This window comes from Somniosus microcephalus, chromosome 4, assembly GCF_052327205.1.
Source record: "Somniosus microcephalus isolate GS21.2 chromosome 4, FLI_Smic_1.0, whole genome shotgun sequence".
Classification (NCBI taxonomy): Eukaryota; Metazoa; Chordata; class Chondrichthyes; order Squaliformes; family Somniosidae; genus Somniosus; species Somniosus microcephalus.
The window spans coordinates 230501503-230573591 of NC_140990.1; positions in this window are offsets into that span (position 1 = coordinate 230501503).

The window sequence follows — 72089 nt, forward strand, 5'->3', positions numbered from 1 at the left end:
TGGGTGCTGCAGGTGGCAGAGCTCAGTGACCGCCTCCTTGCTGAAGCGCAGCCAGCGCAAACACTGCTCCTCAGACAAATGAAGGTATGAGAACTGCTCTCTGAATACCCTGGTAGGGTAAGGTCTCCTGTGCAGAGGCCTGTTGGTCCTCCTCCCTCTGGCCATGTTTGCCACTCTCTCTCTGCGCCTCTGCTGCCTCTGATTTTGCAGGTGCAGGATGACGCCCCGATTCAGTGCAGCCCCCATAGTATCTTCTAAATCGCTGGAATGAAGGTGAAATAAAAATGAACCTCCAAAGTGCTGCTCAGGACCCAAAACTCCTTTGCACAGCGTTGAATCTCTCCAGGCGTCTCTCTCCCTCTCTCAGAATCTCTCTCTCCCTCTCAGCATGCATGGCGCAAAAATTTTGCCAACAAGAAAAGGCAGGAAGCACCCACCTTTAAATAGCGCTCCTCCAGCCCCACCCTGACTGCGAAACGTTCCCCTTAACCTGTCGTTGCTACCAGCAGGCAGAAAGGCAGGGGGCGCCACTCAATATCCGGTCTGGGGTGCTACCGGGGCGTTGCATGCTCGACTGACGTCACGATCAGCAGGCGCAGGAGATCACGGCGGTAGTGTTTAGCACTGCCGCAAAACGACTGGTCAATTTCCCGAGCAACGCTAAACTCGCTACACTCAGGCGCTAAGTTTCTAGCGCCCCATTACCGCCTCCCCCCTGGTGGTGCTAACGGGAGGCGATAACCAACCGAATTTTTCCCCCTTACAATCCAAAAGCTTTAATTTTTCCAATCAGCCAGGTAGAACGTTGTAGAAAATTTCAATGTGTTATTTTAATCTGACAAGATTTTTTGCTGGCAAACAATTTGATAAAGCAGTGACAACATGATTATGTTCATTTCCTTATTATCGGTACATTTTCTCCAGGCTTAAAGTCATAATATAGTACTAGAATTTCGAATATGCTGTGTCTATTGGATTTTCAGTTATGTGACTGCTCTCTCATCTTTTTAATGGGTGGTACATGACTGCTACTTACATGTTATAAAAAATTGCAGTATTTGATTGACTGCACAATTTTTTCACTGGTAATTTTTCAGCTTTCCTAATTTTTGACTGTAGAAATTGATGTCTGGATGTCTGAAGGGGAACAGGTGAAATTTTGGTTGAAAAAATGATCTATTTTGGTGGGTCTGTCATTTTTCTATCTACACATGGTTTGATGGAGAGAATTAATTTTCTGGATAGCCTGAACATGTGTAACAAATATACATTGACTTGCTGGTGGTTACAATTTTTGCTGTGACGCATGGTGAAAGAAGATGAAAGGTAATATTATGAAAAGACAGAATAAATCAGAGAGAGGGAGACAAAGATCACACTGTTGTCGACGTTGACAAATCATGAAAGAAAAATAATAGAGTTAGATTAACACCAGATTCAGATAATTGGCCAAATATGGGGGAAAAAAGGCAGAATGATTGAAAGAAAAGATATAGAAAACAAGCAGGAGAAGCAACATAAAAAAGTTAGAGAATAATTAAAAAAGAAAGAAAACAATTAAAATAAGAATAATGAAGGGAAAAAGAGAGTTTTTAAATAAAAGGATACCATAGTCTGTATTTGTCGGTTGCTATGGCTGTAAGTAGAACAAATGCTGAGGCGCTGGGTAATCTGGCTCCGATTCATACAGGTGGATCTGTCACACTGTGAGGCTGAGTGAAATCTTTCAGCCAGCCTTTTAGACCAGCCTGAAGTGGTTTCGCTGAAAATGAGCCACAGCTTTATTTAAATATTACACAATATATTGAAATTATACTTCATTTTCCCAATGCTTAGGCAATGATCCCTTTATTGTCTAAAATGAGGAGAAGGGAAGTTCCCTGGGTGATGGAACTCTTTTTTAGTTTCCAGTTTTATAGTACATTTTTGGTACATTTTTTTGCTATTCATTTTGGCATTTTTCTTAAAGGTTTTCATCATTTAAAATAAATTGACAATTTTTCTCCTAACAGTCTGGCCCAGATTTTGCACTAAGCAGTGATAAAAAAGCAGCAGTCGATCATTACATTTACACTTGCCCACAGACTTTCTGTGGGCTTTTGTATTGAAACTTGGGCCGGGATTTTGAAGTTTCCGACCCACCTGGAGTGGGGTGGGGGTGGTCGGTAGTTTTAACTCCAAAGCGTGCGAGTGGCATCAGGGGCAGATTCACTGCCTGGAAGCCAGCCTGAATGACAGAGGCGGGGGGGGGGGGTCCATTTGGGCGGGGAACGCTGGACAAGAGGCCACAACAAACAGGTAGGTGTGGAGTCCCGTGGGGCGGGGGGAGCGTTGGGGGGGTTTCCAAGCCCGGTTGGGGGGGGGGTCCGATCCCGGGGGGGGCGGTCTGATCCCTAACCCCGGGAGGGGGGGCTTTACGATCTTTGGGGGGTCCGATCTCCGACCCCGCGGAGGAGTTCCGATTCCTGATCCGGGGTCGGGGTGGGTGGCGGTGGTAGTGTTTGTATGGGGTGGGTTGATGGTGGGTGAGCTTGAGGTTCAGGGGGAAGCACTCCTACTCCTTCTGGCCCACAACGATTGCTCCCTGAAGATCGACCTATTGCTCACCTCTTGGCTGCAGCACAGTAGACTATATGATTACAGACTTAGACCCACCCTCTTTCAGAGCATTCACAGTCAAACCACAAACAACACTGTCAGATCACAGTCAAATTACTATGTTCCTCAAAAAGACAGAAACAAACAACATAGAAACACAACACAGTAAACTGTACAACACCAAAAAATCGTACAGATGGGCCAAAAACGACACGGAAAAATACCAGAAAACAATTAGCAATGCATCAACTCAAGCTCTCTTAGACACCTTTCTGGATAACATATACACTCACAATAAAGAAGGCGTAAACCGGGCAGTTAGTAAACTAAACAATATTTTTGATAATTTGGCAACAAATGCAAACTTGAAAGCTCGCAAGAACAAACCCAAAAGAAAAAACTATGAAAAATGGTTTGACCGAGATTGCCATAACATGAGGAAAAAACTTAGAAAAATATCAAACCAAAAACACAGACATCCAGAAAATGAGGAACTACGCCTTACTTATTGTCAGACACTAACACAATACAGAAACACACTCAGAACCAAAAAAGAGCAATATATTAAGAATACACTCAGCTCCATGGAGGAATCCATTGATTCCAATTGTTTCTGGGAAAACTTGAAAACACTACACAAAAAACAACACGACGATTTGGCCATTCAAAATGGGGACACATGGGTAAACCACTTTGAAAAATTATACCAGAAAAACACACTAAGACCAGAGCAACACCAAATATGCAAAAAACTGGAAAAGCTAGAAATGGCCATAAAAGATAACCAAAACCCGCTAGACGCCATAATAACAGAAAAAGAACTTCTTGAAAAACTCAAGGACCTGCGACCAGGAAAAGCCTGCGGGACAGACGGCATACTAAATGAGATGATTAAATACACAGACAACAAAATGAAACTGGCTATCCTAAAACTCTTCAACTTGGTTCTGAGTGTCGGTTATTTCCCTGATATCTGGAACAAAGGACTCATAACGCCCATATACAAAAGTGGGGACAAAATCGACCCAAACAACTATCGAGGCATCTGTGTAAACAGTAACCTGGGGAAGGTATTCTGTAGCATCATAAACAAAAGACTTATAAACTTCCTTGAGGAGCACAATGTCTTGAGTAAAAGCCAAATTGGATTCCTGCCAAACTATAGAACATCCGATCATATCTTCACCCTACAGACCCTAATTGACAAACACGTTCACCATAACAAAAGCAAAATCTATGCATGCTTTGTAGATTTCCAGAAGGCTTTCGACTCCATCTGGCATGACGGTTTATTCCTGAAACTTATCGAAAGCGGGGTAGGAGGGAAAACATATGATGTAATTAAATCAATGTATACAAACAACAAAGGTGCAGTTAAAATTGGAGACAAACAAACAAAATACTTCCCACAGGGGCGGGGGGTGACGCAGGGCTCGCCAATCTCACTGACACTCTTTAATATTTACATAAATGGATTGGCAAAACTACTTGAACAATCTACAGCACCCGGCCTCACCCTATATGAATCCAAGGTTAAATTCCTCCTCTATGCAGACGACCTGGTTCTGCTGTCACCAACTAAAGAGGGGCTACAGCAGAACCTGGACCTGCTGGAGTCATACTGCCAGACTTGGGCCCTGACAATAAATCCCCAAAAAACCAAAGTCCTTGTGTTCCAGCAAAGATCCAAACATCAGGGACCCAAAATAAATTTCACAGTAGGAACAACCAAAATTGAACAAACCACTAACGACACATACTTGGGCTTAAAAATCAGTTCTACGGGAAACTTCAAACTGGCTGTGAATGAACTGAAAGAGAAAGCAAGAAGGGCTTTCTATGCCATCAAAAAATCAATCCAAATAGAAATCCCAATTAGCATTTGGCTCAAAATTTTCAAATCAGTAATTGAACCAATTGCACTCTATGGCAGTGAGGTATGGGGACCGCTAACTCAACAAGAATTTGCAAAATGGGACAAACACCCAATTGAGATCCTACATGCAGAATTCTGTAAAAGTATCCTCCGGACTCAAAGGAAAACAGTAAACAATGCATGCAGGGCGGAACTAGGCCAATATCCATTAATAATCACTATCCAAAAAAGAGCCACCAAATTTTGGAATCACCTACAAATGAGCAATCCCCAATGCTATCACTACGACGCCCTGAAATGCCAAGAGCTGACCATAAAGAAGAATACCCTCAGTCAACTAGTCCTGGGACTCAGTGAAGTAACTACTAACAATACTAACAATAACCAGCCCCAGGACAGTGACAGGGTAACACAAAGAATTCGACCCAACACAATCGTCGCTAAGCAAAAGGAAAAATATCTGACATATTGGGCAGAAACAACAAAAACCCAAAGCAAACTCAATTGCTACTTGGCCCTAAACAGACAATACAACATAGCTGATTACCTGACCATAGTAAAGGATAACAAACTGAGAAGAACCTTGACAAGGTACAGACTTAGCGAACATAGCCTAGCGATCGAAAAAGGCAGACACAGGCAGACCAGGCTGCCAAGAGAAGACAGGATATGCTCTCACTGCAGTCAGGGAGTAGTGGAGACAGAGATGCACTTCCTCACAGCCTGCGGAAAATATCAGGGCATCAGGGAGAATTTCTACCAAAAATTCTCACAAATATGCCCTGATTTCAGAAATCTGAATGACAACCAAAAACTCCCATTCCTACTGGGAGAGGAGAGAAGCTGTGTAACACTGGCGGCACACTATGTTACAGCTTGCCATGAACAGAGGGACAACCAGTAAACTAAGAAAAGAATATATATAAACAATGCGAATGTATATTTATACACTCAGGGATATACCTGTTTATACACTGTATGAATAGAACTGCGTTTATGTGCTCAACCATAAATGTATTTTGATGCTTTGGCAACATAAGATGTAACTTATCATGCCAATAAAGCGATTTGAATTGTGAATTGTGAATTGCTTGCCTCGCTGCAGCTACCTGGAAACCCGAGGCCTGGGATCCCGGGCCGGCTGCAGTTAAACCTGCACAGCAGGTTAAAGCAGAGGCTTCAGGCCTCATTATAATATTTAAAATGCCAACCCATCTCCTGGCAGCAGATTGGCTGCTCGCTCCCGTCCCGCCTGAGTAAAAGCTGAAAGTGGGCAGGTTTGAGGCGGGTTGGGGTCGGGATTTAGATTTTTAATACTTTATCATCCCCCCACCCCCAACTCACCCATTTGTTCTTGTTAAAATTCCCCCCAAGCTGTGATTTTGAGAGCCATTTTGGTGCAACACCCTCTACAGGGGATCTGGGACCTGTGTGAACAGGGAAAGCAACTGTGTATCTCCATAACCAATCAGATTGAAGAATGGTTAATGAGCAGCGCAGAGTCTGAGCCAGGAAGCGCCAGTTAGAATATTTAATTAATTATCAAATCACGTATGAAAAGCAAAATAAAGAGAGGGAACATAATATGGGATTAAGAAAGATGAAAGAGACAGAAAGAAAAAGTTTAAAAAAAAATTTAAACTCTTTGATTTAAAAAAAAATCTCCAACAATAATTAAAATTGGGAGGACTGAGACTCCACACTTTTAAAAGTAAATTTTCAATGCCAGAGAGGTTGTTTGGCAGTAATTAAGATTAATCATGCCATTAAAATTTTACTTATATGGAATGGACAAGCCCTAACTTTTTCTGGTGGGTTTAGTGTGCATCTATCACGGAAGTACAGCAACTTCACGCAACTATCGCGGTGAGATTCTGGTATAGTGAAGCTTCTGGAGGAGCAGGGCAACTTGGACAACAACTTCCTGATTTCTGTGTTTAACTGCACGTGTGGTTGCCGGAAGTTGCTGTCCAATTTATTCTTTAATAACGATGAGCGTTGATAGTCTCACCGTTATTTTTACCGCAAAATCCGGAACTTTATGTTTATGTGAAGCCTAAATTTTCCACTAATTCTCTGTAAAGCTAACTGTAACTGAAGCATTTACAAAAATTAAAAAGAACAGAAAGAACTGAAAAAAAATAGATGGAGTCCTTACAACACAAACTTTCACAGGGGCCAAGGGAGCAACACGTGAAAAGTCCTGTGGCAGTCAGTAAATCAACTTAAATTAACAATTGGTCTATGTTTCAAAGTATTTCATGGTTGAAGTGGTACAAGAGAAAAGAAGGCAAGCCAGGGAGATCAGTCACCAGAGTCGTATGAAGAGAGATTGGGTCAATTAGGCTTACATTCGCTAGACTTTCGAAGAATGAGAGGGGATCTCATTGAAACTTATAAAATTCTAACAGGACTAGACAGACTAGATGCAGGAAGGATGTTCCCGATGGTCGGGGAGTCCAGAACCAGGGGTCACAGTCTAAGAAACATAGAAACATAGAAGATAGGAGCAGGAGTAGGCCATTCGGCCCCTCGAGCCTGCTCCGCTATTCAATGCGATCATGGCTGATCATCCAAATTCAGTACCCGGTCCCTGCTTTCTCCCCATACCCCTTGATCCCTTTAGCTTTAAGAAATATATCCAACTCCTTCTTGAATATATTTAATGTTTTGGCCTCTACTGCCTTCTGTGGTAGAGAATTCCACAGGTTCACCACTCTCTGGGTGAAGAAATTCCTCCTCATTTCTGTCCTAAATGGCCTACCCCTTATCCTTAGACTGTTACCCCTGGTTCTGGTGTAAGGGGTAAGCCATTTAGGACAGAGATGAGGAGGAATTTCTTCACCCAGAGAGTGGTGAACCTGTGGAATTCTCTACCACAGAAGGCAGTTGAGGCCAACTTATTAAATATATTCAAGAAGGAGTTAGATATATTTCTTAAGGCTAAAGGGATCAAGGGATATGGGGAGAAAGCAGGGACAGGGTACTGAATTTGGATGATCAGCCATGATCTCATTAAATGGCGGAACAGGCTTGAGAGGCCGAATGGCCTACTCCTGCTCCTATCTTCTATGTTTCTATGAGTCACACCACCATTATGACATTGACCACATTAACAAGCACTGCACACCTACTTGGTGATGTCCAAAGGGAACTGGTTCCACAGGCTCTGGATCAGCATGAAACCAGCTGCAAGGACACCAACAGCAAATCTGTACTGAAGAGATGGGACTGGCAGTGGCAGTTGGGGTTACCTCATTTTTCATCTACCCGCTTCCAGGCTAGCATAAGCACCATCTACAGTATCAGGCAATGTGCTGGTCACATATGACCATCCTGCAGTCTGTCCTGTTCTGTTCTGTGTACTGGTGAGGGCAATGGTTCCTCTGGGGAGTACAGCCAGAGCCAAGTCCATGGCACCACGGGTGGCTCAGCTGCACATGGGGGGAGGAAGAAAAATGGAAGAGCAATAGTGATAGGGGATTCATTGGTTAGGGGAGCAGACAGGCGTTTCTGCAGCCGCAGTCATGACTCCAGGATTGTATGTTGCCTCCCCGGTGCCAGGGTTAAGGACGTCTCTGAACGGCTGCAGGACATTCTGAGGGGGGACAGTAAACAGCCAGAGGTTGTGGTCCATATTGGTACCAACGACATAGGTAGAAAGAGAGATGAGGTCCTGCAGGCAGATTTCAGGGAGCTAGGAAAGAGATTAAAAAGCAGGACCTCAAAGGTAGTAATCTCTGGATTACTCCCAGTGCCACGCGTGAGTGAGTATAGAAATAGGAGGATAGAGCAGAGGAATGCATGGCTGGAGAGATGGTACAGGAGGGAGGGCTTCAGATTCCTGGGGCATTGGGGCTGGTTCTGGTGGTGGTCGGACCTCTATAGGCCAGACAGGTTACACCTCAACAGAGCCGGCACTAATATCCTCGCGGGAAGGTTTGTTAGTGCTGTTGGGGTGGGTTTAAACTAAGTTGGCAGGGGGATGGGCACCAGGATGTAACATTAGAAAGGAGAAACAAAGTGCACAAAGTATTGGGAGAGCCGGATAGCACTAAAATAAGAAATAGTAAGGTATTAGCTGGGGTCAGACTAAGAGAGAACACAGGATGGTCTAAGAAAGGTTTACAGTGTATGTATGTGAATGCATGAAGCATAGTAAACAAGGTTGTTGAGGTGCAGGCACAAATAGCCACATGGGAATATGATGTCATGGCAATGACAGAGACCTGGCTCAAAAAAGTGCAGGATTGGTTATTAAATATTCCTGGATATAGGGTGTTCAGGAAAGATAGGGAAGGGAAGATAGGAGGGGATGTGGCAGTATTGATGAAGGAGAATGTTACATTGCTGGAGAGAGAGGATATCCTGGAGGGGTCAAGGACAAAATCTATATGGCTAGAGTTAAGAAATTATAGAGGTGCCATTAAACTACTAGGTGTATTCTATAGGCCACCAACTAGTGGGAAAAATATGGAGGAGCAAATTTGCCGAGAAATTACAGAGAGATGCAAAAACTATAGAGTAGTGACAACTATCCTTATATAGACTGGGATAGTAAGAGTGTAAAGGGCAGGGAGGGGAAAGAATTTCTGAAGTGTGTTCAGGAGAACTTTCTTGAACAGTACGTTTCCGGCCCAACGAGGACGGAGGCATTGCTGGATCTGGATGCTGGGGAATGAGGTAGGTCAAGTGGAGCAAGTGTCAGTAGGTGAACATTTAGGGAACAGTGATCATAGTATCATAAGGTTTAGATGAGCTATGGAAAAGGACAGGGAGCAATCTAGAGTAAAAATACTTAATTGGAGGAAGGCCAATTTCAGTGGGATGAGAACAGATCTGGCACGGATAAATTGGAATCTCTGGGCTGGAATTTGTCAGCTCTGAGGAGGTGGGTATGGAGGCGGGACTGCTGGCAAAGTTGCAGAATGTGGGGGCGGCTGGCAAACCCGCCCCCATACCGCCTCCGTGCTCTTTTGCCAGGAGGTGGGAAGCCCTCCTGCCCCAGGTCGTGTCTCCTCGAGGCAGGAAAGGGATTAAATCCTTTTAACTGCCTGTTAACAGATAGCTAACAGGCAGAAAAAAGGATTAGTCCCATTTTACCTTTTCAAGTGCAGGCTTCCCAACCTGGGAGAACCCCGTTGGGGTGAAGGAGACGTGAAGGAGGTCTGCGGGGGTCGGAGGTGTCTGAAAGTGAGATGTAGAGGTAAGTGATGAGTGCAAGTGTGGAGTGGTAAGCAGGTGAGTGCTAAGTGTTATCAAATGTTTACTTACCTTTGTTTCTGCCTACAGCCTTCAGCCACGGTGGATCCGGAGTCCCGACAGCTTCATTGTAGATTTTACAGACTGGCTGTTGGATCCTCCAAACCAACAGCCAGGCGATTTCTGCAAAGTTGAAAGGTTTGATGAGTCCTGAACACAAGGACTCATCAAACTACACAGAATGTTAGTGTTCAACAGCTTCACAGAGCTGTCAAACACTGACATTTCTTCTTTCAAGAAATCTTGACAGATGACACGTCAGGCCTGCTGAGCCCGCTGGGCGGGCTTAACAAGGTCAATCGGGAAAATCTCGCTGGTTGGCCAGAGGCTGATGGAGGCGGAACATAGACCCAGCAAGCAGCAGTCCCACCTCCATCACGCAGCAGTCCCGCCTCCATCACATCTCCATTGAGAAAATCCAGCCCAAAGATTGGCAGGCAAAACTGTAGTGGAACAACGGGCTGCCTTTAAAGAGGATTAATTTGGGTCCAGTAGAAGTACACTCCCACTAGGGGGAAAGGTAGGGTGGCTAAAGTCAGAGCTCCCTGGATGATGAAAGAGATAGAGATTAAGATGAAGCAGAAATAGAGCACGTATGACAGATGTCAGTTCAAGAATACCTCTGAAAATCAGGCTAAATATAGAAATTTCAGAGGAGAAGTGAAAAAGAAAATAAGAGGGGCAAAGAGAGGGTATGAGAATAGAATGGCAACTAACATAAAAGGTAATCCAAAAGTCTTCTATAGGCTTATAAACAGTAAACAGGTAGTAAGAGGAGGGGTGGGGCTGATTAGGGACCAAAAAGGAGACCTACGCATGGAGACAGAGGGTATTGCTGAGGTACTAAATGAGTACTTTGCATTTGTCTTTACCAAGGAAAAAGATGCTGCCATAGACATAGTGAAGGAGGAGGTAGAGGAGGTACTGGATGGGATAAAAATTGAAAAAGAGGAAGAGAAAGGCTGGCTGTACTTAAAGTAGATAAGTCACCAGGACCGGATGGGATGTATCCGAGAATGCTGCGGGAAGTGAAGGAAGAAATCGCGGAGGTACTGGCCATAATCTTCCAATCCTCCTTAGAAACGGGAGTGGTGCCAGAGAACTAGAGAATTTCAAATGTTACACCCTTGTTCAGAAAAGGGTGTAAAGATAAACCCAGCAACTATAGACCAGTATGTTTAACCTTGGTAATGGGGAAGCTTTTAGAAACAATAATCAGAGACAAAATTAACAGTCACTTGGACAAGTGTGGATTAATTAAGGAAAGCCAGCACGGGTTTGTAAAAGGCAAATCATGCTTAATCAACTTGATCGAGTATTTTGATGAGGTAACAGAGAGGGTGGATGAGAGCAATGCAGTTGATGTGGTGTACATGGATTTCTAAAAAGCGTTTGATAAAGTGCCACATAATAGACCTTCCAGCAAAGTTGAAGCCCATGGAATAAAAGTGACTGGCAGCATGGATGCGAAATTGGCTAAGTGACAATAAACAGAGAGTAGTGGTGAACAGTTGTTTTTCAGAATGGACAAATGTAAGAAGTCACACAACACCAGGTTATAGTCCAACAGCTGTATTTGAAATCACAAGCTTTCGGAGCGCTGCTCCTTCATCAGGAGAAGTGGAGAAATGCATAAAGACACAGCTTATATAGTCAGAGAATCATGTCAGATGTTTACAGGTAATGTTTCCAACTGCCATTTATCACACCTCGGCAGAGAGATGGTGCCCAAACAGGTCAGTCAGGAAAACATTACATCAAAGAACAATGAGGTGGGGTCACAAGGGGTCAAATATTGCAGATGCTGGGGTCTGTATGAAAAACAAAAAAACAGACAAAAAACATTTTGTCACATAAATCACTGAAAAGACTACACGATAACATCAACAAGTTCCATCCCACCATCAAACTCACCATGGACTACTCCTCAGAATCGGTTTCATTCCTGGACACACGAATCTCCATCAAAGACGGACACCTCAGCACTTCACTCTACCGCAAGCCCACGGACAACCTCACGATGCTTCACTTCTTCAGCTTCCATCCCAACCACGTTAAAGAAGCCACCCCCTATGGACAAGCCCTGCGAATACACAGGATCTGCTCAGACGAGGAGGAACGCGATGGACACCTACAGACACTGAAAGACGCCCTTGTAAGAACGGGATATGACGCTCGACTCGTCGATCGACAGTTCCGACGGGCCACAGCGAAAAATCGCATAGACCTCCTCAGAAGACAAACACGGGACACAACCAACAGAGTACCCTTCGTCGTCCAGTACTTCCCCGGAGCGGAGAAACTACGCCATGTTCTTTGCAGCCTTCAACATGTCATTGATGACGATGAACACCTCGCTAAGGCCATCCCCACGCCTCCACTACTCGCTTTCAAACAGCCGCCTAACCTCAAACAGACCATCGTTCGCAGCAAATTACCCAGCTTTCAGGAGAACAGCGACCACGACACCACACAACCCTGCCACAGCAACCTCTGCAAGACATGTCAGATCATCAACACAGATACCATCATCACACGTGAGGACACCACCCACCAGGTACATGGTACATACTCATGTGACTCGGCCAACGTTGTCTACCTCATACGTTGCAGGAAAGGATGCCCCGGAGCATGGTACATCGGCGAGACCATGCAGACACTGTGACAACGGATGAACGGACACCACGTGACAATCACCAGGCAGGAGTGTTCCCTCCCAGTCGGGGAACACTTCAGCAGTCAAGGACATTCAGCCTCCGATCTTTGGGTAAGCATTCTCCAAGGCGGCCTTCGAGACACACGACAACGCAAAATCGTCGAGCAGAAACTGATAGCCAAGTTCCGCACCCATGAGGACGGCCTCAGCCGAGATCTTGGGTTCATGTCACGCTACATGTAACCCCACCTGATGCAGGGTCATCCAGACTCGAGTCAACATTGGCTTGTTCTCTCTACACAGATGCGGCTGGACCTGCTGTGATTTCCAGCAAAAAAAATGTTTTTTGTCTGTTTTTTGTTTTTCATACAGACCCCAGCATCTGCAATATTTGACCCCTTGTGACCCCACCTCATTGTTCTTTGATGTAATGTTTTCCTGACTGACCAGTTTGGACACCATTCACACCTTTGATATCTGTGATTATCTCTCTGCCGAGGTGTGATAAATGGCAGTTGGAAACATTACCTGTAAACATCTGACATGATTCTCTGACTATATAAGCTGTGTCTTTATGCATTTCTCCACTTCACCTGACGAAGGAGCAGCGCTCCGAAAGCTTGTGATTTCAAATAAAGCTGTTGGACTATAACCTGGTGTTGTGTGACTTCTTACATTTGTCCACCCCAGTCCAACTCCGGCATCTCCACACCATGGCTACTATTTCAGAATGGAGGAAGGTATACAGTGGTGTTCCCCAGGGGTCGGTTCTATGACCATTGCTTTTCTTGATATATATTAATGACTTGGTTGTAGGTGTACAGGGTAAAACTTCAAAATTTGCAGATGACACAAAACTTGGAAGTATAGTGAACAGTGAGGAAGATAGTGATAGACTTCAAGAGGACATAGACAGGCTGGCAGAATGGGCGGACATGTGGCAGATGTGGCAGATGCGGCCCCGTGGTATGCTCCTCCTGCGCGATGTGGGAAATCAGGGTCACTTCCTGTGTCCCTGACGACCATGTGTGCTGGAAGTGTATCCAGCTGCAGCTACTGACAAACAGCATTGCGGCGCTGGAGCTGTGAGTGGATACATACTGGAGCATTCGAGATGCTGAGGACGTCGTGGATAACATGTTTAGGGAGTTGGTCACACCGCAGGTAAAGGCTGCACAGGCAGGAAGAGAATGGGTGACCACCAGGCAGAGTAGTAGGCGCAGGCAGGTAGTGCAGGGGTCCCCTGTGGCTATCCCCCTCTCAAACAGAAATACCGCTTTGGATATTGGTGAGGGAGATGGCTTATCAGAGGAAGGCAGCAGCAGCCAACTTCCTGGCACCATGGGTGGTTCTGCTACACAGGATGGGAGGAAAAAGAGTGGGAGAGCTATAGTAATAGGGGATTCTATTGTAAGGGGAATAGATTGGCGTTTCTGCAGCCGCAAACGAGACTCCAGGATGGTATGTTGCCTCCCTGGTGCAAGGGTCAAGGATGTCTCAGAATGGCTGCAGAACATTTTGGAAAGGGAGTTGGTGTGGTGCATATAGGTACCAATGATAGAGGTAAAAAACGGGATGAGGTTCTAATAGCTGAATATAGGGAGTTAGGAGGTAAATTAAAAAATAGGACCTCAAAGGCAGTAATCTCAGGATTGCTACCAGTGCCATGTGCTAGTCAGAGTAGAAATAGAAGGATATTTCAGATGAATATGTGGCTAGAGGAATGGTGCAAGGAGGAGGGATTCACATTCCTGGGACATTGGAACCGGTTCTGGGGGAGGTGGGACCAGTACAAACCGGACGGTTTGCACCTGGGCAGGACCAGGACCGATGTCCTAGGGGGAGTGTTTGCTTGTGCTCTGGGGGAGGGTTTAAACTAAAATGGCAGGGGGTTGGGAACCTGAGCAGGGAGACAGAGGAAAGGGAAACAAGGATAGCAGCAAAAGAGAGGAAGGAGAAAAACAAAGGCGGCAGTCAGAGAAATCAAGCGTTTAAATCAAACATGGCCACAGTAAATAATAATTCTAAAAGGTGTAAGAGTGTTAAAAAAAACAAGCCTGAAGGCCTTGTGTCTTAATGCGAGGAGCATTCTGTGAGGGTGCCAGTCAGTTCCTTTTTGTAACCTCTAGATGGCACCTTCACTTGTCAGTCTCCTGTGTTAATTGTTTCTCGTTCTCTGGTGTTAATTGTTCCTAACCCTGTGTTAGTTTTTAATCAGCCTGTTAGCTGTTTATGGTTGGCACCTGGTTTTCTTGGTATATAAGTTCTGTTGTTGTTTCACTCAGTGCTCAGTCCTCACTAGGGTGAACCAGGGAGTTAGTCTTGATAATGTTCCTTGTCTTGACTAGGTTCTCTGTGTGACTAGCCTTTCCTCTATGGCAGCTTGCCTTCACAAGCTGGCTGCCATAGTTCTCTTGAGCTATGTATCTAAGTCTGTGTTCTAGTTCTCTCGAGCTATGTATCTAAGTCTGTGTTCTAGTTCTCTCGAGTTATGTATCTAAGTCTGTGTTCTAGTTCTCTCGAGCTATGTATCTAAGTCTGTGTTCTAGTTCTCTCGAGCTATGTACCTAAATCTGTGTTCTAGTTCTCTCGAGCTATGTATCTAAGTCTGTGTTCTTGTCTCTGGATTTAAGATGTATTTAAGTCTTGTTCTGTTGAGCTGCTTGTCTTGGTAAGGTGCTGTTTGGACTAGCGTGTTGCTATGTGGGAGCCGTTGGGATCTTGTCTTGAGCCTTGCATTGATAAGCCGATTACCCTCGGGGTAGCTTGTCTGGAGTTGTGCCTCGGCAAGCCGGTTGCCCCTTGTGGTAGCTTGTCGCAAGTTCAGTATAGACAAGTGGGCTTCCTCATGGAAGCTGTCCTGAGTTCCTATCTTGACTAGCTGTCTTGTAACTTGTCTCTAGTTCTCTTGTCTCTAGTTCTTATGTATATTGCTGTGTCCCTTGTGTTAATCTGGTTATGTGTAAATCTAGTAAAGTTCAAACAAAGTACTGTATATTTGTCTCTTGTCTGGTTTCTGCACTTGGGTCCAGATCCTACCTCGCCCGGAGAGCACGGCCTCGTATTTATACGGCCCCGTGGCTCCCCAACCCTGACAGCATTCATAATAAGGTGGATGAATTAGCTGTGCAAATAGAGGTAAATGGATATGATATGATTGGGATTACGGAAACATGGCTCCAGGGTGACCAAGGCTGGGAACTCAACATCCAGGGGTATTCACTATTCAGGAAAGATAGGCAAAAAGGAAAAGGAGGTGGGGTAGCATTGCTGGTTAAAGAGGGGATTTAGACAATTGAAAGGAAGGATATTAGCTCTGATGATGTGGAATCTGCATGGGTAGAACTGAGAAATACCAAGGGGCAGAAAACATTAGTAGGAGTGGTATACAGACCTCCAAACAGTAATGCAGAGGTTGGGGATGGTATTAAATGGGAAATTAGAGATGCGTGCAATAAGGGCACAGCAGTTATCATGGGTGACTTTAAACTACATATAGATTGGGCTAACCAAATTTGTAACAATACTGTGGAGAAGGAATTCCTGGAGTGTATACGAGATGGTTTCCTGGACCAATATGTCGAGGAACCAACTAGAGATCAGGCCATCTTAGACTGGGTATTATGTAATGAGAAAGGATTAATTAGCAATCTTGTTGTGCGAGGCCCCTTGGGTCGGAGCAATCATAATATGATAGAATTCTTCATTAAGATGGAGAGTGAAGTAGTTGACTCAGAGACTAGGGTCCTGAATTTAAATAAAGGAAACTACAATGGTATGATGCGCGAGTTGGGTAGGATTGATTGGGGAATGTTACTCAAAGGGTTGACGGTGGATAGGCAATGGCAAACATTCAAAGATCACATGGATGAACTACAGAATTTGTTCATCCCAGTTTGGCATAAAAATAAAACAAAAAAGGTGACTCAACCGTGGCTAACAAGGGAAATTAGGGATAGCATAAGATCCAAGGAGAAGACATATAAATTGGCCAGAAAAAAGAGTAAACCTGAGGATTGGGAGCAGTTTAGGATTCAGCAAAGGAGGACAAAGGGATCAATTAAGAGGGGGAAAATAGAATATGAGAGTAAGCTTTCAGGGAACATAAAAACTGACTGTAAAAGCTTTTATAGATATGTGTGAAGAGAAAAAGATTGGTGAAGTCAAGTGTAGGTCCGTTGCAGTCAGAATCAGGGGAATTTATAATGGGGAACAAGGAAATGGCAGACCAATTAAATACATACTTTGGTTCTGTCTTCACAAAGGAGGACACAAATAACCTCCCAGAGATGTCGTGGAACATAGGGTCTAATGAGAGGGAGGAACTGAACGAAATCAGTATTTGTAGGGAAATGGTGTTAGGGAAATTGACGGGATTGAAGGCCGATAAATCCCCAGGGCCTGATAACCTGCATCCTAGGGTACTTAAGGAAGTGGCCCTAGAAATAGTAGATGCATTGCTGGTCATCTTCCAAAATTCTATCGACTCTGGAACAGTTCCCATGGATTGGAGGGTAGCTAATGTTACCACACTATTCAAAAAAGGTGGTAGAGAGAAAATGGGGAATTATAGACCGGTAAGCCTGACATCAGTAGTGGGGAAAATGCTAGAGTCCATTATAAAAGATGTAATAGCAGAGCACTTGGAAAACATTGACAGGATCGTGCTTGACCAATTTACTGGAATTTTTTGAGGATGTAACTGGTAGGATAGATAAGGGAGAACCAGTGGATGTGGAGTATTTGGACTTTCAGAAGGCTTTCGATAAGGTCCCGCATAAGAGATTAGCGTGTAAAGTTAAGGCGAATGGGATTGGGGGCAAGGTACTGACTTGGATAAAGAACTGGTTGGCAGACAGGAAGCAAAGAGTTGGAATAAACAACTCTTTTTCCAAGTGGCAGGCAGTGACTAGTGGTGTACCACAGGGATCGGTCCTATGACCTCAGTTATTCACAATATATATAAACGATCTAGACGAGGGAACTAGATGTAATATCTCCAAGTTTGCAGACGACACAAAGCTGGGTGGGCGTGTGTGTTGTGAGGAGGATGCCGAGAAACTCCAGTATTTAAGAAAGGACATACTTGCTCTCGAGTCAGTACAAAGAAGGTTCACTTGGTTAATCCCGGGGATGAGGGGATGGACATATGAGGAGAGGTTGAGTAGATTGGGACTCTACTCATTGGAGTTCAGAAGAATGAGAGGCGATCTTATTGAAACATATAAGATTGTGAAGGGGTTGGATCAGGTGGATGCGGGGAAGATGTTCCCAATGATGGGTGAAACTAGAACTAGGGGGCATAGTCTTAGAATAAGGGGCTGCTCTTTCAAAACTGAGATGAGGAGGAACTACTTCACTCAGAGGGTGGTAGGTTCATGGAATATGCTGCCCCAAAAAGCTGTAGAAGCTACATCATTACATAAATTTAAAACAGAAATAGACAGTTTCCTAGAAGTAAAGGGAATTAAGGGTTACGGGGAGCGGGCAGGATTTTGGACATGAGTCTAGGTTCGGATCGGTCATGGCCCTGTGGGTAGCGGAGCGGGCCCAGGGGCCGTGTAGCCTGATCCTGTTACTATTTCGTGTGTCTAATTCTGTTAGATTCAGGAGATGGTTCTGTGATAGTGGATTGGCGGTTAGGATCAGATCAGCCATGATCTTATTGAATGGCGGAGCAGGCTCGAGGGGCCGATTGGCCTACTCCTGCTCCTATTTCTTACGTTCTTATGTTCTTATGATTTGGACAGGTTGGGTGATTGGGCCGAAGCATGGCAGATGCAGTATAATGTGGATAAATGCGAGGTTATCCATTTTGGTGGCAAAAACAGGAAGGCAGATTATTATCTGAATGGCAATAGATTGGGAGAAGGGGAAGTGCAATGAGACCTGGGTTTCCTTGTGCACCAGTCGCTGAAGGTAAGCATGCAGGTGCAGCAGGCAGTTAAGAAGGCAAATGGTATGTTGGCCTTCGTAGTGAGAGGGTTTGAGTACAAGAACAAGGATACCTTGCTGCAGTTGCACAGGGCCTTGGTGAGACCATACCTTGAGTATAGTGTGCAATTTTGGTCGCCTTATCTAAGGAAGGATGTTCTTGCCATGGAGGGAGTGCAGCGAAGATTCACCAGACTGATACCTGGGAAGGCAGGAATGACGTATGAGGAGAGATTGGGTCGATTGGGCTTATACTCACTGGAGTTTAGAAGAATGAGAGGGGATCTCATTGAAACCTATAAAATTCTAACAGGACTGGACAGACTAGATGCAAGAAGGATGTTCCCGATGGTGGGGGAGTCCAGAACCAGGGGTCACAGTCTAAGGATAAGGGGTAGGCCATTTAGGACTGAGATGAGGAGGAATTTCTTCACCCAGAGAGTGGTGAACCTGTGGAATTCTCTACCACAGATGGCAGTTGAGGCCAGTTCATTAAATATATTCAAGAAAGAGTTAGATATATTTCTTAAGGCTAAAGGGATCAAGGGATATGGGGAGAAGGCAGGGACAGGGTACTGAATTTGGATAACAACAGAAAATGCTGGAAAAACTCAGCAGGTCAGGCAACATCCGTGGAGAGAAATTTGAGTTGACGTTTCGGGTTTGACCCTTCTTCAAAACTGGAGAGAAAAGGAACTGGATCGAAGGCAGGGCTGCGATCGGACAAAAGAATAAAAGAACCAAAAGAAGTAAAAGAGATTAGAAGCTAGACGAGATGGTAATAGGCTGGGATTAGGTGTAAAGTGTACTGGCAGGGCAAAAGATAGCTGCCAGGTGTGAGAGAGAAACAAAAGGAAAGGGGGGGGGAGGAAAGGAGTGGAAAAATATAAGTAAAAATGAAATAGGGGCCGAGGTTGTGATCTGAAATTGTTGAACTCGATATTGAGACCGGAAGGCTGCAGAGTGCCTAATCGGAAGATGAGGTGCTGTTCCTCGAGTTTACGTTGAGCTTCCGTGGAACAGTACAAGAGGCCAAGGACGGTGAGGTCCGAGTGGGAATGGAGCGGTGAATTGAAATGACAGGCGACCGGAAGCTCGGGGTCACCCTTACGGACTGAACGGAGGTGTTCCGCAAAGCGGTCACCCAATCTGCGTTTGGTCTCCCCAATGTAGAGGAGACCGCATCGTGATTTTGGATGATCAACCATGATCTCATTGAATGGCGGAGCAGGCTCGAGGGGCCGAATGGCCTACTCCTGCTCCTATCTTCTATGTTTCTATGTTTAAAATGAATTTTAATGCAGAAGAATGCAAAGTGATACATTTTGGTAGAAAGAATGAGGGGAGGAAATATAAACTAAAGGGTAGAATAATAAAGGGGTGCATGAACAGAGAGACCTAGGTGTGTATGTACACAAATCGTTGAAGGTGGCAGGGCAGGTTGAGAAAGCAGTTAAAAAAGCTTACGGGATCCTGGGCTTCATAAATAGAGGTATAGAGTACAAAAGCAAGGGAGTTATGATGAACCTTTATAAAACACTGACTTGGCGTCGACTGGAGTACTGTGTCAAATTCTGGGCACCGCACTTTAGGAAAGATGTGAAGGCCTTAGAGAGGGTGCAGAAAAGATTTACAAGAATGATTCCAGGGATGAGGGACTTCAGTTATGTGAATAGACTGGAGAAGCTGGGGTTGTTCTCCTTGGAGCAGAGAATGTTGAGAGGAGATTTGATAGAGGTGTTCAAAATCATGAGCAGTCTGGACAGAGTAGATAGATAGAAACTTTTCCCATTGGCAGAGTGGTCTAGAACCAGAGGACACAGATTTAAGGTGTTTGGCAAAAGAACCAAAGGTGACATAAGAAAAAACATTTTTAATCAGCGAGCGGTTAGGATCTGGAATGCACTATCTGACAGGGTGGAGGCAGACTCAATCAAGGCTTTCAAAAGGGAATTGGATAATTACCTGAAGGGAAAATAATTTGCAGGGCTACGGGGAAAGGGCAGGGGTGTGGGACTAACAGAAGTGCTCTTGCAGAAAGCCAGCATGGGCTCGATGGGCTGAATGGCCTTCTTCCATGTTGTAACCATTCTATGATTTGATTCTATGATTCTATCCTGTGTGTAAGTGACTGTGCATTATGCAGGTAACTTGTGTTACAGACAACTTGGGCAGGTTTTTCATTGGGCTGTGGAGTCGGGATTGGAGGCGTGCGGGGGGTTAAAATCCTAAAATCAGGGGTCCCGAGCCGATCACACACCCAAACCCGCCTCCATGCCAGTTTCAAAGGAGGCGTGTACCCGCCCCACACTGGGACCTGCCTACCCGAGGCAGGAAGGGATTAGTGCCAATTAACATTGAAACGTAGAAACATAGAAGATAGGAGCAGGAGTAGGCCATTCGGCCCCTCGAGCCTGCTCCACCATTCAATGAGATCATGGCTGATCATCCAAATTCAGTACCCCGTCCCTGCCTTCTCCCCATATCCCTCGATCCCTTTAGCCTTAAGAAATATATCCAACTCCTTCTTGAATATATTTAATGAACTGGCCTCCACCGCCCTCTGTGGCAGAGAATTCCACAGGTTCACCACTCTCTGGGTGAAGAAATTCCTCCTCATTTCAGTCCTAAATGGCTTACCCCTTATCCTTAGACTATGACCCCTGGTTCTGGACTCCCCGGCCATCGGAAACATCCTTCCTGCATCTAGTCTGTCCAGGCCTGACAGAATTTTATAGGTTTCGATGAGATTCCCTCTCAATCTTCTAAACTCCAGTGAGTATAAGCCCAATCGACACAATCTCTCCTCATACGTCATTCCTACCATCCCAGGTATCAGCCTGGTGAATCTTCGCTGCACTCCCTCCATGGCAAGAATGTCCTTCCTCAGATAAGGCGACCAAAACTGCACTCAATACTCAAGGTGCAGTCTCACCAAGGCCCTGTGCAACTGCAGCAAGACATCCTTGTTCCTGTACTTGAACCCTCTTGCTACGAAGGCCAACATACCATTTGCCTTCTTAACCGCCTGCTGCACCTGCATGCTTACCTTCAGCGACTGGTGCACAAGAACACCCAGGTCTCTTTGCACTTCCCCTTCTCCCAATCTATTGCCATTCAAATAATAATCTGCCTTCCTGTTTTTGCCACCAAAGTGGATAACCTCACATTTATCCACATTATAGTGCATTTGCCATGTTTCTGCCCAATCACCCAACCTGTCCAAATCGTACTGGAGTTTCACAACATCCTCCTCACAGCATACCCTCCCACCCAGCTTTGTGTCATCTGCAAATTTGGAGATATTACATCCAATTCCCTCGTCCAGATCATTAATGTATATTGTGAACAGCTGGGGTCCTAGGACTGATCCTTGCAGTACCCCACTAGTCACTGCCTGCCACTCGGAAAATGACCCGTTTACTCCAACTCTCTGCTTTCTATCCGCCAACCTGTTCTCTATCCAAGTCAATACCTTGCCCCCTGTAGTGTATGTACTTTGAAGAAGGAACTATATTCTGCAGCCCCTGTATACTGCAGTACCAGTAGTGACCACCCCCGTATATAAGCCTGTGTAGTAACTTTGTATAGTTGTTCCAGTTTTGTCTCCATTCAGTAAACACCTGTTATAACCAACTCCTGCAGTCCGTGTCTCAATTACACATGGACGTTACACCCACAATCCCATGTGCCTTAATTTTGCTCGCTAATCTCATATGCGGGACCTTATCGAAAGCCTTCTGAAAGTCCAAATACACCACATCCACTGGTTCTCCCTTATCTATTTTACCAGTTACATCCTCAAAAAATTCCAGTAGGTTAGTCAAGCACGATTTACCTTTTGTAAATCCATGTTGACTTTGTCCGATCCTGTCACTGTTTTCCAAGTGCTCTGCTATTACATCTTTTATAATGGACTCTAGCATTTTCCCCACTACTGATGTCAGGCTTACCGGTCTATAATTCCCCGCTTTTTCTCTACCACCTTTTTTGAATAGTGGGGTAACATTAGCCACCCTCCAATCCATGGGTACTGTTCCAGAGTCTATCGAGTCCTGGAAGATGACCAGCAATGCATCTACTATTTCTAGGGCCACTTCCTTAAGTACCCTAGGATGTAGATTATCGGGCCCTGGGGATTTATCAGCCTTCAGTCCCATCAATTTTCCGAACACCATTTCCCTACAAATACTGATTTCTTTCAGTTCCACCCTTTCATCAGACCCAATATTCCCCGGCATCTCTGGGAGGTTATTTGTGTCCTCCTTTGTGAAGACAGAACCAAAATATGTATTTAGTTGGTCAGCCATTTCTTTGTTCCCCATTATAAATTCCCCTGATTCTGACTGCAAGGGACCTATGCTTGACTTCACCAATCTTTTCCCTTCACATATCTATAGAAGCTTTTAGTCAGTTTTTATGTTCCCAGCAAGCTTACTCTCATGTTCTATTTCCCCCTTCTTAATTAATCCCTTTGTCCTCCTTTGTTGAATCCTAAACTGCTCCCAATCCTCAGGATTATTGCTTTTTCTGGCCAATTTATATGTCCTCTCCTTGGATCTTATGCTATCCCTAATTTCCCTTGTTAGCCACGGTTGAGTCACCTTTTTTGTTTTATTTTTATGCCAAACTGGGATGAACAAATTCTGTAGTTCATCCATTCGGTCTTTGAATGTTTGCCATTGCCTATCCACCGTCAACCCTTTGAGTGACATTCCCCATTCAATCCTAGCCAACTCGCTCCTCAGACCATCGTAGTTTCCTTTATTTAAATTTAGGACCCTAGTCTCTGAGTCAACTAGTTCATTCTCCATCTTAATGAAGAATTCGATCATATTATGATCGCTCTGACCCAAGGGCCTCGTACAACAAGATTGCTAATTAATCCTTTCTCGTTACATAATACCCAGTCTAAGATGGCCTGATCACTGGTTGGTTCCTCGACAGTTTGGTCCAGGAAACCATCCCGTAAACACTCCAGGAATTCCTCCTCCACAGTATTGTTACTAATTTGGTTAGCCCAATCTATTTGTAGATTAAAGTCACCCATGATGACCGCTGTGCCCTTATTGCAAGCTTCTTTAATTTCCCTTTTAATGCCATCCCCAACCTCCGTCTTACTGTTTGGAGGTCTATATACCACTCCCACTAACGTTTTCTGCCCCTTAGTATTTCTCAAATCTACCCATACAGATTCTACATCTTCAGAGCTAATAGCCTTCCTTACAATTGTGTTAATCCCTTCTTTAACCAGTAATGCTACCCCACCTCCCTTTCCTTTTTGCCTATCTTCCCTGAATATCGAATAACCCTGGATGTTGAGTTCCCAGCCTTGGCCATCCTTGAGCCATGTTTCCGTAACCCCAACCAAATCATATTCGTTTACCTCTATTTGCGCAGCCAATTCATAACTGCCTGTTAATGGGTAGTTAACAGGCAGTTTTTATCCTAATCCCTATTTTTAAGGTTGAAGTGTGGGATTCCCGATGGCTCCAAACCACGCCAAGTTAGAGGAGGCGGGCCGTCGGGTTGAAGGACTTGGAGAGGTCGAGATGTCGGTGTTCAGGTGAGTGATGTGTGCATGAGTGCAACGGTAAGTGTGTTTCGTGTGTCTAAAGTGATTAAAGAAGTTTAAATTACCTTTTCTTACCTTTTCAGCCTTCCTTCCTTTAGGTCTCGGGAGTCCCTCATCTCACCGGCACAGAAAGCAAAATGGCTGCGAACTGTCAAAAGTGACAGCCTGCAGCTTTCTGTGCAGGAGAGATTTCTAACTGAGTCTGTGGAGAAGGACTCATGTTAGAAGTAAGACTGTCAGTGTTTGACAGCTTCAAACAGCTGTGAAACACTGATATTTCATCTGTCAAAATCTCTTGACAGATGAAATTTCAGTCTGTTACATCACCTGTTGCCGGGTGGCCCTTAATTGGCTTGCTGAGCCTGCTGGGTGGGCTCAACAAGGTCAATCAAGTTGAAATCGCATGGATTGGCCGCATCTCGATGGAGGTGGGACTACAACCCCGAAAGTTGTAGTCCTGCCTCCAACTCGACTCCTGAATGAAAATCCTGCCCCATGTGTGTGAAACCCTTTGATGATAGAAGTGTGTCAGGGTATAATTTGTACATTGCAGCTTGAATGTGCATCCTGCTAAAATATGGGCATGCATTATAAATGGAGTAAGAGCTGTAAGGTTGTGTGGGTGGTGGGGGGTTGGCCTGGACCAGCGGTAAATGTGGAACATATTGACAGGCAATACTTCACGGTATGCATTCTTGGTCCTCTATCTGTTAAATGGCACTGTTGTCTGGTTTAGTCTTGGTGCTTAAAATGCGTCAATTTCTTATGCATTTGTTCCCAGGTCCTGTACGTACTGTACACAGCTTTCACTCTGGCTGTCATCTCCTGCACTGCTGTTTTCTGACAAGGGTGCCAAACAGACCAACTCTCTGTGCACCCATCTTATGCAGCAGCCTTCCTACCTACCAAGCATCAAACTGGGGTTTAGGTGCTGCAATGCTTCATCATTTAACTACGAACTCCCTTTCTTGCTTCATGCCTATTTTGCCTCCTCTTTGACTTATGCATGCCATTAATTTTGTCTCGTACAGTCTTTGGAATGGCTGAAAAATACAACTTTATTTTTTGCATCCATTAGAAAAGCTGGAACAGTTTTTCCCCTGTTTGCTAGCATTTAACTTTAAATGGCTGTATCCTTTTTAAGTTTTTACTGCAGCCTTTTAAACTGACTGGCCTGTCGTTACTAGAATTGTCCTTAAACCCTTTCTTGAACTTTTGCCACTTTCTAATCCTCTGCCACCTCCCTGGCATCTAGGGAAGATTGGAAGATTACGGTAAGCCCTTCCATTATCTCCACCCCCACTTCCCTTAGCAACCTGGTATGCAAACCATCCGGACCAGGCGACTTATCCACTCTAAGCATATCCAGCCTTTCCAGTACATCCTGCCTATCAGTTTTCACCCCATCCATTACCTCTACCATCTCCGCTTCTACCGATATTTTGTCAGCATCCCCTTCCTTAGTAAACACCGATACAAAGTACTCATTAAGTATTCTAGTCTTGCCCTGCGCCTCTATACATATATCACCTTCTTTGTCCCTAATAGGCCCCAACCCACTTACTATTTAGAAAATTTTGGGGTACCCTTTTATGTTATTTTATGTTCCCATTCTATTCTCATATTCTCTCTTTGCCAGTCTTATTTTCGTCTTCATTTCCCCTCTCAAGCTATTGTATTATTCCTGGTTCTTACTTGAAGAATTCACCTGACATGCATTGTGATAAAAATGCTAACTTCCGGGAAGTTATGTCATCACTTCCTGTGAACTATGAACTGTGAACTATGAACTGTGTACATACCTCACTTCCTGTCATATGTCACTTCCTGTTGGACTGGTATAAATACTGGTCTGTTCAGTATTGTAAGAGGCTTCTACCAGAGGCATGGTAAAGACCTCTCTTGTATATAGTGTGTTTATAAATTACTTAAAGCTTACTTTAAAGTTACTTGATGGTAAGTCTCCTTTTTCTTACATCAATTTAAGTAACTTAGTATTTACACTGACAAATACTAGACCTTCAGACAAACTCGGAAGTTAAGGATCCAGGGAACCACCCATCATGGAGAAAATCCTTAGACCTATTCGTCTGGACTTGGACCCGAATACACCAGCAGCTGGCAGGGTATGGAAGCATTGGTATCGTACTTTTGAGAATTTTCTGGATGAATGTAAAGTGGATGCTCCTGCTAAATTGAAGATACTTGTCAATTATGTGACCCCAAAAGTGTTCGAATATGTTGATGACTGGGATAATTACGAAGAGGTGATTCGGGCACTTAAGAAACTGTATGCGAAGACCCCAAATGAGGTCTATGCTAGACATCTACTGGCCACAGCCCGACAAGGGCCAGGGGAATCAATTGACGAATTCCTGCAAGAACTTCGCAGGCTCAGCGTAGATTGTAACTTTCAGGCAGCCTCAGCTGAGCTGTACCGCCAAGAAATGATTCGTGATGCTTTCATCTGCGGGATTGCCTCTCCATTTATACGCCAGCGTCTACTAGAAAGTAAAACACTTGAGCTACAAAAAGCTTTTGACCTAGCTTGTTCACTGGATTTGGCAAAGAGAAATGCAGACCTCTATCAGCTGCCCAGATCTCGATCTGCTGCTGTAGCTGCAACCAGACAATTCAAGCGGTCTCAGGTGAACCCTATCATGGGGGAATCTAATTCTGATAATTCTGATGAAGAAGAGGAGGACGACCCCACTTTAGCAGCCTCTTGGCAATCTAGGAAGGAATGCTTCTTTTGTGGAGATGCTTTTCACCCTAGGAAAACCTGCCCTGCTCGCAATGCAATCTGCAGTTATTGCGGGAAAAAAGGACACTTTGCTAAAGTTTGCCTATCAAGGGCCTCTACGAGGGCCAATCCAGCTAAGACCTACCGAACTGCCCCAATTAGGGCCTATCAAGATGCTCCAGCTAGGACCTATCAAGCTTCCTCTCGAGCTCTCTCCCGAAGAAGCACACCGAGAGTTTTAGCCACTCTCTGTGCAATGACACCAATTACAGCTGCTTGCCCACAGAACCTGTCTCAGGCAGCCACAAAAATTTCAATTAAAGGGCATACCTTAGATGCCTTAATTGACTCAGGAAGTACTGATAGTTTCATTAAGGAACAGATTGTTGCGAAATTGAAACTACATGTCTTCCCATCATAGAGGCAGTACGGAAGTGGAACCATTTTCTAGCTCGCCAGCACTTTACATTGATCACGGACCAACGATCAGTCGCCTTCATGCTCGATAATCGAAAACGAACCAAAATTAAGAATAATAAAATACAACTTTGGAGGATGGAACTGGCCTCTTTTGGTTATACCATTCTCTATCGGCCTGGCAAGGAGAATGTGGCCCCGGACACCCTCACACGGGCATTCTGCTCCACTATGTCATCCTCCACTCTCATGGATGTCCACAATGGTTTGTGTCATCCTGGCGTTACGCGCATGCTACATTTCGTACGATCACGGAATCTCCCTTTTTCCACTGGAGATGTAAAGAAAATATGCTCAGAATGCCGGCTTTGTGCGGAATTAAAACCTCAGTTCTTCCGCCCCTCAGCTGGTATACTCATACATGCAACCCAACCGATGCAACGACTTAGCATCGATTTTAAGGGCCCAGTGCCCTCTTCAACTCGGAACACATATTTGCTCACCATGATCGACGAATATTCACGTTTTCCGTTTGCCTTCCCCTGCTCCAATATGCTGGCGTCCACAGTAATCTGCTGCCTTGAGCAGGTATTTTCTCTCTGTGGCATGCCGGCTTATATTCACTCAGATCGGGGTCCATCCTTTATGTCGAGGGAACTCAAGGACTACCTCTCAGAACGGGGAATTGCTACAAGCAAAACAACACCATACCATCCCATCGGAAATGGGCAGGTAGAGAGGTATAACGGTATCATCTGGAATTCCGTACGTCTCGCTTTAAGATCTCGGGGCCTACCAGACCAGCAATGGGAAACAGTGCTTCCGGATGCATTGCACTCTATACGGTCCCTGCTTTCTACAGCCACAAATACTACACCTCATGAGCGGTTCTTTGGATTCCAGCGTCGCTCATCTCATGGGACATCACTCCCGTCATGGCTAACTACTCCTGGACCTGTATTACTCCGAAGATACGTTCGGACGTCTAAAAATGACCCTCTCGTAGACGAGGTTGAACTAACCGATGCCAACCCCACCTATGCAAACATACGATATTCCGACGGCCGAGAATCTACCGTATCATTACGGGATCTGGCTCCCTGCCCACCAGGACCTAGTGGGACATCGGGTGATGGCATTTCACCAGGAAACTCTTGGGACCTATCGGGTACCCCTCTCCAGGATCCTGATCGGACACCAACTAGCTTGGTGCCGGTAGAACCCCGTGCTCAAGGTTGCGACCCTCCCAGTACCGCGCATGAAAGTACTGATCCGCCACAGACCAGCTCTGCACCTCCCTCTGAACAGAGGCAGTCCGACTTTGAACCTATTGGGGCTCGTACTCGAAGCCATGATCTCCCCGACCCTTCACAGGGCAATCCAGGCCACACAGACTCTGACCAATGGCCAACCGCATGTAAGCGGACCAGCGACCCTCTACGACGGGAATCCAAACGGGTGCGACTCTTCCTTGTTCGGCAGCTGCGGACCAAAAGGTAGACCACAGCCTCCTAATCCTGCAGGAGGGAAGAATGTGATAAAAATGCTAACTTCCGGGAAGTTATGTCATCACTTCCTGTGAACTATGAACTGTGGACTATGAACTGTGTACATACCTCACTTCCTGTCATATGTCACTTCCTGTTGGACTGGTATAAATACTGGTCTGTTCAGTATTGTAAGAGGCTTCTACCAGAGGCATGGTAAAGACCTCTCTTGTATATAGTGTGTTTATAAATTACTTAAAGCTTACTTTAAAGTTACTTGATGGTAAGTCTCCTTTTTCTTACATCATGCATTATACACCCTCTTTTTTTGTTTCATCATATTCGCTGTCTCCCTCGTCATCCAAGGAGCCCTGCCTTTGGTTCCCCTACCTGTCCCTCTTGTTGGAATATACCTAGCCCGTATCTGAAACATCTCCTCCTTAAGATTCACCCATTGTTCCGTTCCAGTTTTTCCTGTCAATCTTTGGTTCCATTTTACCCTGGCTATATCCCCTCTCATCCCATTGAAGCTAGCCCTCTTCCAATTTAGAAGTTCTACTTTAGATTGTTCCTTGCTCTTCTCCATTACTAATCTAAACCTTATGATACGATTATCACTCTTACCCAAGTGTTCTCCCACAGACACTTGGTCCACTTGGCCCACCTCATTGCCCAGCACCAGGTCCAGCAATGCCTCCTTCCTAGTTGGGCCAAGAACATGCTGGTCAAGGAAGTTCTCCTGAACACATTTCAGAAATTCCTCCCTCTCCTTTCCCTTTACTCTAACATTATCCCAATCGATATTTGGGTAATTAAAGTCCCCAATATCACTGTGCTGTCTCTCTTTAGGAATTTATGTTAGCTTTCCAGTTAATTCAGGGGTTTGAGTATTTGGGTCGATTCCCATTGTGTGCCGCCACCTAGTGGATATTTGGTACCTAGCAACTGCAGTAAAAGTGCAGTAAAGTGCAGTAAAGCACAGTAAGTGCAGTAAAGTAAACTACTTTATATCACAGACCTACAGCCACACATGGTCTGGGAAGTTATATTGTTGCCACGCTTGAGCCTTGGATACTATTTGTCTGTAAGTACTTGAGAATGTTATAGATGATTAGTGTACACTATATTTTGCAGAAAATGTTTAGTTTGTAACTTTTCTTCGTAAGCAAACTTACACAGCTAGCCGTGAAGCGCTCGCTCTCTGTCTAGCTGGTTAACTTGTAGCTGTATTTTGATGCACTATGTACAGGGCTAATTTAAAGAGAATGCCTTCCAGTTTGCTAAATGTATATTCACAGTAAGCTGTGTTTCCACGTGTTTGGTAAGTTACATGCCAAATGTACTGTGTTGCTCAGGCGTACCTAAATTTGTGTATGCATATCAGTTATGTGCTTGTATACTAATGTGTGCTTCCATTTCTGTATTGTATTTCAGTTTCACAATAAGAATCTTTCAGTAAAGTTTTACAAGAAAAGTCAAGCCTTGTGATTTTTATGGGAAGATATCAAGTTGTTAGCTACCTGTCTAGCTCTGCATAGGAACGCGCTGCAAGGGCAGAAAAGTGAAAAGACAACAGCACAGCGGGCTCAAGCACAAGAAGATACCTCTCAGCTACCATGAGTCTACGCTCAGGAAGACAATATACCATAGAGGACGTCGACCAGCCAACTGAGAAGCATGAGCCTCTCCGAGCAAATGATGCCAAGTCACAGTCCTCTAAAGCATCCTCTAGATCATCTCGGCGGTCCAGCAGACTGTCGTCATCGACAGCTTCTGCAGCCGCCAAAGCACGTGCCAAGGCAAAAGCTGCCCAGGCTCAATTGTCCTTCACTGAAAAAGAAGCTAGTGTGATGAAGCAGAGAGCTGACGTTATGAAGCAGAGAGCTGACCTCGACGCCAGTCTCCACATTCTCCAAAGCCAGAGAGCTGCCGCTGCCGCTGAAGCTGAAGCTGCAGCTTATGAAGAAGGTGAGGAGAATGAAGGCGGGGAGCACAGCCATGAAGCATATGTTCTAGAACAGCCCCTCAGTCCAGTGCAATGTACAAGTGAGTATGTCCAACAACACTCCAAATTGTTCTTCAAGGAAACATCCAGGTATCTCGACGCAGAACCAGCTACTCACCACAGTAGCAAACAGCCTGTTTTCGGAGACACTGAGCTTAAAGGAGAAGAAACAAGTAAGACTTACCTGCAGAGACCTCCACAGCACTCGGCCAATCCAGCCAAGCAGTCCTCACCCGAGCCACAAGGTGCACAAGACCTCGCTAGGTACCTCATCCACCAAGAATTGTTACGTTCAGGTCTTCTAGAATTTGATGACCGTCCTGAAAATAATTGGTCATGGAAAGCGTCCTTCCTGAGTACCACCAAGGACTTGAATCTGTCAGCCAGAGAAGAACTAGATTTGATGACAAAGTGGCTCGGAGCTGAGTCGTCAGAACAGGCGAAGAGAATTCGCTCAGCGCACGTCCGCAATCCCACAGCAGGCCTCAAACTGGTTTGGCAACATGTCGAAGACTGTTATGGGACACCAGAAGTCATTGAACACGCACTGCGCAAGAAGATTGAGGACTTTCCGAAGCTAACCAACAAAGATAATGTCGAGCTCCGAGAACTGGGTGACATTCTCCTCGAACTGGAGTGTGCTAAGGGAGAAGGTTACCTGACAGGCCTCTCGTATTTGGATACAGCTCGTGGGGTAAACCCAATAGTGGAAAAGCTCCCCTACAACCTTCAAGAGAAATGGATAGCTAAGGGATCCAAGTACAAGGAGGACAATGGAGTGGCATTTCCCCCCTTCTCTCTCTTCTCCAGGTTCATCCAACAACAGGCAAAGGTGAGGAATGATCCAAGTTTCACTTTCTCCACCTCCAGCAGTTACGCTCCTTCGAGAACAGAGAAACCCACAAAGTACAGCAACAAAGCCTCTGTGAGCGTGCACAAAACAGATGTTCCAGCCGAACCCTCAGTCAACCAATCCAGTTCTGCTGGGAATAAAGTGGATGACCCAGATTGTCAGTGTCCAATACACAAGAAGCCCCACCCACTCAAAAAGTGTCGGAGCTTTAGAGACAAGCCTATTGATGAGCGCAAATCATACCTGAAAGAGAATCGCATCTGCTTCAGGTGTTGTGGGTTGACTATGCACATGGCAAAAGACTGCAAGGCTACAATCAAGTGCTTCGAGTGCAACAGTGAAAAACACATCGCAGCACTGCATCCAGGTCCTCCTCCTTCAACCACCGAGAGTGCTGCCGTTGACAAAGAGGATAGCGGGGAGCAAAGCGAAAGCACATCTTCTTCAGTCACCTCCAAGTGTACAGAGGTTTGTGGAAATGCAAGCAGCCCACGCTCATGCCCCAAAATCTGCTTGGTTAAAGCATATCCTGCAGGGAGAAAGGAGAAGGCAATCAAGATGTACGCAGTGCTTGATGAGCAAAGTAACAAGTCTCTAGCGAAGACACAATTCTTCAATCTCTTTGAAGTCAAGGCCAGCGCAGCTCCGTACATGCTAAAAACCTGTTCAGGGACAACAGAGACTACGGGTAGGAGAGTTGGCAACTTCATGATCGAGTCCATGGATGGGAAACTACAGCTTCCCCTCCCCACCTTAATTGAGTGTGACATGATGCCAGATGATAGGACGGAAATTCCCTCCCCAGAGGTCACACGCCATCAGCCCCACCTACAGCCAGTTGCCAACAAGATTCCAGCTGTGGACCCGGACGATCCAATCCTCCTGCTCTTGGGAAGAGACATCTTAAGGGTGCACAAGGTGCGTGAGCAAATCAACGGGCCCCACAATGCTCCTTATGCGCAGCGGCTCGACCTGGGATGGGTCCTTGTGGGTGGAGTTTGCCTGGGAACAGTCCACAAACCAGCGGATGTCAACGTATATAAAGCAAACGTGTTGCACAACGGTCGCACATCCTGTCTCAGCCCATGCTCAAACAGGATCCAGGTAAAGGAAGACTACGATGTCATGACGCAGCATCATAGGTCAACCTCCTCTGCCTGTGAGGAAGAGGCAGGCCCCACTGTGAGCACAGACAGCCTAGGATGCTCAGTGTTTGAAAGGTCCAAGGATGATGACAAGCCAGCACTATCCATGGACGACAAAGCTTTCCTAACCATCATGGATGAGGAGGTTTACCAGGATGATGGACACAGCTGGGTGGCACCCTTACCATTTCCCTCTCCTAGACGCCGTCTTCTGAGTAACAGGGAACAAGCTATGAAGCGCCTCTGCTCACTCAGGAGAACCCTGGTGCCGGTGTCCACCGACCCAGACATGCCTGCAGTCCTCACCCCAGCGATGCTCCTGACTCAAAAGATGAGCGCTATTTCAGCCCCCTCTGGAAACTTTGACATGGCTGAGCTGCACAGGAAGCAGTGGAAGCAAGTCCAGTGTCTTGCAGACACTTTTTGGAAGAGATGGAGAGGAGAGTATTTGTCCACCCTACAGAACCGTAGGAAACGGACAGAAGACAAGCCAAATGTCAAAGTGGAAGATGTTGTCTTGCTGAAAGACAGCCAAGCACACAGAAATGAATGGCCAGTGAGACTGGTTGTCAAAACTCTGCCGAGCAGGGACAAGAGGGTCCGCAAGGTGGAGGTGAAGATTGTCAAGGAGGGTACTGTCAAAGTGTTTCTGAGGCCAGTCTCAGAGATCGTAGTCCTCCTTTCTGAAGAAACCTAGAGAAAGGATTCTGAGTATGTTTGCAGCCAAAGGACGTTTTCTTTAGGTTTATTTTGTATCTGTAGTGGTACAATGGAATTGTACCAAGCGGGGAGTGTGCTGTCTCTCTTTAGGAATTTATATTAGCTTTCCAGTTAATTCAGGGGTTTGAGTATTTGGGTCGATTCCCATTGTGTGCCGCCACCTAGTGGATATTTGGTACCTAGCAACTGCAGTAAAAGTGCAGTAAAGCACAGTAAGTGCAGTAAAGTAAACTACTGTATATCACAGACCTACAGCCACACATGGTCTGGGAAGTTATATTGTTGCCATGCTTGAGCCTTGGATACTATTTGTCTAAGTACTTGAGAATGTTATAGATGATTAGTGTACACTATATTTTGCAGAAAATGTTTAGTTTGTAACTTTTCTTCATAAGCAAACTTACACAGCTAGCCGTGAAGCGCTCGCTCTCTGTCTAGCTGGTTAACTTGTAGCTGTATTTTGATGCACTATGTACAGGGCTAATTTAAAGAGAATGCCTTCCAGTTTGCTAAATGTATATTCACAGTAAGCTGTGTTTCCACGTGTTTGGTAAGTTACATGCCAAATGTACTGTGTTGCTCAGGCGTACCTAAATTTGTGTATGCATATCAGTTATGTGCTTGTATACTAATGTGTGCTTCCATTTCTGTGTTGTATTTCAGTTTCACAATAAGAATCTTTCAGTAAAGTTTTACAAGAAAAGTCAAGCCTTGTGATTTTTATGGGAAGATATCAAGTTGTTAGCTACCTGTCTAGCTCTGCATAGGAACGCGCTGCAAGGGCAGAAAAATCACCACTCTATAGTTCTTGCACATCTCTGTGATTTCCCTGCAGATTGGCTCCTCCATCTCTCTCTCACTATTTGGAGTCCTATAGAATACCCCCAATAGTGTGATTATACCCTTTTTGCTTCTCAACGCTAACCAAATGGATTCTGCCCTTGCCCCCTCAAGGACATCCTCTTTCCAACACTACAATGTCTTCCCTAATCAGTACTGTCACCCCACCTCCCTTTTTTCTTTCTCTATCTTTTCTGAACACCTAGGCCGCGATTTTGCATTCGGTATCGGGATCAGTGCGGGTCAGCTGGTTTCCGGGTTCCAGTCCTGCCCCCAGCTGCCTCCGCGCCACAGACGTGATTTCCCCTTGTTTGACCTTGTTGGCCAATTAACAGGAAGTGGGTCTGATGACATCATTTGATGATGCGTCCGCTGCCAGTTTCGTTAAATGGACCATGCACAATTTTATTTTGACAGTTGTTCTGTCAGTGTTTGACAGCATTGAGGTGCTGAAAACACTGACAATCACTGCACAAAGGTAAACTTTTGCACCCTGGCTCTCCAATGACTCCCTCCATAGGCTGGAATAGATGGCAGCTGCAGGTGAGGTGACAGAAGCGATCTGTCACTGGTGAGAAAGGTTCTCTCAATGAGGTGGCACTGGACATATAGTTGGATTTAAAAACTTGCAAGCTAAAGAAATCTGTATATGTTTTAAAAATGCAGTAACCAACATTTTCTTTGTTCTGAAACTCACCATGTGCAACATTGGATCTTTCACACCACTTCTGCAGCTGTCATCTTCTCACAAGCATTACACCAGACTCACAACACGCCACACTTACCTGGCGTGGTGTCCGAACGTCATGAAACCCGACCCAGAAGCAGCAAAATCGAAAAGCAGGCTGAACACTACTGACAAGTTCCTGTTAATAGGCAGGTAATTGCCTTTAATCCATTTCCCACTGCTAGGTGTCAGGTCCATTCGCAAATCAGGGACCCGACACTTGGGAAGGCTGTTTGGAGGCGGGTTGATGGCGGGTTCAGGACCCACCGTCAATCAATAGGACTTTAACCTCTGACCCACCTCTCTGAACGCCGGCAAAATCGCAGCCCTTGCATCTGTGAATATTAAGTGCCCAGTCCTCACCATTTTTAAGCCACATTTCCATTATTTCCACTACATCATATTGCCACACGGCTAATTGTGCTTGTAGCTCACCAACCTTATCCACCACACTTTGTGCATTTACGTACATGTATTCCAAACCTGTCTTTGTTTTCCTCGCAGTCCTTCTTAGTCTGCTCCTATCTAATATGGTACTACTTCCTTCTCTAGTACGATCCAACACTCTCCCTCCTTTATGTACCTTATTCCTCTTTTCTACTTCTATATGCTGATGCCCACCCCCCTGCCAATTTCCTATATTACAACAGTGACTATACTTCAAAACAGTACTTAATTGGCTATAAAACACTTTGGGAAGTAGGCTTAGGAACAGATAACTTACTAAGCTCCTTGGCTGGGAAATTGTATGAGTGATGGGAGGGCATGAAGGGAGAAAAAATATAAGTTCCTGCTAACTGTTCCTCCCAGATAAGACAACCTTTAAATGTTGTTGATTACAATATTTCTTTGATAGTATGGTACCTATTAATGTATATTTGGAAAACCCATTATATGTCAAGTTTCTTAGGATCTAAAGTGATACAGAGTTCTTTTACTTAAACAGACGAGACCAAATTTAACCTTCAAAGCTCAGTCTTGGTTGAAAGCTGGTTAAACCATTGCATGCATTGTACTGCCTTCTGGTTAGAAGGGTTCTACTTTCTTCTCCTACAGGCATTATTGTACTGTCCTGGAGACATTCAAAATCATTCCATTCAACTGGTATGGTGGACTTTCAACTCAGCATACTAATATAGAAATACTTCAGTGATACTGCTGATCAACAGCATCACATTAAAATACAAGCTAATTTGCAAATTGTAGACCCTCTGCTGTTAAAACTAACTTTGATGAATCCTCCTTCATTCTACTACTGCTCAATTATGGAACTTCATTCTCACTAAAAAAAATGTCTGGATCTAAAAATATTTTATTTTGTTGTTCATGCATCAGTAACATAAGCACAATAATGCATGTTGTGTTGAAACACGGATTTAAAGAATGATAGATACCAGGGCATGATTATAAGGCTATCATCTAATTGAGACATTCAGATAATAATATAAATGATGAAAGTGAAGTGGTTTATGACTTCTCTTTTCATCCTTAAAAACTTGAAATTGAATTTCTCCAATCAATTTTCCTTATAAAATTCATATTAAGCATGTCTTGCATCTGGAAGCTATGGACATGATTTATATCATTAGCTGTTAACTTTTTAAAATAAAAATGCAATCATAGTTCTTGTATTAGTGGATAAAAATCCTATTTTCTTGTTGGTAGCAAAAGATATGATAAGAAATCAAATTATTTTCTTTTTAAGTTAATTTTTAAAATATTGCTAATTTAATTCTTTGGTTTGCAGAGATCAGTTGATGGTACTTGGAACATTCACAGAAGAGTATTGAATATGTTTGCAGTGTCACAGATACGACAGTTTTAAAGAGAAATAATTTACATGGAAATTATTCAGTATATACTAAAATTTAAATTTGTAATAATCTTAGGATTTGTATTTTGCTCATATGGGTACTTCAAAATTCATCAGTACTGAAAGGTCATTGACCTAAAGCGTTGACTCTGGTCTCTTTCTACAAATGCTGCCTGACTTGCTGAGTGTTTCCAGCATTTTCTGTTTTTATAACTAATAGTATAGGTTGGAGGATGAATGTACAAGGGTATAAATTGTTCCATAGGGATTGAAAATATAAACTGAGAGGCTGTGTGCTTTTATAGGCCACCATGTCAGGAATAGAGACTGAACTTGGAACTTGATGTTCCAATAAGTGAAGCATGTGAGGAATCAAATGTAATTGTGGAAGACTTCAATTTACCAGGGATAAGTGGGGAGGACTATGATGCGAGCAAAGGGAGCAAAAATGTGTTTCTGGACGTGATGCAAAAATGCTGCAAAACTCAAATAGTTAAGGAACCTACACAAAGATGGAAAGGGGAGGGGTGCTGGAATACTGCACCTGATCCTTGCTAACAATCAAATGGTGGTAAAGGAGCTTATAATTAGAGAGCAGCTTGGAAACAGCAATCACAATATGGTTGAGCTTTCAATAGAGAAGGACTGCAATAGAGGCCAGAAATTTACTGGCGCTCAGAGTGTGGGTTTGGAGGCGGGTCCGCTGTCCAAATCACAAAGATTGACAGTGGGTCGGTATCCCACTGTAAACCCGCCTCCTTGTCAGTTTCCCAAATGTCGGGTCTGTTATCCCTGAACAGACCCGACACCAGGTGACGGGTCAGCCACTTTAGATACTTATAAGCTTGTTAAAAGGTAGTTAAGCACCATTTTCCCATGTACTTAGCATTTTACCAGGTTTTTAAAGAGGTTCTCGGAGAGCGGGTATCACGTCAGGAAAGTATGTCATGTTCTCAATGACTCTCCATTGCTGTGAATAGGTGACAGGTGCAAAAGTGGTATAAAACCTACCATTTCACAGCTGTTCACTTCCCAATCTTAGAAGCTGGAGCCTTCATGATTTGGAACCCACTTTTGAGCTTTATGCAGTTTGGAAGTGTTTGGAGTAAATTCTCTATCCACTATCACCTCCTTGGAGCAAGCTCACTCACCATTGACAGATCGCTTCTGTCATCTCAACTTCAGCTGCCATCTATTCCAGCAGCATCAGTGCCCTTGAAAAAATCTCACCTTGGTCCTCAGAATCCCACCATGATCATCCCCAACACCAACATCACCGGGCACACCAGCACCACCAACAACAACAACATTCTCCGCAATCACCTGATACTGCACAAGACACATGGCATCAGCACTCGACCACATTCCTGCCCGGGATGCCAGCGATGACCTCACCATGGCCAGATTTACTTCACTTGACACTGTACACCCAGGTTGGCACGACACCAGCACCATCAAGCATCCCTACAAAGTCCAGACCATTCCTTTCACACTCATCACCTTATGTCTCACCATTCACTGCAACTCACTAAGCCACTTCCAAAGGTGCACACAAATCTGTCCAAGAATGCAAAGTGTTGAAAATAAAGATTTCAATGTTTGACAGCACATTACCAGAAACTTCATATGAACATTGGCTAAACCACCCAAGTGCCTACCCTTGTGTGTTGTTAGTTGGTATGCTTGCAGTAGGATGAGGGTGAGTGTGAGGGGTGGCTAGTGAGATTTGGAAGTGATAATCTAGATAGAGAGAGATGGGTGGAGGTGCAAGGTAAGTTGGTGTGTGTAAAGATGTGCAGGAGTAGGGTAGGGAAGGCAGAGTGATGCGGATGTGATGAGTGGTACAGCAGGATGAGGTTGAGTGTGGCTTTGCAGCAGCATTTCGTGATCTACTGAGATCATTGAAAGGTTTGCGCCACTGCAGCCTGGTCCTGACAACATCCCTGCTTGTGTCCTCCTGTGCAATGTGCAATCAGACTGCGTTGGTCTCCTGGGGAGAGGGAAGAGAACCTCCCTGCATGCTGTGACTCCCTCCATAAGCATATGGAGGGAGTCATGCACCAGCAGTATGCAGAGCAGGCAGATTGTGATCTCAGTTAGCGTGTAACGCTAATTTGACACATGACCTGCCATTTTCAACCTTGCCGTTCCATTCAATGCCCTCTCATAAACACGTGCAGCTGTATGTGCGTTCAGCTGCACAAGGGACCTCACACCAATGCTACTTAATGGGATTCAACCAACTTGCAGAGAGAAACAGAAGGAATGCGCATGTGGCTTTGCCAGGATATCGGGTTTCCGCTTGGTTCAGGGTGCCATCGACTGCACACTGTGGCTTTGCGGGCGCCATGCAACCCACCACTTTGTGGCCAGCACTCATATAATGAGAGCCGTGCTGCCATGAGGAACGCCATCGAGCAGACTATCGGGGTGCTGAAGAATCGGTTCTGCTGCCTTGACCACTCAGGAGGAGCCCTCCAGTACTCACCAGGGCGAGTGTCCTAATTCGTGGTGGTCTGCTGCATCCTCCACAACTTGGTCATCATGAGGGCACAGCCCTTGCCACCATGGGTTCTGCAACCACCTCAGGAGGAGGAGGTGGAGGAGGAAGGGAGGAGGCAGCCTGCACATCCACATTCCGGATGTGCTGTCCGTGAGCGCATCATCAGACTCCAGTTGCCCGAATGAAACCCCATATCCCCGTTGCTCAACACTTCCCCAGCTTACCATCCCTCTGTCATGGAACATCACAGCATTCTCTTGGCCACAGTGCTGAAATGAAAGTACCACAAAACAAACATTCCAACCAAACTTATAAATCAATATTACATAACAAATTCAACTAATTACCCTTGTGCATTCCCTTAGTGCCTGTCTTCCGTGAGCTATTGCCTGTCCTACTACTCCTATGTAGTGCTAGCCCAGTGGCTGCAGCATGTCTGGTGGAAGGCTGCTGACAATAAGAGGCCTAGATAGAGTGGATGGGAAGGACCTATTTCCCTTAGCAGAGAGGTCAATAACCAGGGGGCATAGATTTAAAGTAATTGGTAGAAGGATTAGAGGGGAGTTGAGGAGAACTTTTTTCACCCAGAGGGTGGTGGGGGCCTAGAACTCATTGCCTTAAAGGGTGGTAGTGGCAGAAATGCTCATCACATTTCAAAAGTACTTGGATATGCACTTGAAGTGTTGTAACCCTCAGGGCTATGGAGCAAGAGCTGGAAAGTGGGATTAGGCTGGATGTCCTGGGGTTGAGAATGATTGGCTTCCAACAACCACAACCATGGGGGAAAAATTTGGTTGGTTAACGCCTCCCGTTAGCAAGATTGACAGGTAGAGGAGGACAGTTTGCGGTTGGCTGGGAGCTGGGGAAGCGCTATTTAAAGGCGTGCACTTCCTGTTTTTTCCTGTCAGCAATCAATTCTGCCTTTGCAAGTTGACAGAAGCAGAGAGGCATTTGGAGAGATTTGATGGTTTCCTACTTGAAAGAGTTTTGCTCATCAGCAAAACTTATCAGGTTGCATTTCTCTTGCCTTTGGTACTTCAATATTTACAAGAATTAATGGGGGCTGTACTGGCATGGGGCCTTGCCCCCCAGCTCACCAGCGGAAGCAGAGAGAAAGTCTGGAAAATGTGGCCAGAGGGAGGAGGGCCAACAGGGCTCTCCACAGGAGACCTTACCCTCCCAGGGTATTCCGGGAGTAGTTCTCCTACATTCATCGCTCAGAGGAGCAGTACCTTAGAATGCTCCACCTCAGCAAGGTGTTCACAGAGCTCTGCCACCTCCTGCACCAAGAGCTCCAGCCTCAGTTCAGGACCAGGACATCTCTGTCGGTGGCAGTGAAGGTCACAGTTGCTCTCAATTTCTACGCCATTGGCTCCTTCCAAGCTTCAACAGGGGATATTGCCAACATCTCCCAGTTCGCTGTCCATTGCTGCATCTGGAAGGTCACAGATGCTCTGTACAGAAGGAGAAGGCAGTACATCTCATTCCCCATGACCTGAGACAAACAGCATGAACGCGCATGTGGCTTCGCAAGGATAGCGGGCTTGCCATGATTCAGGGCACCATTGACTGCACCCACGTGGCATTGTAGATGTGTTCAGAGATGGGACAGCACCTTCCTGCTCGACCAACACACTGCCACTCCGCCGGGGCAGAACCTCAGCATCTGGAGCAATCTGCGCGAGCACAGATTGCTGGCCTGCTGCGGCACCGTGAGATCCCCGGTGGATAGTGGTCGACCCAGCGGCGATGGCAGCAGTTAGCGCTTGCGTGGCATCAACCTGAGACTGCATCAGAGCAGTCTGAGATTGGATGGCACCAACCAATGACTCGATTGCAGCACTAAGCTGTTGCGTTGCCTCGGCCTGCGCTGCAATAGATGCTGCCCCCTCACCCATTACATGCGGTTTGAGGTCTGGGTCCCCATGGTCTCCCTGCAAGTCAACCATCCTCTGCAGAACCTCAGCATCTGGAGCAATCTGCGCGAGCACAGATTGCTGGCCTGCTGCGGCACCGTGAGATCCCCGGTGGATAGTGGTCGACCCAGCGACGATGGCAGCAGTTAGCGCTTGCGTGGCATCAACCTGAGACTGCATCAGAGCAGTCTGAGATTGGATGGCACCAACCAATGACTCGATTGCAGCACTAAGCTGTTGCGCTGCCTCGGCAGGGCAGCACGGTGGCATAGTGGTTAGCACTGTTGTCTCACAGCGCCAGGGACCCGGGTTCGAATCCGGCCTCGGGTGACTGTCTGTGTGGAGTTTGCACATTCTCCCCGTGTTTGCGTGGGTTTCCTCCGGGTGCTCCGGTTTCCTCCCACAGTCCAAAGATGTGCAGGTTAGGTTGATTGGCTATGATAAATTGACCCTTAGTGTTAGGGGGATTAAATACATGGGGTTACGGGGATAGGGTGGGATATGTGTTGGTGCAGGGGTTACGGGGATCGGGTGGGATATGTGTCAGTGCAGGCTCGATGGGCCGAAATGGCCTCTATCTGCACTGTGGGGTTTCTGTGATTCTGTGATTTCTGTGTGAAAGTGGCAAGGATGGGCTCAAGGGTTTGCGCACAGATGGCAGCTGTGCTGGTGGTGGACTCCTCCACGCTCCTAGCCAGTGCATCCATACTCTCGGGTACCTTTGCCTTTGCACCCATGAGCTCAGTATGCATGCTCATCGCCTGTGTGGTCATCGCCGCGACATCGAGGTCCTCATCTGAGTCCTGTGTAGTAGAACTTGTGCAGAACGCTCCGGGGAGATGGCCCACGAGCTTCCCTTTCCCCATGGCGTTGCTGCAGCCCGCTGGGTCCCGGAGCTTCACCCACATCAGAGCCATTTCCTCTGCTCCCCTCCAGCAATCACGTGGCCCCAGTATCAGATGTCTCGCCCTCGGGAGACGCAGGCACTGAGGCTCCAGCTTGATGTTCCTCCTCCTCTCCCGCGTCGCTGCCACTGGGAGGCTGAGGGATAGGCTGGTCAGATGGTGGCTGATTATCTGAAAGCAAGAAGGCACAAGAGTGTGTTTAACGTGACGGGGGGGGGGGCAGGATGGGAGCAAGGAATGGAGACAGTATACTTAGATGGAAAGTGAGAAGGGCTCATGCTGTGAGGGGGAAGTGGTATGAGAGAGGAGGGAGAGGTGATGAACATACCGTTGCTGCCCCAAGTGGATCGACCTCTCCAACTGCCACAGCGCCCACGACCTGGGCCGTGATGATTCTGTGCACTCGCTCCTCCAGCTGTGTAAAGGGGTGCAGCTCCACGTGACCTCCTCCCGTGTGTAGCTGCTCCCTCCTGTTATGAGCAAGCTAGGCCTGCAAGAAAAAGGACAGCGTGTGAGTGAGTGTGCAACCATGTGTTTGGCAGATGTGCTTACCATAGTTGAATAGCCGTTAATGTCTGCAAGGTGTGAGATGTGGATGTGACTTTTAGTATATGGGCATACTTGTTGGGTGAGTGTTGGGGATTTGGCACTTTACACCATCTGTGCACAGAGTGAGGTTGAGATGGTGGGATGTGGAGGTATTTCAAGCATGTACTCACCTTGACCACCCAAGTGAGGTCATTGAACTTCTTACAGCACTGGGTGTGAGTCCTTTGGGCCACGCTTCTGGACGGGACATACTGGGTCACCTCCCTCCGCATCCGTGTGAACTCCCGGGGCAATAGCCTCCTGCCAGTGTCTGGGAACAGAACTGCCCATCGGCGTTCCACAGCCACAACCAGAGCCTCCAATGCCTGGTCGCAAAACTGGTGTGCTCTCTCCCTGGGCCTCTGAGCAGCCATGAGATTCCTGGTTGAGGAATTGCACCTCCTTGCAGGCCCAGGTCACAAGCAGCAATGATCAAGGTGAGGCTGTGCAGCATGATTGACCCTCCCCTTTAAGAACTGGAAGGTGCCAGTCTGTCTGAGTACTAGGTAATTGACGGCGCCTGAGCTTGAGTAGCGCTCTGAGGTAGCGCCCCGTTCCCCAATGTTAGCACCCTCAGAAGTGTGTAGTGCTTGATTTAGCGCTCCAATTACCTCCAGGGGTGCTGGAGATGAATTTTGCAGTTGTCGGCGGTAATTTGTGCTAGGCGCTAAAGTTTGCAGCCGGCTGATGTTAGCGCCCAAAAATGGTCGATACCGAATTTTTACCCCCATATTCCTTTTATGACTAGTTATGACTCTAGGCAGTGGAAAGTTTTCCCCTTATTACCATTGACTTCAGTTTTACTAGTGCTCCTTGATGCCACACTCAGTCAAGGACAGTCACTCTCACCTCACCTCTGGAATTCAGCTCCTTTGTCCATGTTTGGACCAAGGCTGTAATGAGGTCTGGAACCAAGTAGTCTTGGCGGAACCCAAACTCAGTGTTGGTGAGCAGGTTATTGGTGAGTAAGTGGTGCTTGATAGAACTGTTGATGACACCGTGCACCAGTTTGCTAATGATTGAGAGTAGACTGTAATTGGCTGGATTGGATTTGGCCTGCTATTTGTGGACAGGACATACTTAGGCAATATTCCACTTTGTCGGGTAGATGCCAGTGCTGTCGCTGTACTGGAACTGCTTGGCTAGAGTCACGGCTAGTTCTGGAGCACAAGTCTTCAGAACTACAACCGGGATGTTGTCGGGTCCCATAGTCTTTGCTGTATCGTTTGAGCTCAGCCATTTCATGACATCACATGGAGTGAATCGAATTGGCTGAAGACTGGCTTCTGTGATGGTGGGGACCTCAGGAGGAGGCCGAGATGGATCATCCACTCGGTATTTCTGGCTGAAGATGGTTGCAAACACTTCAGCCTTGTCTTTTGCACTCACATGCTGGGCTCCGCCATCATCGAGGATGGAGATGTTCATGGAGCCTCCTCCTCCCATTAGTTGTTTAATGGCCCACCACCATTCAGGACTGGATGTGGCAGGACTGTAGAGCTTTGATCTGATCTGTTGGTTGTGGGATCGCTAGGCTCTGTCTATAGCATGCTGTTTCTGCTGTTTAGCATGCATGTAGTCCTGTGTTGTAGCTTCCCCAGGTTGACACCTCATTTTTAAGTACGCCTGTTGCTGCTCCTGGCACACTCTGCTGCACTGCTCATTGAACCAGGGTTGGTCCCCTTGTAGGTGGTTTGCCTTGGTGGTTTGAATCACCCCTCCTACTTAGTTCTATATGACAGGAATTACGGTGAACAGGATTGGAACACAGGCAAGCTTTTCAGACTCAACCATACGGTGTTTAATAAGGTTAACACACACACCCACCTCCAGTGCGTAAAATGCCTGGTGGCGTAAAACAAACAGTACAACAATACAACTTGGCCCGTCGAACAGGCCCCTGTCTCGTATTAAGATGCCTAAAATCACACTGTGTTGCTATACAGAGTATAACATGGACTTGTCCCACAAACCCGGGAACATACACGATATAATACACACAGAACCTCCCTACTAAGCCCCTCTGGGTTGGTTGGGACACACAATACCCTCTCACACAGTACCGGTGGTCTTAAGGATGCGTGGGCTTGGACAATGCTCACCCCGATTGTCTCTTTTCTTGCTTGCTGCTTTCCTGTGTAGAGCGTGTCTCCTGGTTCCGTATCGCCGATGCAGTATCCAAGTCCCAGTTTTGAGGTTTGTTCCTACAGTCGAAGAGCAAGGCGAGGCTCTTGTCGCTCGTGGTGGTTTCTTCTCTCTGTCCCAGACGGAGTGCTTGGTTCTTGGTTCAGAGATGAGGGCACGCAAAGGCGAGTGCAAGCGAGAGAGAGCGAGAATGGCCAAAGCTGCCTTCTCTGTAGGCCCTAAAAGTTCATTTAGGTCTGTGTTTTGCAGTGATGTCTTTTAAATCACTCTTTTTTGTCTGGTTCCCGCCTTTTCGAGTCTGGGCCTCCCCCATCTCTTGTATTCCAATACACATCCAGTAATCCAAACCACAGGACTTGTACAGGGGGATGGAAGACAATTCCTTATCTTGTCTCCTCCTCCCTGTGGTACATATTTGATGTGATTTAGTCTTACTGCTGATGTGTTTTGCCCAAGGTTAAAGTGTTTTTCATTGAGGCCAGGAAGTCCATTGTTCCAGCGAAACTGGCATCATTGTCTTATCCAATTGAAGATCCATCGAAACCCATTAAAACATGAAGTCTCATTGTCCAAAGTTAAATCATCTATTCACAGTTAAATCACCTATCGAGACGCTCATTGTCCAAAGTAAATGTCTTTTCCATAGTTAAATTGAAACTCACAGGTGTGCCTGTGCTTCTAGGTCCAACTGCACCACACCCCTACCACTGGGCCAAACAGGCTGCGGGTTCGATACAAAAAAAAATCCTTGGGACCTGCGCCGATGCTTACACCTGGCTTGATGATAATGGTAGAGTGAGGGATATGCCAGGCCATGAGGTTGCAGCTTGTGGTGGCATGCAATTCTGCTGCTGCTGATGGCCCACAGCACCTCACGGATGCCCAGTTTTGAGCTGCTAGATTTGTTCTGAATCTAACACATTTAGCATGGTGGGTAGTGCCATACAACACGATGGAGGGTATCCTCAGTGTGAAAACTGGATTTTGCCTCTACAAGGATTCCTACATATACTATCATGGACAGATGCCTATGCGACAGGTAGATTGGTGAGGACAAGGTCAAGTAGGATTTTCCCTCGTTTTGGTTCTCTCACCACCTGCTGCCAGCACAGTGTAGCAATTATATCCTTCAGGAGTCAGCCAGCTCAGCCAGTAGTGGTGCTACCTGTAATGTATATACCTTTAAGTGGGGAACTATCTTTTACAGCTCATGTATACTGCAGTACTGGCAGTGACCACACCTGTATATAGCCCTGAGTAGTAATCTGTACAGATCAGTTGCAGTGTGAGCCACGTTGAGTAAACACCTATTGTACCATTCTCCGCAGTCTGTGTCTTCTTATACACGGACGTAACATTGGCGACGAGGCAGGTTCGAACCTACCTGCAACTCTGCATCACCTCCCGGGGATTCATTCCTGGAGATCAGTAGATTGGAGGTCAAGGCCAGAGACTCGGGCGTCGACCACGGGCAACCGCCCAGCCATCCAGCAGAGACTCGAGAATTGCAGGGGAGGCTGTCGAGAGCCAGGCTTGGCTTTCCAGTTGAGGTGGTCCAGCAAAACGGGCTGGCAACAGGTAGTGTGCAGACCCTTCCCGGACAGCGGCGGGCTAGAGCCCGACCGAGCGGCACAGCAAAGGGCCGAGCAGCGTCGACGGGGGAGAGAGAGAGAGGGCAGAGCGCACAGGGTGCAGCCGGTGTTCAGGGGCTGAGCAGCGTCGGAGGCAGGGAGAGAGAGACGCGCAGAAACCCGCGAGGCGCCGCCATTGCCATGAGGACCGCTGAGAGCAGCATTGGCAGCAGCGCAGGAGAAGCGCGCGAAACCTACAGGGCGCCGCCATTGCCATGAGAACCGCCGGGAGCGGTGTCGGCAGCAGCGGGGGAGAAAGGAAAGCGTGGGAGACGCCATTTTAAGCCATTGGGTGATGCCATTTTAAACCACACCCAAAATGCCGAAGAGTGGCAGTATCACCGCATTTGACAATGAAGTCGAAGATCGGACTACATATGTCGAACGAATAGAGGTGTACTGCGAGGCAAATGAGGTGTCAGATGACAAGAAAGCGTTGGTATTGTAAAATTTAATGGGTGCAAAGACGTATGGGTTATTACGAAATCTAGTAACCCCAACGAAGCCAATGGAAAAGAGTTTTGAAGACATAGTAACGATACTACAGGAACATTTAAACCCCACACCGTTGCTGATAGCAGAAAGATTCAAGTTTCACAAACAGAACCAGCATAAGGATGAAAGCAATGCTGATTATTTAACAGAACTGCGCAAACTATCGAAACACTGCCAGCTTGGAGCGGGACTGGCAGATACCTTAAGGGACAAGTTTGTGTGTGGGCTTCAAAGTGAAGGAACCCAGAAACGGCTTTTATCTGAAAAGGACCTTACGCTGGAAAAGGCTTTCAGCATTGCGGTATCATATGAAGCAGCAGCACGGGGCGCTGCAGAGATACAACAGAGACCGCAAGAATATGGCACAAACGAAATGTCATATGGAACAGAGAAGTGCTATCGCTGCGGCAGAACAACACACGACCAGAATGAATGCTGGTTCAGAGACAAAGTGTGCAGACAGTGTGGAAAAGTAGGACACATAGCACGAGTCTGCAGGTCGGGAAAGAAAACCAGCAATAAGAAACCAACCAAAGGAAAGTACAAGAAGGTACATAAGATAACGGAGAATAGTTCAGACGAACAAAAGAGTGATAACGACTCCGAAAGCAGGGAACTGAGTTGTCTGAAACTACATAATGTGATCACAACGGAGGATCACCGAACCATTTGGGTCACTCTCAAGATAGCAGGAGTCCAGGTAAAGATGGAATTGGACACAGGATCAGCCCTAACAGTCATAAACCGACGGGACTACGAGCGGCTATTCTCACACATACCCTTGAGAGACACAAAAATTATTTTGAAGACGTACACGGGGCAAAAAGTCTACCCCAAAGGAAAAATAAGGGTGACCGTTATATATAACAGTAAGGAAACACCAAAACTAGACCTGTATGTATTGCAAGATGGAGGACCACCATTACTGGGGCGTGAATGGATCTGGAAAATACAACTGGATTGGCATTCCATACAGGCACTGACTGTGGCTGACAAAAAGGATGACGACGTCACACCTGGGCGACTGTCAAAGATCCTAACTGACGCGAAAGAAGTGTTCCAGCAAGGACTCGGAACACTAAAAGGCATGACAGCGACGATTAAAATTGAAGAAAATGCAAGGCCAAAATTTTTTAAGGCCAGACCTGTACCTCAGCCGTCGAAGCAGAGCTGGAGAGTCTGGAACGTTCAGGTGTACTGTCCAAGGTAGACTGGAGCGAGTGGGCTACACCCATCGTCCCTGTGATGAAAAAGTCGTTGAGCAGCACGCCTGGGGAACCAAGGAAGGTTCGCATCTGTGGGGACTTTAAGGTAACAGTGAACCCGGTCCTTCACACCGCGGATTGAAGATATTTTCGCCTCGCTATCTGGAGGGAAACGCTTCACTAAGATTGATCTGGCCCAGGCGTATCTGCAAATGGAGGTAGAAGCATCAAAAAAATATGTCACAATCAACACCCATAAAGGTCTCTACCAATACAACCGGCTGGTATTCGGGGTAGCATCAGCTCTGGCTATTTGGCAGAGGACAATGGAACAAGTCCTGCAAGGGATCCCAGGGACCCAGTGTCATTTGGACGACATCCTGGTCACGGGCGAAAATGACAGTGATCACCTTGCCAACCTGGAGCAGGTGCTCACTAGATTGAAGGAATATGGGCTCTGAGCTAACCGCCCTAAATGCGAGTTTTTTAGAAAACAGATCTCGTATTGTGGCCACGTTATCGATAAAGAGGGGTTACATAAGTCCCCAGAGAAGATTGAGGCAGTAGTCAAGGCTCCAGCACCGGAAAATGTGTCACAACTGAGGTCGTTCCTTGGGCTGGTAAACTACTACCATAAGTTCTTGCCAAATTTGTCTACAATACTACACCCACTGAACACCCTACTGCAAACTGGGGTGCCATGGAAGTGGAGTGACGAATGTAGACGAGCTTTCCAGAAGAGGAAAACACTAATCACATCGAAAGAGGTATTGGCCCATTACAACCCACCATTACCAATTCGGTTGGCATGTAATGCGTCACCCTATGGCATTGGAGTGGTGCTGTCGCACAAATTCTCAGACGGCTCAGAGAGGCCAATAGCCTTTGCGTCACGATCACTAACATCAGCCGAGCGTAACTACGCCCAGATTGACAGGGATCCCTCAGCCTAGTGTGTGGAGTGAAAAAGTTCAATCACTATCTGCACGGGCAGAAATTCAGCTTGCTGACGGATCACCAGCCTCTTGCCTCCATTTTTAATCCGAAGAAGGGCGTTCCGGTGATGACTGCGCAACGACTACAAAGATGGTCACTTTTTCTAGGGGCACTATGAGATTGAATATAAGGGCACAAAACAGCATGGAAATGCTGATGGGCTATCACGCCTGCCACTGCCTACTGCGGAGGAAGCACCAGCAGTGGATCCTGTTGAAATATTCCATTCGACTATATTTGAATACCTACCAGTAACTAACGCTAGTATCGAAAAGGAAACCCGAAATGACCCGACACTGTCTCGGGTATATGATTTGACGGTGAAGGGATGGCCAGCACATGGCGACTCACTGTTGCCAGCATTCTCGACAAGGAGAGAACAGCTGTCAGTGTGCCGGGGGACCTTGATGTGTGGATCCCGAGTGGTAATTCCACCCAATTTAAGGGATAGAGTGCTCAATGAGCTTCATGAGGGTCATCTGGGAGGGGTAAAAATGAAAAGCCTAGCCAGGGCTTATGTGTGGTGGCCGGGAATCGATAAACAAATCGAGGACCTGACGAAGAGTTGCTCAGGATGCCAGAAAGTCCAAAATGCACCACCACAGGCCCCTCTACACCCATGGGAGTGGCCCTCATTGTAATGATATCAGCAAATAGAGATGGTATTTGCCTGTTCAATTATGATGCCTTACCAGCATGATTGCATGTATTGATTGCTTGTGTCTGACCAGCAGAGGGCATGTGACCGAGACAAGCAAGGCAGTGGAGTTTAGTTTCAGTTTCGTTCTAGATTGATCTCTAGCATGGTGTCTCCTGTAAATGCTGTTAAAGAGTTGAACATACTTTAGATTAAAAGACATTCTCTTTCATAAATGTCTCGTCATTGAACCCACAAAGAAATCAATACATGGTGTCAGAAGAGGTGACTGAAAGAGATGAAGAGGAAAAATCTGAAGTTAAATCAGCTCTCCACATATTAGCAAGCCAAAAGAGAATATCGTTACTTACCATTAGAGAATAGCTACCGAAGTGAAAAATGGAAGGTTTACTTCCACCGGCGACGCTTCAGTTGACAGGTAATGTAGCTGAAAATTGGAGGAGATTCAAACAACGTTTAGAATTGTATTTAGCGGCAATCGGAGCCGACGAGAAAAGTAATAAAAAGAAATCACCACTGTTCTTACATGTCGTGGGTGATGAAGCGCTGGAGGTGTATAATAACTTCACATTCGCTGCTGATGGAGACAAAATGAAGCTAGATAAAATAATGGAACAGTTTGAGGCCTACTGCATACCTAAACGTAACGTGACGTTTGAGAGGCACAGATTTTTCACATGTGTACAGAAAACGGGAGAGACTATTGATCAGTATGTGACTGAACTGAGAAACAGAAGCAAAACATGTGAATTTGGGGGACTGACAGACTTGCTGATAAAAGACAGACTGGTGTGTGGTATTCCAGATAATGGTCTAAGGGAAAGACTGCTAAGAGAGCAAGATCTAGACCTGGGAAAAGCCATGGCACTGTGTAGGGCTACAGAGACTGTGAAGTCGCAGGCAAAGGAGCTGTTCAGTGACAATAGCTGCAACGTGGATGCAGTGAGAATGAACGGACACAAACCGGTTAACAAAACGAGCGCCAATGTGAAAAAAGAGGCGTGGCCAGCGAACGAAAATGAAAGGGACAATCGAAAGTCATGTAGTCGATGCGGTACACAGCATCCACCAAGAAAGTGTCCAGCATATGGTAAAACATGCAATAGTTGCAACAAGAACAACCATTATGCCCGTTGCTGTAAGAGCCAAATGCAACAAAGCAAGGTCCATGCAGTAGATGAAAGCGACATAGAGGAGTTCTATGTAGATGTTGTGTCTGAAAACAAAAAAGAAGAAAGAGACTGGATGTTGACACTAAAAGTGAATGACATACACATTCCATTTAAATTGGATACTGGAGCACAAGTTAATGTGATATCAGAGACTGATTTTAAGAAAATTAGACCCAGACCAAAGATACATGGAATAAAAGTGAAAGTGACAGGATACTCAGGTACTGATATACCAGTGAAAGGAAGATGCATTGTCAAAGTAACACACAAGGACAGAGAGCACACGCTAGCATTAATCGTGGTGCCAAAGGATGTGCAAGCCATACTAGGTTTAAAAGCCTGTGAGAGACTGAACCTGGTAAAGAGAGTCCTCGTTGTGGAAAGCAAAGGAGAGACAGTCTATGATGAACTCATGAAAGAGTACAACGACCTATTTAAGGGTCTAGGCTGCATTCCAGGAGAACACACGATCAGAGTAGATAAAAGTATGACACCGGTCATACATCCATGCAGAAAAGTTCTGTTTGCTCTTCAAAAGCAACTGAAGGCAGAGTTGGACAGGATGGAAAGCCTGAACGTGATTCAGAAGATAGATGAGCCAACTGAGTGGGTGAGTGCCCTCGTCGTAGTGGACAAAAAGAATGGAAAGCTCAGAATTTGTCTGGATCCAAGAGATCTAAACAGAGCAATAAAGAGAGAGCACTTCAAGCTTCCTACACGTGAGGAAATCATGGCACAGTTTGCAAATGCAAAGTATTTCAGCAAATTAGATGCATCATCAGGATTTTGGCAGATGAAATTGGATGAAGCAAGTTCAAGACTGTGCACGTTCAACAGTCCATTTGGCAGATACAGATTCCTAAGGTTACCATTTGGCATTGCCTCAGCTCCTGAAGTGTATCACAAAACTATCCATATGATCTATGAGCACCTGGAGGGAGTTGATACATCAATGGATGACATCATAGTATGGGGAACCACGAGAACTGAGCATGACGAGAGACTGAAAAAAGTGCTGGAAGCAACAAGGAAAACAAACCTGAAGCTGAATAGAGAGAAATGCCAGCTCGGGGTGACAGAACTGACATTCATGGGAGATATCCTTAGCAGTGAGGGCATCAGACCAGATCCCAGAAAGGTGTCCGCCATTGAGAATATGCCAAAGCCACAATGCAAAAAAGACGTGCAGAGGTTTAATGGAATGATCAACTACATGGGTAAATTCATATCCAACCTCTCAGAAAAGATGGCGCCACTGAGAAGACTAACTGAAAAGAACATAGAATGGGAATGGAATCATGAGCATGAGAAGTCATGGAGCGATCTAAAGAAACTGCTCACAGAGGAACCAGTTCTGAGGTTTTATGACCCAGCGAGACCCATCAAGATATCATCAGATGCATCACAGAGTGGGCTCGGTGCCGTCCTTTTGCAAAAATATGACTACTGGCAACCTATTGCATATGCATCGCGCTCAATGACAGACGCGGAGACGCGATATGCTCAAATAGAAAAGGAGCTGCTCAGCATCACATACGCCTGTGAAAGATTTCACCAGTTTGTGGCAGGACAAGCAATCAGTGTAGAGACTGACCATAAGCCCTTGATTGCATTGTTCCAAAAGCCACTAAATAGCTGTCCGCTTAGAATACAAAGAATGATGATCAGGCTGCAACGCTATACACTGAATGTTGCGTGCACACCGGGTAAACTGATGTATACAGCAGACACGTTGTCCAGAGCTGTTGACCCAAGTGAGCCCGCAAACACCACAATGGATGAAAAAGTGAACGCCTACGTGGACATGATCACAAGTGCACTGCCCATAGCAGATGCAAAAATGGAGCTCATAAAGACTGAGACAAACAAAGATGAAACAATGAGACGACTGAGAAAAAGCAACTTGGATGGATGGCCCAACATGAAGCAAGACTGCTCACCTGACATGGCAGAGTACTGGAACTGCAGGGCGGAACTATCAGTGGTCGAAGACATCATCTACAAAGGAAGTAAAATAGTTATCCCAAAGAGTCTGAGAAAAGAGATGTTAAAAAAGATCCATGGAGGACATCTGGGAATCGAAAAGTGTAAGAAAAGAGCACGAGAGGTGATGTACTGGACACGAATCAACCAAGATGTGACAAATGAGGTGTCAAACTGCACAATATGCCTGAAATATCGAGCAAGCAATCCGGTAGAACCACTAAAGCCACACCCAGCGCCAGACAGACCTTACCAGAAGGTAGGCGCTGACCTATTCGTATGTCAAGGGAAGGACTATCTTGTAGTCACAGACTATTACTCCCTGTATCCAGAGGTTTGTAGACTGTACACCACCACTGCAGATGCTGTGATAACATGTATGAAAGCCATATTCTCCAGACATGGCGTGGCAAGCGAGGTCTTCACAGACAACGGACCCCAGTTTTACAATGCAAGTTTCCGACACTTTGCCAAAGAGTGGGACTTTGTCCACACAACGTCAAGTCCTCACTTTCCACAGTCCAATGGTCTAGTGGAAAAATCGGTCCAGACAGTGAAAAGACTGATGTACAAGACAAAAGACAGTGGAACTGACTTCTACCAGAAATAACAACAGAAAATGCTGGAAAAACTCAGCAGGTCAGGCAACATCCGTGGAGAGAAATTTGAGTTGACGTTTCGGGTTGGACCCTTCTTCAAAACTGGAAAGAAAAGAAACTAGATCGGAGGCAGGGCTGCGATCGGACAAAAGAATAAAAGAAACAAAAGAAGTAAAAGAGATTAGAAGCTAGACGAGATGGTAATAGGCTGGGATTAGGTGTAAAGTGTACTGGCAGGGCAAAAGATAGCTGCCAGGTGTGAGAGAGAAACAAAAGGAAAGGGGGGGGGGAAGGAGTGGAACAATTACAAGAGAAAATGAAATGGGGGCCGAGCTTATGATCTGAAATTGTTGAACTCGATATTGAGTCCGGAAGGCTGCAGACTGCCTAATCGGAAGATGAGGTGCTGTTCCTCGAGTTTACGTTGAGCTTCCGTGGAACAATACAAGAGGCCAAGGACGGTGAGGTCCGAGTGGGAATGGAGCGGTGAATTAAAATGACAGGCGACCGGAAGCTCGGGGTCACCCTTACGGACTGAACGGAGGTGTTCCGCAAAGCGGTCACCCAATCTGCGTTTGGTCTCCCCAATGTAGAGGAGACCGCATCGTGAGCAGCGAATACAGTATACTAGATTGCGAGAAGTACAAGTAAATCGCTGTTTCACCTGGAAGGGATGTTTGGGGCCCTGGACAGTGGGAAGGGGGGAGGTATAGGGGCAGGTGTTACATCTCCTCCGCTTGCACGGGAAGGTGCCAGGCGAAGAGGAAGGGCTGTTTCCGGAGGGAAGTGTCCCTCCGAGACACCCTAGTCCACTCCTCTATCACCCCAAACAGCCCTTCCTCTTCGCCTGGCACCTTCCTGATGGGACGTCGGCTAAGGTCAAACCTACCCATCCCGGAGAACCTCCTGAAAACAAAAGAGGGGGAGAAAGTGAGGAAGTTCAAAGAACAACAGAAAGAAAAGCAAAAGTACTACTATGACAGAGGAACACAAAACGTACCTGAACTCCACACTGGTGACCAAGTAAGGTTCAAAGACAAAACAAACACATGGGCCTAGAAATTAGTTATGCCCCGCCAGCTCAGTTGCGCCCAAAAGTTTGCGCAGCGCCCGGAGCCCATTGCGCCCGCCAGAAATTCACTTTTAGTCCCCCAAGTCGGAACCGGGCGCTGTTCCAGGGTGTGCCCGCCTCCGCTTGGGGCGCTGAAAGTGAATTTCAGCGCTCCAGCTGCCGCTGCGCCACCCGATGCGGTGCGGCAGGCTGGGGTACTGCAGGCCTCCTCCTTCTCTTAAGGAGGAGCTGCCTGCAGCCGTGAGATCGCCGCTGGATTCTGCCGGCAAATGAGCCCGGCACCACGGAGAAGTGCCGGGCTCGCGGGAATCAGCCACCAATGCCGCGGGGGGGGATGGTGTAGGAGGCCGGGGAGGGAGGTGCGGGCAGGCGGCCACCGAAAAAGCGGCCGGCCGCACCTCCACCTTTATGCGCCCCACTAACGCTGCATGAAGGCCGTGTTTCATGAACGTTGTTTGCGGCCGCTGCGGAAGAGGCGGCCGCAACTGAATATGGGCGTCGGACCAGCATCGGGGTGGAACCGGGGCGCTGCGCACACCGATGACGTCATCGGTGCCGGCACAGTGCTACCGGCTACCGCCGCCATTAACGCTGCACTCAATTTCCGCGCTACCAACCCCGCTGGCGCAGAAGACATCTTTAGGCGCTAAGTGGACGCAAGGCCCACTGAATTTCTAGGCCCCGGACTCAGAAGGGAACTGTCCTGAGTGAAGTTCAACCAAGATCATACACCATTCAGACAGATGAGGGTGCTGTTCTGAGAAGAAATCGTCGAGATCTTCTCATGGGACCAGCCACAGCAGGTCAAGAGACTGATACTGTTGAACAACCTGATCACACAGCTGAGAAACCATCATCTGAGGCAACAACTCAGATTCAAGGACAATCAACCAGAAAATCCTCAAGACACGTGAAGCCTCCTGAGAGACTCATTGAGCAAATTTGAGGAATATTGTCACAGAAGGAAGTAATGTTATCTTATTCTTTCTTCAAGTTCTAGTGTATTGACATATTTCATGTGAACACACAAAGCAAGGTTAAAAAACCTTGATCATGATAATGATAATGTAAGTTCATTAAGTGTTACAGTTAAAATGCAGATTAATACAAAGAAAACATGTTGTTAGTTAAAAGTAAAATACTTTTGTTTTAAGAAAAGGAGATGTAATAATATCAGCAAATAGAGATGGTATTTGCCTGTTTGATCATGATGCCTTACCAGCATGATTGCATGTATTGATTGCTTGTGTCTGACCAGCAGAGGGCATGTGACCGAGACAAGCAAGGCAGTGGAGTTTAGTTTCAGTTTCGTTCTAGATTGATCTCTAGCATGGTGTCTCCTGTAAATGCTGTTAAAAAGAGCTGAACATACTTTAGATTAAAAGACATTCTCTTTCATAAATGTCTCATCATTGAAACCACAAAGAAATCAATACACTCATCTCCATGGCAATGGGTGCATATTGATTTTGCTGGTCCATTCATGGACTCAATGTCACTCAAAATGGCCTGAGGTCATCAAAATGTCCTCCACCACCACGGAGAAAGCTATTGCAGTCCTATGGAACATTTTTGCCAGGAATGGCTTGCCAGAACAGATTTGCTCCAACAACGGACCACAGTTTGTGTCCGAAGAGTTCCGGAGATTCTTGAAAAAGAATGGGGTAAGGCATTACACATCCGCCCCGTATCATCCAGCCACAAATGGATTGGCTGAGAGGTTCGTACAAACCTTTAAGAAGGCAATAAAGGCTATGTACAATGACAACATTCCGCTACAGCACAAGGTGGACAATTTCCTGTTCGCCTACCGGAATGCGACACATGCAGTCACCAACCAGGCCCCAGCCATGATGTTCTTTAACCGAAGGTTAAGATCTCACCTGGATTTGCTCAGACCAAACGTACGAAGAGATGTTGAGAGTAAGCAATTCCAGCACATCCATGAGAAGCCAACAAGGAGCTTCAATGTAGGGCAACCAGTCTTGGCCCGCGACTACCAAACAGAAAAATGGCAGCCAGGAACGATATGCACACGGCAGGGCCCACTAATGTACACAGTGGACATTGGAGAGAGCATCGTGAGATGCCATGCTGACCAGATCCTAGAGTCACAGGAACAAGTCAACCCCATGCCTCGCCCATACGTACCTGGTGATGAACCCGACGTACAGGTCGCATCTACCCCAGAAACAGTAGCATCGGAAGCTGATGAACCAACCGACAACAGGGGGCCAGAATCGCCTCCGCACCAAGAGCAAGACACTCGGGAAAGGCGCTATCCAGAAAGGATCAGGAAGCCTCCCCAAAGACTGAATATATAAATAGACTATTTTCAGCTAATGTTGCATGTTAAAAGTGTTAATTGTAATTAGTTTGATATTTAATTGTTAAATGAGTGTTATGGTACTGTTAATCTAAAAGGGGAGGAATTGTAATGTAAAAAACTTTAAGTGGGGAACTATCTTTTACAGCTCATGTATACTGTAGTACCGGCAATGACCACACCTGTATATAGCCCTGAGTAGTAATCTGTACAGATCAGTTGCAGTGTCAGCCACGTTGCGTAAACACCTATTGTACCGTTCTCCGCAGTCTGTGTCTTCTTATACACAGACGTAACACTTCCGAGCCCCTCTTGGTGATGGACATTGAAGTCCTCCACTCAGAGTACATTCTGTGCCCTTGCTACCCTCAGTGCTTCTTCCAAGTGGTGTCCAATATGGCGGAGTACTGATTCATCAGCTGAGGGAGGGCGGTAAGTGGTAATCAGCAGGAGGTTTCCCTGCCCATGTTTGATTTGATGCCATGAGACTTCATGAGGTCCGGAGTCAATGTTGAGGGCTCCCAGGGCCACTCCCTCCCGACTGTATACTACTGCAGCACCATCTCTGGTGGGTATGTCCTGCCATTGGGACAGGACATACCCAGGGATAATGATGGAGGAGTCTGGAACGTTGGCTGGACCTTTTAGATCCAGCTGAGCGGGCAAACTGAGCCTCATTTTAATGTCTCGTACAAAAGACGGTTTGAGACGTTAATGACATGTTGGACGTAATCTAAACCAAAGAAGCATGCATACAAAGGAAAACATTTTAACAATTCAGTGCTTCTAGGACACTGCAAGCTCACAATGGGATTTCTGAGGTCAGTGTGCCCCACACTATTTTCTGTCTATTTAGATGGAAAATTGTGTAGGGGTGCCGACCTTCATGCCCAAATTCCTAACATGTACTCCGGTTACACGAAGCTCTTTGCCATGAGCACTAAATCGTAAAATGTATTCCAAACTCAGAAGAGGGCAGGTGAATAAATGACTCAGAATTTGTGGCAGAGTTTAGAGGCAGATAATTCAAGAGAAAACTGCATAAATGGAAAAAGTGATTTGAAGGGTATGCAGGCAGTGCATGGTATTTTTTGTTAAACTTTGGGATTAACCAGGCGGACTGCAGTGATTACTTCCACTCCTATATGTTCCTGTCTAACTGTAAACTTTAATAGTTCATACCATCATCTGGAGTAAATTACAGGCTTGGCTTTTTATTATGACATTTTCCTTTAAAATGTTAATAATAATTTTGTGTTGTTACTGGTGTTATTCATGCTTTTAATATATTTGATATTCACAAATCAATTGTATTGATTAATTTGATGTTCTAAGTAGATAGTGTAAGATAAATAGATTTTGTTAAGCTTCTGTTGGATTGTTAGGATTGGCTTCCCAAGCAGACATACATTACTTTGATTCACAGTTTTGCTGCCTTCTTGAGTCCACTTACTCTAATGAGTTTTTTTATGTTCTCAGCTCGAACACCTCCTGATTATCATGTTATTTTATTTTGTAATCTGTTTTTGTAGAATTAAAATACTTCAGCTAGTTGGAAACAACATGTAACATTTTTTGCACCAAATCTCTGCGAATAACCCATAAATGTGTTAGCATGACCCTTTAGAATGAGTCCTGTGAGTCTTTCAGGTTTTGTCCTGGATTGTATATCTCCACACAGGACATCTGATCTTGTCTAATCTCTGCTCATTGTTATTTTCTTTTGCGCTCCAATTCTGCTTGGATCAGTGTGTTTTTGTTTTGCTAAGTATTTGCTCAATAAAATTAATTTGGCTACTGAAATTAGGTCAGCACAGATAATAGGTCTCCCCCTTATGAGTAACCAATATTTCTTGTTATGAAAAGTATTCACACTAGTGACATAAAGAAAAGAAAGATTTCCCCCCAATTTTCAAGTAAAGAAGAGAAAGAAAGACTTGCATTTATATAGCACCTTTCATGACCTAAGGATGTCCCAAAGCACTTTACAGCAAATGAAATATTTTTGAAGTGTAGTCACTGCTGTAATAGAGGATCAAACCTGAGCTAATACATAGAATATCAAAGTATTATTGATGACAGGGTGAAAAATAAAAAACCTAAAGGCTCACCCAGTTCTTAATCTTTGCAATTGTCACTTATGTTGGCAATTTTTTCCCTAAGTTCTAAAATGTGAAACTTCATATAAGATTATACAATTTCCAAGGAGATAATAATGCTCATGACAGCAGAAAGTGAGTGAAGGTAAACTGTTGTGAAAATTCACTTAGAAAGGACTTTCAGAGCAAATACCTTTGAGATTCACTTACTCCACTGGTGCCCCGGTTACTGTAAATTGTTGGTAATGGTTTACAATGCTGGCAAACTCTGCAAAGATCTGCAAGAAAATGTCAAAGTAGTACAAGGGATAATGATTGAGAGGTAAGACAAATGTGCTGTCTTTTATGATTCCTATTAGATGGTAGTGGTAAATCAAAGCTTGGCCACTATGGTGTTTTTCAATTAGCGTGAGGTGATTTCTCATTGCTCTGAGCTTTCAGAGTGGGCTGTCATTCATCCTATAGTGATGAGAAAACAAAAACTCAAGTATTGTTAGAATTTCAGTGGCAACATGAATACAAGTATGGTGAAAAATAATCTTCATAATTTCAGGAAATCATTCACTGTGGACTCATGAATTATTAGTTACATGGTATATTAGTTACATTTGTCTCAAATTTTTCTTCATGTATAATTAAAATTATTTATTACTAGTCCAGCTCCCATGGCATTGTACATATCAATCAGAAAATATGGTCACTCTCTCATTTGTCTCTGATGTCTTTATGTTGCTGTCACTTTCTTTTCTCTGCTGTTTCTTTCCGCTTAACTTTTCTTTTTGCTTCTCTCTCTGTCTTCCATCGGCTTCCCTCCGTTTTTTTCTTCTTTTTGGTTGGAAGATATTGCATGGTGTGATGAGGAAAGGTGCCACCAAAGGTTACAGGCTGCATTTGGGATGGAGGTTTTGGGAAAAATGTGGCCCTTAGCAGCTCCCTGCCCATTCCCTCTCCAATCACTTATGCTTATCCCTACTCCTTAGCACCCATTGTATCCCCCTACCTCTTCACCTTCTTACTTCCCATTCCCCTTCCTCTTCCTCTTTGAACTTCCCTCTCAACTCCTCCCCCTTGCTTTGCTGGTACTCACCTCACCCTTAACCCCCCATCCACTCCCCCCTCATCCAGTTTCCATCCTCTCCTGTCCCCTGTGCTCCCTTCCTATTTGTTTTCTTCAGGGAGGCTTTGTTCACTTACAAAATTGAACTTTTTTTTAAGAAAAAATAAATTAAATTTGCATAAGTATTGCACATTTGGATTTGCCATAGGTACCTTCTTGGGTTCAGTGCCATCAGTCACTCCTGTGAGTGGTCTGAGCCCCTTGTTTTTATTGGAGTTTGCAGAGTTAACACTAGATGAGATAAAGTTAGTTTTGAAGCTGCTTTATTCCACAGTTTCGATGAAATGTTTAGAGTCACTGGCCTAGAAATTCATTGACGCCACTTTTGGGGTGCTAAAGTGGGGCATCCGCTAAAGTTAGCGGCCGCCGCCAAATCTAGGCCACTTCTCCGATATTCATTAGCTTCGCCCTACTAGTTCGGGCGAGCGCTAAAACTGCTGTTGGACGCCTCTCTTTGGGCGCTAAGCCGGAGGTGGTGATCGATAGCGCCGAGGCCGGGCGCAGCGCAGGTGCGGCCATCTCGTGACTGACAGCAGACACCCTGGCGCCGGCCAGCTCTTAAGGGGGAAGGGTCGACTGTGTCTGCTGCCACGCCCTGGATAGTGGAGCCCTCCAGCTAGGCCTGAACACTGCTGCTGGACCCAAATAGCGCCTGAAGACATGGAGAAGGCCCGTGAACGTGCGCAGCGCTTCTCAGAGCGTGATCTGAGTGTGCTGCTTGCTGCTGTGGAGAAGAGGCGCCATGTTTTGTACCCGGACAATGGCAAGAAGGCGACGGTCCGCGTCTACAAGAGAGCCTGGAGGCATGTCGCCAGCAAGCTGTCAGCCAACAGCGACATCCCCAGGACCGGTGCCCAATGCCGCAAAAAGATAAATGACCTCACACGCATTGTCAGGGTGAGTACCCTTTCCAATGACCTCCTCATCCTTGCATGTGCACCTCACATTATGGGCAAAGGGACCTGAAAGCTCTAATGGCCAGCCTTCATCCAGCAGCTATGGCACAGGCATGAGCATCAATTGCACATTCTGCACTGAACACACTGGCCAAGCTATTCCACCATGGGAGGCAGTGCACACCAGATCATGGCGACACACTGGCCAGGCTATTCCACCATGGGAGGCAGTGCACAGCAGATCATGGCGACACACTGGCCAGGCTATTCCACCATGGGAGGCAGTGCACACAAGATCACGGCGACACACTGTACTTAGAGGCCGTCCTTTCTCTTGCAGGCCAAGCTGGCGAATAATCGCAGGAGCCGGACTGCGACCAGGGGAGGACGACCCCATATCCAGCCACTCACCGACCTGCAACATCGCGTGGAGCGCCTCATGGGTCGCCGGGTGATTGGGCCCGTTGCATGTGGAGATGCCGACCCTGTTCTGGGAAGCAATGGTAAGGACATCACCTTTTGCACCTCTCTCGTCCCACTTGCGCATCAGATCTACATCCTTTGCCACTGTCCGACCAATGCGCTGAATGCCACCACTCATGCATCCCGCACTGACGCCCTCTCCTCACTCTAAAGCTACTCTTGTGCCTTCCTGCTTTCAGATGGTCAAGAGGAGGTCCCTCAACTTGCCAGTGACAGACCCTCCGAGGAGGAGCAGGAGGAGGAGCAAGAGGAAGGCGGCCCATCAGGGGAACCCTCAGCCGCGGCCACCCAGGCCAATGTAGGGGACACGTCTTCCCTGGAGGGCAGCGTGGCGGAAGTGTCGAAGGTGAGGGGAGCTCCTGGGACCTGTGTGCTGCAGAAAGGCGGGAGGGGGGTGGAAGCTCGGCGGCCTTCTCCCCAGAGGGGGGATGCGTCGGAGGGGAGTCCAATTGCTGGGCCCAGCGGCCTCCAGCAACGCAGGAAGGGTCGGCCAGCTCGGTGGCCTTCTCCCCAGAGAGTCCGGCCTCCAGTCAGGAGATGCTCTTCGCCGAGGAGATGGAACGCCTCGAAGACTTGTCCGCGGACTCGGAGCGCCGGCACACGGAGCTCATGGCGGCAGTGGTACGGTTGCCTGAGTCCATCGATTCCCTCTCTCGGAGTGTGGCCGAGTTCGGGCCCTTAGAGGCCACCAGTCAGGCGGAATACTGGGCAGATCTTTCAGCGACTGGCCAGGTGATTAGTGGTGCCATCCAGTCACTGGCTGCTCTGCTGCGGGCAGTGAACAGGTCAACACGGGCACTCTCTGCTGCCACACTCGCTGTGTCAGCCAGGCATCGCCAGGGCACCCGGCGCGCTGCAGCAGCACATCGGTCTGTCCCTCGGCAGATTGGTGCGCATGCTGCAGTGCTGGCCCGGGCGAGTGCCAGTGTCTCAGGCGACCAGCGAGCGCCTGCCATCCGCCAGCTTGCCGCCATTCCTCCAGCCGCCACTGCCACTCCCCCAGTGGAGCTGCCAGGAGCTGCTGCAGCGACTGATGCTGGCCAGCCACAGCTGCAGCAATCAACAGCCGGCCGCTCGACGCCCAGGCCTCGACTAGGCCGACCCCCAAGGGCATCTGCCGTCACGACATGTGCCCCTCGGGAGCCTGCCCCCAGCCTTGCAGCAGCCAATGGCCTTACTTTGAGGCGGAGCAGCAGGGCGGGCAGGGGCCACACAAAGATGGCCAAGGCATCGCCCTAGCGGGCCAAATAGTCGAATGTGTGGCCATTTGTGTTTGTTTCTTGAGGCCGAGAATTGGATGTTTGTTTTTTGAAGGCCGATGATGTGATGTTTGTTTTGGACGAAGGCCGAGAATGACGGCCATTTTAGTTGCCCTATTTTGTTAATCCTCCCCAGGTTGTGGGAGCGAGTAATGTGTTTGAGTGTTTTTTGGGGGTTTCCTCTGTGTTTGGTTTTCATGTGGGAAGGGCCCAGAGTTTGTACAATAAAGCATTTTATTTATTCACATTGTCCATGTTTGATCTTTGAAGTGTTTGTTGCCTTAACCGGCTGAGGGCTTGCGGAGCGGCTGCAATCATGTTCTATCATTGGCACAAGCCATTCCCTGACAGGGGGCCTAGAAGTGACGTTCAATAAGCCGACGACGGGCGGCCCTTGGACCTTGTGCGTCCCTCCTGGGCTGGTACTCCTCGTCCTCGTCGTCCTCATGCTCCTCCTCCTGAGGTGGTGGTCCAACGTGAGGTGGCAGTGCCTGAGTCCTGCGGATAGCCAGGTTATGCAGCATGCAGCAAACGACGACGAATTGGGAGACTCGATCCTGCGAATACTGGAGGGCTCCCCCGGAGCGGTCGAGACAGCGGAACCGTTGCTTGAGCACGCCGATTGTTTGTTCTATGAGGTTCCTCGTCGCTTGATGGCTCTCATTGTATGCCTCTTCAGCAGGGGTCGTGGGCGCGCGGAGCGGGGTCATGAGCCAGGTACACAAAGGATAGCCTTTGTCCCCGATAAGCCATCCTCTTGGGGGAGGCTGTGCCTGGAACATGTCAGCCACAGTTGTCTGTCGCAGGATAAAGGCATCGTGGCTGCTGCCTGGAAAGCGGGCATTGACAGCTAGGATGCGCTGCCTGTGGTCACACACCAGCTGTACATTGAGGGAATGGTAGCCCTTCCGGTTGCGGTAATCCTCGGCATGCTCAAGAGATGCCCGCAAAGCCACATGCGTGCAGTCAATGGCGCCCTGCACCATGGGGAAGCCCGCTATTCTTGCAAACCCCGCTGCACGCTGCTGCTGCTTGTCCAGGGTCATGGGGAAGGAGATGAATTGATGTCTCCTTCTGAAAAGGGCTTCGGTCACCTGGCGGATGCAGCAATGCACGGCGAACTGGGAGATGTTAGCGATGTCCCCAGTAGCGGATTGGAAGGAGCCGGAGGCATAGAAGTTGAGAGCCACCGTCACCTTCACTGCCACCGACAGAGACGTCCTGCGCATCAGCTGTGGCTGCAGATCTCTCTGAAGCAGCCGGCAGATCTCTGTAACCACCTCCCTTCGGAATCGCGGCAGACATGGTCAGATAGGAGGTCTGCTGGCGGTATACCCTGCGTGGGTAAGGCCTCAGTTGGCGACGCCTGTTGCCCCCTCTGCGTCTAGCCAGGGCTGCCACTCTCTCACGGCGTCTGTAAGCCCTTCTGGCATAAGGCTGAAATTCAGCGTTGCCACCCAATGCAGCCCCCATTATATGCTGGCAAACACTGAGCTCTGAATGAAGGCTAAGATAATTGGTAAGCTCTGGCCTGAGCCAAAAATACCTGTCCAAGTGTTGGTCCAAAGCAGTAAACTCTCCTCCTTGGTCTCTGTCCAAAAAACTGTTGCACAAGAGTGAATGCTGCAAAATGGCTGGCCTTTATACTGCTGGGTAAGTGCCCTTTAATTAGCGCTCCCCCCGGCCCGGCTGGCCTGTGTACCGTTCCACTTCACAGTCGCTCGGGACGCCCGGCGCACAATGGGCCGGCGTGAGTGAAGTTCCGGTTTGGGGCGCACAAAGGGCGTTGCACTATTAAATGACGTCATGATCTGCGCGCGCAGCAGGGCGCGCGCTAAGACTTTGCGCCGGTGCTAAATGTGTCCTGAAGTTGGGGAGAGGCGCAGATCGCGCTGCGCCCGGGCGATAAGCGCCTAGCGCTCGAGATCTACTCCCCCTAAGGCGCTAACGGCTGGCGCGCCCAACTGAATTTCTAGGCCACTGAGTTCAACTGGTACAACTTGTATTCATATATTGATTGATATAAAATAAAGAACACACATCGCTGTCCCACTTTGCTGGGCCATCTTACTTAATTTAAATAGGATAATCACTTTACATTCTGTCCTACAGCCCAGGGCAGAGTCATGCCTCTGGCGTTCTCCTATCTTTTCAACCTTCCTGCAGCACTGCACTGCTTCATTGCCTGTGCATTTCCATTTCCAATGTCTAGACTGACTCGTTATGTGGTTGAAATTCTGCTTTATTTCTGACTGTTCACAATCAACAAGAGAATAAAACCCTTCCAACACAATGGCTACAAGGTATTTATCCCTAATGGAAACAAGCCACTAACTTGCTTATTGTGTGGCCTCTGGCAAAAAAAACGACTTCACAAAACATATTAACCACCTTTCATCTGTCTTTTGATTCACAGTCCAGAATGGGACTGTCCTATGAATTTAAACACATTAAAGTAAGCTTCAACTCAAAACACATTTTAAAATGACTCATATCTAGACCCTTTCTCTGAAAAAATGTCTAAAGAATCCTATAACATGACAATGTAGACAGAAACTGCCTGTCTGCCTTTCCCTCTATTTATCTTTTTCCTTTTCTCTCTCTCGCTCTCTTTCTCTCTCACAAATATTAGCAATTTGAATATGTTTCACAGGTGTATATGATTAGCATTGAGATTTTTTGTCAACAAAATCCAAGTGGAGATAGATAGTTGGCTTTAAAATCCAATGGACTTTTTTTTCAAAATTTAAGTCATTTTAAATGAAGAAAGACACACTTCCTTTCTCTGACCCAAGTCTCTGTCTGTCTCTCTCTCTCCTTTCTCTCAGTTTAATATACTTTTTAAAGCTTATAGAACATAAAACAAAAGCTACAACACTATCATTTCCCACTCTTACACACACTTTAAAAAAAAAGCTATATAACTTTTGCCTCAGTGAAAACTTTTGAAATTTGTCCTCTTGTTTTCCTACTGGGCAGGAAGTGCCAGGCGCTAAAGATTAATATCCTTTCAATAGAGCTGACTGAACAGTACTGGAGTACTGGAGCATTCTGGACCATTCGGAACAGTGCACAGACTGCACATTCCAAATTCAGCTGACAACACGGCCATGGGCAAAAATATCAAGTCCAAGCCTGAGCTTTTGTGAGATGCTGAGGCCTTCAAGTAAACACTTTAATGATCTCATTAAAAAATACAAAAGACAATTCAGTGGATACAGTTAATCATGTTATTGTGAACTATATTACTGATATATGGTGGATGAAAATAATATTTCAGAAAGCATTTTGAGGGATTTTTGGGAAGCCAGTGGCCAAATTATCTAATAACAGGATAATTTACTTTTACTATAAAAATAGCAGCTAATATGTGTCGCACAGTGTGACACCGTTAATATTGAAAATACCTATCACAGTGCCACCTATAGGAGTACAATAGTCAAATGTTCTTAGCAATATCCATGAGGGATCAGTTATTCTTTTGAAGCTTTTGATGAAGTATTGAAGATAAAGTCATTTTTTCTCTTGATGTTAGAATACAATAAATAAGTTTGGGTGATCAGTTGATGTGAACTATTAGCTTCTCTATAGATGGTGTCAATACCAATCCACAATAGTTCAATCGAAGATCAACTAAAGGCCAATAAATTTGACATATTTTTAAAAATTTGCCTTTGCTCCTGTCACAAGTTTCGGGCCTGCCTTGGATGTTCTTTGGATACAGCAGCGCAGGTCACTCCTATAAATAGTCTGAGCATCTTATAGAATGTGTCTATACTGTCCAATATCTAACTATATGATAATGTAATTCTGGGGTATAACAATAAGACCCCCTTGTGATCTTTACTGAATATCGTGTCTTTCACATATGCCCTCAAATGTGCTGCTCCAATTTTTTGAAGGCCGACTGAAACACTTAGTGAGATGAGACCGGATGCGAATTCTTAACCTATTTTATTTTACAGACGAGTGAATATACGGAATAACAGTCAATGAAAGTTCCATTTACTTCACTTAATCTCTCTTGCCTCTGAGTCAGCAGGTTGTGGGTTCAAGCCCCACTCCAGAACCTTGAGCACATAAAAGATCCATTGACACTATTCGAAGATGATCAGGGGAATTTTCCTCATTGTCCTAGCCAATATTTTTCACTCAAGCAACATTATTAAAAAACAGATTAACTGGTCGTTATCTCATTATTGTTTGTGTGACCTTGCTGTGGGCAAATTGGCTGCTGTGTTTCCTACAACAGTGACTACACTCCAAAAGGACTTCATTGGCTGTAAAGCGCTTTGGGGGACATCCTAAGATTGTGAAAGGTGCTATATAAATGCAAGTCTTTTTTTCTTTCCCTTCTTTCCTTGAAAAGTGGGGGGAAATAATAAACCACCCATCCTGTCCCTTTTGTAGCCTGTTACACTCCTTTGTTCAAAAACTGAATGCTGTTGACTGTGGTCTTCCTTTTTGTTAAGTCTGACCACAGGGTGCAGAGGGGTGGTATCTCTGACATCTTCCCATGCAAGGTATCATCATCAGGCCTGTCAACAAACCAACCACTTCTTCTCCCAGGAGTATATTCTTTACAGACACTTGTGCCATGACGCATGAATATAATCGTCTTTACCACAATAGGTGTGAATATTTGTTGGCCACCCGAGACAAAATGATGAATTGCTTAATATTCTCAGTCATCCAAGATGAGGGATCCAGGATAAAACAATAGATTCTCATTGTATCAATTTGAAATAGATTGAGAGCTGTGACATCCCCCAAACTGGCTCATTTGGCTTTATTACACGTCATCAATCCTTGCAGTCTATGGCCTTTCATTTTAAACTGTGCAAATTCATTTTGTTTTAAAATGTAACTTTCAAACATAACTCCATCCCAAAATCCTGTGAAGAAAATAAAAATATCAAAAATTCCAAAAGGATTACAGCTTCCCTTTTCCATTTCACATCTCATCATACTACATATTTTCGGGGATTCTGCAATCAACCTCATACAAGAAAGAGATCTGCAAGGACCTGTCCTTTTAAATACTCATTCCTGCTTGTGAAGGTCTACCCTAGGGCAAGTGACTTGTTGCAGCAAGTGATAGGTTATTGCTCAAATCCACTTCAAAACTAGCAATGCCACTGCTTCTGATATTCAAATTTGTGGGATTTAGGCAATGAACTGCTACACACAGTGAAGAAATTCATGGAGTTTGTCAAGCGATGTTGCATAAATCCATCTCCAACCATTGAGTGACAGAGCTCACTGGAGCTACAATATACTAATTCAATTTTCCCCAAATATTATAAGAAGCTGGATCCAGAGAATTGTGATAACATGAATATAATGAATGTCCTATTCTTCAGAGCACAAAGATAAAATATTTGGGATAAAGTATTGACTGATAAAATAAAATATAAGATAAAATATTGACTGCTTCTTAATACAATGCTGGCTTAGTGTAGTAACCCTCGTCACATGTATATACTTGAATAAAATGTATTTCATGTTACAGTATTAATAAATGAAATCAATATAGTCGTATTTTAGAAGCCATTTGTTAATTGCATCCCTCAATAATGTTTTTTTTTATCTTTCTGCAGTCCAACCATTAAAAGAATTGCTAATAAATCTAAGAGCTCAGCTGTTCAGCAATGCTACTGTGAATCCCAATCACATTTTACGCAATCTTAGTGGTTTTTAACGTAATCTGATTCATTTGGCGAGTGACCGCAATTTTCTGTGTGCCTTGTAATCAGTCTAATGCAACTGAATAAAAGCAGCCAATCATTTCCTTTATAAGATGTAAAGCTCTTTCATTTGTATTAATTACAGTGATTGTAAAAAAACATAACTGGACATTCTGAAACATTTTCTCATATCAAAGTTTCAGAGGTGTTGAATGAAATTGGTTCATTATAAGAGCTAGTTTTTAATGATAAGCTTATTGCTGTAGAATAACAGGCAAAGCATATTTTACTAATATTTATATCATCTATCTTCTCATAACTCAAAATAGGGTTTGTCTAATGGAAAGCAGCTAACAACTAACCTGGATTTAAAACGACAGGGCAAATCTTCTGTCCCATGTGGCACAGAATAGGTGAGCAGTAGCCAGGAATTCAGGCAGAGATTGTTCTTGCTGGATTTCATTCTGTGCCACTTGTCATTTTCTTGCCCATCTACAGTGCTCTTGTCCAAAAGGAGTAAAGGTCACATTTCAATATGAAAACAAAAATTCAAATTATACTAAAATTACTGCAGGCACAAGTCCCCGATCTGTCAAGGGGAATGCACTGTGCACTCAGATTGCCTCTATAAAATGGGCGATCAGAATCAGGCACATTCTGGATTGAGGACATCTCTGATTGAAGAGGTAACAACCTATTTAGACTATATTGGGATTGTGAAGCTGAATTGTTCGGTTTTTGTGGCATTTTATTTTTGGAGGATTTGATCCTAAATTTTGCAAGTAAGATTTATCACTGCTGTAATCACATTTTTGGAGATGGTAATTTGTATTATTTGGAGGAAGAAAAGGAGGACAAAGTGGATGAAAGGAGGGATATGATGCAGGTTCAGTTGCATGAGAAGAAGACTACACTTATCCATGCAACTGTGTCGATGGACTCAGGCTCCGGTAATGTCCAAGGAAAAGTGCCTTCATAGGCTCTGTTTCACCAAAACAGCAGTGAGTGTTATGCCCTCTGATCAAAGATGACCTATAGACAATCTCCAAAGCACAGGAAAGCCATTGCCAGTGGCAGTCAAAGTAAACTCAGCCCAGAACGTTTATGCCTTCAGTCATTCCAATCTACCTCAAGGAATACCAGCAACGCTGGTTAATCAGCAGGAGACTGATTCAATGTTAAACATGGCAAACAATTTCATTATTTTCCCTGTGGACAAGTGACAACAGATTGTGAGGGCTCTGCTATTTTGTTTTCATATTGTGGGATTTTCCAAAGTCCAGTGCATCAATGTGATTATTTGGGCCCCTGCAGGCAATCCCAAAGTCTTCATGAACTACAAGGGGTAAACCTATAGAAACAGAAGAGGAAAATATATTAGAATGCTGGCTGTAAGACACCCATTCAAACAGATGTTGCATAGCTAATAATGTACATCATGGCGGTGCACTGGAAGATATATGAGAGAGTGAATGAGTGGAGGAAGGATGATACTAATCTGGCATTTCAAGAGGCCTCACCCAGCTTCACCTTGGCTCAGTCCCTCTTTGTTCTCAGGTCCAGGATATCAAGCATGGCTTGTTCAGACTGATTCAATGGTCGAAAATGTAGGGAACTCCTCCTATTACAGTTTTCTGTTATGCAGCCCCAGGTTCTGCAAACAGCGAAGTAGTGTTGAGATGTTGGAAGTTGGAAGAGTACAAAGAATGAAACCCAAGTTTCCACCCTACATCCCAGTTTATGCATGTGGCTAAATAAATTCAGTTCTAGCTTAAATTGTTAGTAATGAAGTGTACAAACGCAAAATACTGCGGATGCTGGAAATCTGAAATAAAAACAGAAAATGCTGGAAATACACAGCAGGTCAGGCTGCATCTGTGGAGAGAGAAACAGGGTTTCAGGCCAATAACCTTTTGTCAGAACTGGAAAAGGTTAGAGATGTAACAGGTTATAAGCAAGTGCAGGGATAGGGAAAGGGGGGAGGGGAGGAAAGAACAAAAGGGAAGGTCTATGATAGGGTGGATGGCAGGAGAGATTAAATGACAAAAGGTATGATTATACAAAGCAAAAGGAGATGTTAATGGGACAAGTAAAGAAACAAAGGATGGGTCCAGAAGAGGTGTAAATGGGTATAGCAGAATCATCAACAGCTGCCATCTGAAAAAATGGGGGCAGAGGTTATGATCTGAAATTGTTGAACTCGATGTTGAGTCCAGAAGGCTGTAAAGTGCCTAATCGAAAGATGAGGTGCTGTTCCTCAAGCTTACGTTGAGCTTTATTGGAACAGTGCAGGAGGCTGAGGACAGAGAGGTCAGAGTGGGGATGGAGTGGAGAATTAAAGTGACAGGCGACTGGAAGCTCGGGGTCACGCTTGCAGACTGGACGGAGGTGTTCCGCAAAGTGATCACCCAATCTGCGTTTGGTTTCCCCAATGTAGAGGAAACCGCATCGTGAGCAGCGAATACAGTATACTAAATTGCAAGAATTACAAGTAAATCGCTGTTTCACCTGGAAGGAGTGTTTGGGGCCCTGGATGGTGGGAAGGGAGGAGGTAAAAGGGCAGGTGTTGCATCTCCTGCATTTTCATGGGAAGGTGCCGTGGGAAGGGGAGGGGGTGTTGGAGGAGTGGACGAGGGTGTCACAGAAGGAGCAGTCCTTCAGAATGCTGAAAGGGGAGGTGATGGGAAGATGTGCTTGGTGGTGGGATCACATTGGGGGAGTTGTTGAATATGGAGGCTGTTGGGGTGAAAGGTGAGGACAAGGGGAACCCTATCATGGTTCTGGGAGGGAGGGGAAGGGGTGAGAGCAGCAGTGCGGGAAATGGAACGGACACGGTCGAGGGCCATGTCAACAATGGTAGGGGAGAATCCTCGGTTGAGGAAAAAGGAAGACATATTGGAAGCACTAGTATGGAAGGTGGTATCATCAGCACAGTTGCGACGGAGGCGGAGAAACTGGGATAATGGAATAGAGTAATGAAGTGTGCCCTGTTACAATATGGGCATGCATGTGAAACTGTTTTGTGACTGCTTGGCATGCAGCTTGAATCATGATTTAAAGGATGGAGAGGAAACTCATTGAGGTGTGCATATTTTACCTATCTACTTGACACAGTGAAATATTGGCTAGCCTCAGCTTGGCAGACATCCTCAGGCTGTTAGTTTTTTCTTAACTGCTTCCAATTCCTTTGCATGTTGGGCACAAGGGGACTCTCGGGTCCCTAACTGGACAACCCGCTTTTGTTCCATTGTTTGCACATCACCATTACCAAGGTGCTCTGCATCCTTGATCAGCCATTTTCCGGCTTTGCCCAACAAGAACGAATGAGCCCTTTAACTAGCAGCTGTAGCCTTTAAGGGCTGCAGCTACATAGTAGTACATAGTATTACATAAATATTTTCAAACTATTACAAAGTATTTATAGCACAGAAACAGGCTATTTGACCCAACAGGCCTATGCTGGTGTTTCTTTTCATCTAACCCCATCAACAGAGCCTTCTATTATTTTCTCCCTCATGTGCTTATCTAGCTTCCCCTTGAATGCATCTCTGCTATTCACCTCAACCAATCCCTGTGGTAGCAAGTTCCACATTCTAACCACTCTCTTGGTAAAGAAGTTTCTCCTGAATTCCCTATTTGATTTATTAGTGACTATCTTATTTATTATGCCCCCTAGCCCTATAATCTTGAAGACCTCTATTAG